Source organism: Alosa sapidissima, chromosome 23 (assembly GCF_018492685.1).
Source record: "Alosa sapidissima isolate fAloSap1 chromosome 23, fAloSap1.pri, whole genome shotgun sequence".
In the NCBI taxonomy this organism is placed as follows: Eukaryota; Metazoa; Chordata; class Actinopteri; order Clupeiformes; family Clupeidae; genus Alosa; species Alosa sapidissima.
In genome coordinates this window covers 24,447,968-24,510,064 of record NC_055979.1, presented here as the reverse complement: position 1 = coordinate 24,510,064, position 62,097 = coordinate 24,447,968, and the positions used below count along the sequence as shown (strand labels likewise).

At 43.5% G+C, this 62,097-nt stretch overlaps 1 protein-coding gene and 2 long non-coding RNA genes across 3 annotated transcripts; all 3 read left to right on the top strand.

Annotated features, from left to right (window-relative positions):
- The first annotated feature begins 4,933 nt into the window (after positions 1 to 4,933).
- On the top strand, positions 4,934 to 13,061 carry LOC121698661. The gene is made up of 3 exons (XR_006026827.1): positions 4,934 to 5,311; positions 6,740 to 6,854; positions 12,818 to 13,061. It is a non-coding gene; the product is annotated as an uncharacterized LOC121698661 (long non-coding RNA).
- Positions 13,062 to 33,486: 20,425 nt separating this feature from the next.
- On the top strand, positions 33,487 to 44,126 carry lonrf2 (LON peptidase N-terminal domain and ring finger 2). Its single transcript, XM_042079728.1, has 12 exons — positions 33,487 to 35,280; positions 37,667 to 37,785; positions 38,110 to 38,232; positions 38,859 to 39,008; positions 39,471 to 39,684; positions 40,204 to 40,306; positions 40,500 to 40,614; positions 40,851 to 40,972; positions 41,112 to 41,270; positions 41,377 to 41,539; positions 41,689 to 41,838; positions 42,117 to 44,126. The coding sequence occupies exons 1-12, from the start codon at positions 34,497 to 34,499 to the stop codon at positions 42,273 to 42,275; spliced, it is 2,361 nt and encodes a 786-aa protein (XP_041935662.1). The 5' UTR covers positions 33,487 to 34,496; the 3' UTR covers positions 42,276 to 44,126.
- A 3,839-nt stretch (positions 44,127 to 47,965) lies between these two features.
- LOC121698022 lies at positions 47,966 to 58,955 on the top strand. Its single transcript, XR_006026674.1, has 3 exons — positions 47,966 to 48,526; positions 48,879 to 48,944; positions 58,674 to 58,955. It is a non-coding gene; the product is annotated as an uncharacterized LOC121698022 (long non-coding RNA).
- The last annotated feature ends 3,142 nt before the right edge of the window (positions 58,956 to 62,097 follow it).

Sequence of the window (62,097 nt, the reverse complement as noted above, 5' to 3'; positions counted from 1 at the left end):
ACACAGACTGAGGAAACCTTTTTAGTCTTCTCCCAGAGAGAGGCTGCTGTAGCATCATGCTTTTTAGTCTTCCTTTTAAAGAGACATTTATTTCCCTCAAATAGAGGAGCATTTACTACTACTGTAGTATAGTATAGTAGCATCATGCTGCATCATCATGTCCATCATGTCAGCCATCAGTGGCCGTTTTTCTATTTTTATCAGGTCATGTCAGATCATGTCGTCAGATCTCAGAAGGTAACGTTAAGGCTTTTTGCGTATGGGGTGTCGGGCCTAACGTACAGAATACTTCAGGGTCATTAGACTGATCAGTGAGACACAATAACAGCCTGCGGTGAGTGGGGAAACCTGGTTGCTATAGTAGCATACGGTATCTCTCTGCCCTGCCTAATGCTCAGTCCTCACCAAAGATTCTAGAACAAATGTGTAAACAGGCATTAAGAACAGGTATCCTAACCATTTTTTTTGGGGGGGGGGGGGGGGGGGGGACTCCACTGAAACCTGTGATGGCCACAACAACGATGTTCAATGATGTCGTGGTTCATTGGTTACAACTAACATTTTGTAGATCTGTGGTCATACCCTGGATTTTTGGAACTACGCGAGGCTGCATAGGCGGCAAAAAGCGTACAACGAAGTCCAATGGGAGTGTCGCCACTCTGTTTTATCTACTGCTCTGTGAAAACTGAGAGGTGGTCACATGGTCTCGTGCTGAACAGCATGTGCTGTGAGATTGAGGGTCTTTTCAGAACAGTATTGTTGGACAGGTGATACTAGCAATGTGCACGTGTGCTTTTCTGTGTGTGTGTGTTTGAATGAGAGAGAGAGAGAGAGAGAAAAAAAAGATAGAATGAGTGTGTGAGTGTCCTTGTGTGAATGCGTGTAGCCTACGTCCAAGACCACACACAAAAGCCTGCTAAGCACGTGCAAACCGTGAGACTCCGAGCGAGGGGACACTAAAGACCTCAGACACTGGACAGGACTCAAACTCAAACTCTGGTCAGACTGAACCAAGTGGCTGCGTAATAGAAAAAGATGTGGATTTTCAGCATGTATGAGGTGCTAATGTTTTAATATTCACTCCCGAGGTCACATGAGCTGGAGCCCAGATAAGACATTGGTGTTTCTAGATCATGTAGAACCATGTCTAAATATGTTTTCTTCTTTGCATGGTAGAGTTTTAACCTGCAGAGGTAAACAGGTCCATTTTGACCACAAAGATCACTATTATAGTTCTTCATCCCTGTTCCTGGATTCTCTGAATATTTTAGCAATGTTATATAGGCTACTATAGATGATGAAATTCCCAAATCTTTTGCAATTTGACATTAAAGAGTATAGTCTTATATTGAATATAGGCCTAATGGTGATGAATACCTACCTATGTATAGCCTACTTCTGAGAGATCAACCTCTGGGATGCTCCTTTTTATATGGTGGCACTCCAACTAATTAATTGTGAAATATTTGTATTAGTATTTGTCATGAAATAGTCAAATTGCTCAGTTTCGACATTTGATATGTTGTCTGTCCTTTTTGCAACTCAATATGGGTTTAGGGTCCACGGCAGATCATACAGTAGCCTATTTAGCCGTTCTGTGGGTGGTGTCAGATTTTAGCTAGATCTTAGGTATCCAGCGCACAGATTAAAGAGAAGGCCTATTGAGGCTAATCCTTTGAATCCTCCCTCCACCACGCGAGCGCCAGTGGCAGTTTCCCCATAGGGAGCTGCAGGGTAAAGGCAGTTTCAGATTCAGTACGTAAGCTGCAAGGTATAGAGGCAGGAGTCAGTAAGTACAGTAAGCTGCTGTTAAAACCACCCGAGCAGGCCTTCACGTGCAGTGCTCAGGTGCACGGCAGAAAACAGTCTACATTATCAATGCTGTAAATAATGGCTAGGATTTTGAGGATACACAAAGGCCTTTTGCCAGCAATCATCACTTCTGTTGGGAATTCTATAGTTGATTTGAGGTTGTTTGCAGAAATTTCACCCCATGCCTCTCCCACATACAGGTTGTGCTTATCTGTACCCTTCAGTCAAACCAATTCAACAGCTCACAACAGCACAGTTGGTGTCCTGTGACTGTGCTGACCAATCCATCACATAGAGAATACCAGCTGACTGAAAAGATCACTTTTCAACATCTGATCAATGCTTTGGGTCATTCTCCTGTTTCACGATAAAATGCAGGTATGGCATGACATTGCAAAATAGCAATATCTGATTGTTTCCTATTACACTGTACAATTTCACAACACAAAAGCTTTCTCAGACCAGTTTCTGCAATGTTCTTGTCACATAGCGTTAAGCACTTTTCTGGGTTCTTTTTGTTTATTTTTTTAACTCAAAATATTTCAGTTTTCCTTCATTCACCTTCTGTCCAGTGTCTTTGTTCTTCAGCCTAGGGCTTTATCTTGGTGGTTTTGTTATCAAACGTTGGGCACTTGGCGCAAAAAGGTTGTTCTTATGTTTCTTAATCAGTCATGGGTGTGTTTTGGGTGTAACATCCTTTAAACCAATGAGAATGACTGTCATCCCGTTTAATAACTTCAAGCAGTGCATCGGTATTTTGATAGTCAGCAACATTTGAAGGAATCTGCTTGTACGCGAGGCCATGGAACAGGTATTCCACTAAACCATGCTTTACTAAAACCTAGCAGAGTATAGCCACACATCTGCACTTGTGTCATAGTCAACGACAAAACAGTTCTACACAGTTAATTACTTTCACTATTGACTGACAATGGGTTACCATCGAAAACGTAGCCTGAAAAAAGAAATGTAGCCTGAAAAAAAAACACTTACCCCAATAATGACTGAATAAAAATCCTATTTGAGAAGTTGTTTGGAGCTGCTTACATCTTGTGACAGTGCGTCTTCAGCTGTGCTTAGATGCGCCTTTCGCTATAGACCAGGTTTTTCTTGGTCAGTGGCGTGATGATTTTTAGAGGGTGTAAGATAGCAATGAGGTTTCAAATGTTATTGGATCATGCGCCAGACCACACTTTCTGCCACAGCCCTGGGCACAAGGCTTAATAAAAGTGAAGCGCATGGCGCAAAATTCAAGTGTAAGATCGCAATAAGCTTTGCATCGCGATAAGAATAAGCTTTGTGGCACATTTCTAATCGTCAAGATAGAGCCCTTAATCTTTGTTATAATCATTTCCTTTCCCTTCAGAAATGGCATTTAAACTCCCCCCTTGAGTTATGTCTTCACTATCTTACCTCATCACCCACCTAAAGGTGGTTTTGAAGTAGTAGTTAAATGTAGCCTACCAGAGAATATGGTCAAGACCTATATCTGTTACTGCTGTCAACTCATAAACGGCAAAACCCGCATGACACCTGTGGTGGATTTCTATGACTTAACGGATGCATGTATGGTTTTTATAAACTTTGATATTAGCCTACTGCAAGTATTATGAGACTTCAAGGCCTGTACACATCTTAAACAGACCAGACCAGCAGTCAAGGAGTGGGGTGAGGGAGTTCACAGTGACACCTGGCTGGATGGTCGAGGGGGTGAAGGAGTTCACAGTGACACCTGGCTAGATGGTCGAGGTGAAGGAGTTCACAGTGACACCTGGCTAGATGGTCGAGGTGAAGGAGTTGATGGTAAAGGTGCAGATGTGGATGAATAAACTGTATGGACCCTTTCAAGAGAGTTCCATTATCAGCATCATAGTTGGCCCCACAAGACTTCCTTTTGAACATTCCATATGTTATCTTAATGCAGAGGAAGTAGATTGGGGCCCAAATAGAACGTTCAAGCATTGTTTTTGTTTTTATTGTTGAAAGGGTCCATATGAATTTCATTTTTATGACTCTGTACTAAAGATAGTCTTGGCCAGAGGCAGTATTTTCAGGTTGTCCATCCGTCGTCATGTGTGATATCTTAAGAATACCCTGATGGACTGATTCTTTTCTATTATTGTGTTACATGTTCCAAATGTAAAGCACTTAGAGCTGCATTCTGTGTATGAAAGGTGCTAAACAGATAAAGCTTATTATTATTATTATTATTATTATTATTATTATTATTATTATTATTATCTTAAGAATACCCTGAAGTTAGTTCCTCAAGAGCATTCACTGGTAATGAATGATGAAATTATTAGATTATGGTGGTCAAAAGTCAAGTTCACTGTGATCTCACTGTGACCTCACTGATGACAAAATGATTTTTTTTGTTATTATTATTGAAGCCAGAAAGAAATATTTCATCACAGCCGCAAAACCCAATACAGGTAATTCCTCAAAACCAAGGTATTGTAAGGTCGGCGCAAAAGATAAGTGTTAGCGTTCTCCCGCGCAGGGCATCCTGGGATACGAGAGCGAACATTTGGGGGGTTTATGTCTGTATTTCTCCTTAGTTTTGAGTGTAATGTTGGCGTCTTTAATGTAACATGTTTCCCTTTTAGTTCTCCCTCGTGTGTGATCCTTTTTGTGTGGGGGGCTGCGTCCTCCCCTGTATGTGTGTGTACTTGACCTGCCCCGTGTATATTGTGTTCTGTGTCTGTGTCCCTGCTCTCGTTCTCAGCTAATAAACCTTTTGATTGGACAACTGTGTATGTCGCTATCAAATCGTTACAGTATTTTCTCAACACTAGAGAATCCCTGTCTATAAACCACTCAGGATTGCCTAGTTAGCCCTGGATTAGCTCTGGGATTAGATGCTTCCTCAGAAGTTTCTTCCCGAGTGTCATGGACAACTCAAGCATTTTGTAGATTGAATCTGCTTTGCATATAGTCTCTTATTGCAGCTCAATCTTATTCAGAAATCTGCAGCTGGAAACCCCTGGGAGGTCAACAGTCTATGATTTCAAAGTCCATCACTGGTATAGTGACAAAAACAAACATAAAAGTAGAAACTCCCTTATATACAATAATAATAATAACTAGAAAAGTATTTCCTGAAGGATATACAGTACAGTGCATGCAAAGTTGTTGCTAGGTTGGTTGCTAGGGTAATCATGCTGGTTGGTAAGGTGACATTTTGGAAGCAGCTGCTTAGTTGTTCTAGGGTACTTACACTCTAAAAAATGCTGGGTTATTTTCTGGGTTGAAACTGTCATTGTGTGGGGTTGCTTTTACTCATGTTGGGTTATTTTCTGTAACCCAGCTTGTTGGGTTGATAGTTTAGGACAGCGCCCCTCCTCTCCCCCACCTGACGTGAGTACACTACCCAGCACCAGGGTAACTTTAACACAGCTGCATCTATTTGAGAATTCGGGGGAAATCATTATTCTTTCAACCGTTCATGCAGTCCAGATGCTGTCAACATGCAATGGAAATCAGGCGATTTCGGAAGGTATGTATCTGCTTTTAACTTTTTTTTTATTCAGACGGATTTTAAAAGTCCACCCTGAGATACCCTTCGTGATATGAATGGCCTGCCAATTTCGTTCAGCCTCAAGCAAGTTAAGAATTGTGTCATTCAAGCCAGCTAACGTTAGCTAACATTAACTTACAATTACTGCTCATGTTAATGTTAAATCTACACAAAGACAGACTCTTAAAAACATAGTTTTGTGTTCCCTGGGTATGAACTGCTGAACAGAAACAAAACAAAATTTAACAACAAACTAAAATTAGCATACCAACAGCTGGCTAGGTTAACGTTAGCAGACGGTTGGTATGCTAACGTTAATTATGCTTCATGGTAATGCAGCATGTGTGTCAGCTAATGTATACAGTCGAAGTAGTCTCTTCACATGTACGGTAATCATCATGCCAAACAACATATTAATTCATTCAGGGTAGCTTCATATTATAGCCATGTAGATAGATAGATAGATAGATACTTTATTGATCCCCAGGGGAAATTCAAGGTCTCAGTAGCATACAGACAACACACACACATTCACTAACAGCAGAAAAAGTCATTAAAAGTATATAATATAAAAACACAACTAAGCAATAAGGACAGTAGAAGATAAGACTATACTAAAATACAAATTATACTAACACTTAATCTAAATCAAATCTAAAAACAGTATCCACATAGTGGTGATTAATCAATCAAGAGGCGCTTGCAATGACTGAGGCAGGGACTGAGCCTGTGATTCTCTGTGCATAGTAAGGTAAGGTAAGGTGCTCTGTGTGAGTGAGTGTCACAGTGATAGTGCAATGGTGATAGTGGTCATGGTGATAGTGCAAATGAGTAAGTCCAACAGTGCAGCAGTGCAAGAATAAAGTCTATATATCTATATATATATATATATATATAACTATTTTAAGAAAAGGTATAAGTGTGGCCACAGTTCGGCTGTGGCATGGAGGGAGGGGTTATGCATATGTGCTAATGTGCTAATATAGCACGCAAACAGTGAGGCAGAAAGACAGTGGTAAAATCTGGCTAGTGGACAGACAGTATCCAAACATGGAGGGGGTGAAGAGGCAGACAGACTATGCAGAGAAGTCTATCTCTCCTCTTCCCTTAAGTGAAGCATTGAACAGTTCAATGGCCCTGGGGACAAATTACTTCCTCAGTCTGTCTGTTGTGCAAGGCAGTGAGCGAAGTCTCCAGCTGATCAGGCTCTTCTGCTTAACAATAGTGCTGTGGAGTGGGTGACACTCATTGTCCAAGATGTTGATCAGTTTGTTCAGGGTCTTTTTGTCAGATATTGAAGTGATGCACTCCAGTTCAGCTCCCACTACAGAGCCAGATTTCCTTACCAGCCTGTCAATTCGCCTTCTTCTTCTTCTTCAATCCTTCTTCTTTGTGCTTCCTCCCCAGCATACCACTGCATAGAAGAGAATGCTGGCAACAAGAAAGTGGGGATGAGAAGTGAGCTATCCAGTTGAATGGAGAGAGACACAGAGAAGTTGCTGCAGTCAGTGAGAGAGCACAGGTCCAGTTAATTGCATTCTAATTCTTTAGCAGCCAATTATGATGTCATAAAGCCAATGTGAAGTCTATGGAGAATGTTAAGTTGTTTTTATTTAATATCTCAAAAAGCAAATATAGTAGAATTATGAAAATGCGCGTAAAATTGTATTCAAGAGCTACGCATCAAAGTTTGAACCAAGTTTCTACGATAAGCGGTTCAAGTCAAATTAGGCCCTGGAAGAATAAGAAGAAGTCTGAAGAAGCCAAAAGGGATTACAATACAGTACATTTGCATGAACTGTAATAATCATACACAGAATACAGCTAAAAGTGTTTTCAGCATTTACCACAATAGTAGAGAGAAAAGAAAACAAACAAATCAGTAAATAAAACATCAGAGATTTAGATTTCAAAAGAGATAGATACAATTAATTACAGTAAAGACCCTGTAAATAGCAGCAGTAGAATGTAAAATAATGTGAAGAAATAGGTTACAATATAAAAGTGAATTAAAAGCTCTCATATACAGGTCTTTTTTAAAGATGTTTACAGATGAAGAATGAATTTGCCTGTTTGATGTGGAGGCAGGGTGTTCCATGTCATGGCTTCCTGGCTCAAGGCAGCCACAACATAAAAGGGGGAGACCACACCGGAGTATAGCAAACGCAAAAATAGGTTTATTAAATAAACTATGTACAGAAGTCAGTAAAAGTATGCCAAAGTAAAACTGTGGTGTAGCCTGTGTCAGCATAATGAAATGTAATGCAAAAAGATGTGTCAGTGGGAAGCGCAGCCCTGCCGCAAGTGTGCTGTCGAGCAAGCCAGCCAGCCAGAGGTCTCTCGTGGACTGGGAAGTCCAGGTTTTATGCGGCTCCTAATTACGCCACCAATTAGCCACGTCATCAGACTCCTAGAGCACCCCCTGCAGGCCGAGACAAACACAAAACAGCAGCCAAAAACTGACAGACCTAGAGGGCTAGTGATGAACCCAGCACGGTAAAGCTGGAGCGTCACACATAGCTGTGGTGCAAAATGGATAAAAGCAGCTTCTCCGCTTTGCTTGTGGAGCACTTTGGGCACAATTAAAAGATTAGCTCAGAGATATATGAAGGTGCTATGCCATTTAGAGCTTTGTAAGTATTTATCAGAACCTTAAAATCAATTGACCTGTCGCTAAGCGCCACCCTTAGAACGCTGATGAGCCAATGACAGTCCAGCCTCAACGAGACTCGGACATCAGCTCGGACAACTCCATAGGAAACGACAGGGAGGAGGCATAAAATTACAAATTAATGGTTATTTATGGAGTTTATTAACTCAAAAAAACCCAGACGGATAACCATGGTCAAACATTTTGCATGGGGGATGTGTAATACTGATAGGCGGTACCCCGAGAGGCTAGAAAACGGGGTATACTTTCAATCAACAGTAGCTAGCCTACAGGACGTCTCTCGCGTTTGCAACAGCTGGAAGTAATGTAGGCTACTAAGCCAACAACGTGGGCACAGGTTCCCTGTTAAATTCCAAGATGAAAATGCTCATTAACCAACTACTATATTCTTACTACATCAAATATTAACGTAACCTAACATATCTTAGTATCAATCTTCCACTAGCTAGCTAGCATTAAAGTCGGTGTTTTTTGCACAGTGATTTGCACGGCTACTCGCCACAACTGCTTGTCACCTTGTACTTCTTCTAAAGTTTTGAATACACCCCTCCATAGCATAATTAAGTCCCTTTGATAGCTTCTGGAGGAAAGTAAATCCTTTATCGACCAAAACGTCCTCAAAGCCTGTTTTCATATACTGTCAGCTGCCATCATCCACAATGTATTTCTAATCAAGTCTGTTTTTTTTGTCCGAGTTTTCACACGGTAACAATAGACCTCTGAAGTTCGCCTACAAAAAAGAACCAAAACGGCCATCTTTGCCCATATAAGGAGATCCGGTTGTTAATTGAAGCTAACTACCTATGGCAAGTTGCATTGCAAGTAAGCTCTGGGGTAGCAAAAATCTAAGTGTGCCGCCTTCACGTACCGGAGATCACAGTATCCACTCAAAGGCAGAGGACAAAAGTGTGTTCAGGAAAACGTCTGCATTTCAGACTTTTCCATCCCCGCAAGAGTTTAACAGGTGCGATAATACATGAGTACAGCGTCTCGTCACCAGCGATATGCTAATGAGTCCCAGAACGTCCACGCCCTTTTTTAGGTGAAGGAAGTAGGCACTTTGATACTACTGTTGACAGAATAGTAGGCTACTTGGCTACTTCAATGAGCAGGCACCATGCCTAAAAGCTGCTGTGTTGTATTTTGCAACAACAACAAAAAAAATAAGGATTTGCGGTTTAGTATGTTGTCACAAAAAGAAAGGGAAGGAAAAGAAGGGGTTTGTGGCTCCAGGCAATCAGGAGAGAGAATCCCGATGGGAGGCTGTGGGACCCGGCATCTAAATTTTTTTACGTCTGCGGCAAACACTTCGTTAGCTAAAGTCAGTCAGTCATGCTAGCTAAAGTCAGTTGAAGTCCGATGTTAAATATGTCCAATCTAATAATGAAGGAATGAGTGAAACTTTGCGAACTACTAGGAGCTGTGATTACAGTTCAGCTCCGAGTTAGCGCTAGCACTAGGTGTTGCAGGCTATCATGGTTGCACTCTGCATGTTAAATGCGCTATAAAATAGCGACACCGGTCAGGAGAGTTTGTATAACTCGTCTGCTGGCTGGCCATAGCATTAGATCGGTATAAATAGCTATAACACTTGGGTAAAGTTCAAAAATGTAATGCACTGAAATTATAGACCCCCATTCAAATATTTCCGGGTAGTTTCACCTAAAAATGCCCAGATGTGTCAAAAAAACAGAAAGTACCCGGATTGTTGGAGCCATGTATTCAAAATCCCGGATGTCAAAGATGGCTGCTTTTTTGTAGGCGAACTTCAGAGGTATATGGGGGGCGGAGCTTAGCGACAGGTCAATTCTATGAAACATGGGAGCCAGTGCAGTTCAGCTAACAGGGGTGCTGTGCTCCCTCTTCTTGGTCTTAGTTAAAGAAGCCCTATGCAGGTCTGGTTATTCGCTGTTTCTGGGTTTTCGCTAACCTGACTCTCGCCAGATGAATTTCGTTCCGCCTAGCTCCACTCATCCATCTGAGATCAATCCATTGGAGTGTTGCTTCAGAAGGCTGGGCCTAATCAAAAAATGCTTGCATATGATTGAATAAGCCACTTGTCCGTCATCTATTGACGTGCTACTTCAACCAGTGGCGCAAAAAGTGGGTATGCGCTATATGCGGCGCATAGGGGCGCAGCACCACGGTGCGCCAAAGCGATGGTAAAAAAAAAAAATATATATATTTGGTATTTTCTATATGTAGCTACTCAGGGCTGTACAGTGCGACATATATGTCGCACATGCTACAAAAAAAATTGTTTGTGCGATGGATGATTTACCAACGTAGCACTGGTGCTACAGTATACAGTTTTGCTTATGGCAATACAATGCATGCGTGTGAGACTACATCAATTACCTTCTACTGTGATTAGTGCAACTGGCTACACCAGATGTGATAGAGGCGCGTAGGCTACGTAAAAAAAAAAAAATCGACCCGTCTTCTGTTTTTGCGCGTCCGAACGGAGCTCTTTGTTACGTGCCCGGTGTAGGCTCCCGGTGAAACGCTCGTTTGTTTGTTTGAAGTGCGTATAGACTACTTCTGTGAGTGGGGAATTGATGTAGGCTACTTTGATTTCAACTTAGTTGCAGTCTACGCGATTAAAAAGTATGTCTACTTGTTTGTAGGCCTAGTATCCAAACAATCCAACTCCAAATCAGATTAGATTAGGCAAGCAGAGGTAGAAGTTTGTGGCAATCGCCTTGTTGCTTTGCATTTTTAGTTCAGTTTTAAACGAACAACTTTGTATCCAAACAACACCATTCAGATCTAAAACTTAGAAGAAAAAAGTCCACCGGGACGTTCGCTTCTATCTGTCAAATATGAGCCCACTTCATGCGCAAGTCTCACTTAGTAGTGCTTAATAACCTATACAAGATCGGTTCCGAAAAAACCTTCACGACACTTTAATTACAACTGCGTTAGCCACAGACCTTCAGCTATCTTTAGTAAGCTACATACTGTAGCCCATGTGTATGGAACAGTCTAGGGATGCATTTCATGGGTGCACTGTTTGACATGTCAGTTAGCCTACTCATTTGCACCACTGGTTAGATGTAATTACGGTATTTCCCTCGTGCAATGACAATAAGGTTGAATGTAGGGTTACTCTAATCTAAAATCTTAGAAATATGAACTAAACGTGAATTAAATCTTAGTGGAATAAAATCTTTAGCATATCTTCTACTTATTCAAAAATAAATGAACTGACTTCCAATGCATGAATAAGAAAAAAATAACAAAAAAATGGCATGACCTGTCTTCCTGATACCCATTGAAAAGTCTAACTGCATGGAACTGTCAGTTTTTTTGTTTTTACAAAAACACAACAACCAAATAACATATCATGCTGATAGCTTTTGTTCATCTCAAACACAATGTAGCCAGGTGAGATGTTTGCAACTACATGAGCTTTTATTAATCCAGTTGCAGTAGGCCTAGATCCCAACCACAATTGATGAACTGTGATGAACTGCCCTATTTGTGATTGTTTTTAGAGATTTTAGAGGTTTTATATCGATGCTACAGAATTTGTGGCTGGTGCTACAAAACTTTTAACCCCTGTAGCACCAGTGCTACTTGCAAAAAAAGTTAACATACAGCCCTGCTACTGTTGTACGTTTCTAAATAATTTCTGCATTTCCTCAATGTTAAATAACATTTTAGAGGACTAACAGACTAGAGTAGGCGCCCTATCACATAAGATTCCATCATAGAATTTTGACATAGAAGAGGGAGTGGGGGCGCTGAGTGAGCAGGTAGGCCTACGAGTAGTATTTTTAGGGGCTAGAAAGAGAAAATGAGATGGCATGTCAAGGTGACAGTAGTTAAATAAGTGGATGGTGAAAAGCAACAGGTAGGATTTAAAGTGTGACATCTGTGCTTGGAGGCTTGCAAATATTCATGTTAACAGACTAACTAGCGTTTGCTAAGCATATAATATGCCGATTGAAACATAGCCTATTCCATTCAGATAGCTAGGTGGCTACCATGCTCATACTGCACTTTTAATGGCAAACTGCAAACAGAAATGTCACACGAGCAGCAACTCATTACATGTCTCCATTTCCTAACAATGAAGATTCCTTGTAATAACTTAATATTTGTGCTGTCAATGTGGCGCAAACAAAGGCTAGAGTTGGATCAGCCTTATCCTTTGTGAGCAACAGCTGGCAAAAGGACGTTATGAGAACCATTTAGACTCTCTTAAAGTGACAATGCGACATTTAACAATACTTCAAGTTCAAATCGGCAGAATTTCTTAAAAAATAATAAAGTGTAATACATTATTGGCCTTTTGTTTTTTTTTTTGGGGGGGGGGGGGGGGGTGGCGCCAATTTGTTGTTGCATACCCCTCAAAAAATGGGTAGCCCCCGACTTCAACCACTCACATCGAAGCCAACCCGTGATGCTGATAACAGTCTCACAGTCGCTTCTACGCTATGTCACATCTATGAAACTCCCGCCCTGCGTCCTGATTGGCTCTACCATAAAATCTGGTGCAGAAATCACTCTCAACGGAAGAGGTCCCAGATGGATGTGAGTGAAGCCAGAGCCCGTCTACGGAGAGCCTTGGCACTTCCTATTAGCCCCATTGTATCGCTCTTGGTTGCAGTTCCATTAGAATTCCACTGGAGGTGATCGCAGGCGAGTGCAGATTGAATGGGAGTGTATGTTGTTAGACGGCTAAATGTATCTCTTTCTCCTGCTTGTCGTTGAATCAACGTAGATTTTATTATTGATTCCGCAAGTTCAATATAGATTAGTCCAAAAGTCGAATGAATGAGTACTTATGTCCTTTCGATTTCTTACAGGTTGGGCCGTTGTTGGCCGGAACACGCTAGCATTCTGCTAATGAATGCTGATTGGTCAGTGACGGACTTGCGACCGATTACGACCAGAGACCCCGTTTGATGGCACCTGAAGCTAAAGCAGAATCAGAAACATAAACTTAAGGAGGACTTTCTGTCGAAGTTAACTTTTGTGTTCTGTATTTATATTTTCCGATCCTGCCGGCACTTTTACTTTCATATCGTTATATATGTATTGTAAAAAGTACATGGGTATAAATGGAATTTGAGTGTAGAGTGTTTTTTCTATTCTTGTGTTGTGTTCAATGTGTTTAAATATACATGGTACGGTACGACAACCTTAAAAAAATCCAGTCAATATCCCGCTCAATAACATTAATCGATCATAACACAAATCAGAAAAAGGTTTAAAATGCCTCGTATGTGTGCAGCAATACATTGTTCCAACAGTGGAAATGGATTGTCCTTCCTTTCATTTCCCAAGGACCAAAAAAGGTAATGTTCTTTCTTGCACCTGTATAAATGATCATAGCACATGCTACCTGAGGGCTGCAAGGGAAAGTTGGCAAAAACGGGAGAGTGCGGGTAAAATCGCACATCACCTATTCAAATTGCGCGCTTGCCAGAGCATTCTGGGTCTAACAATAAGAACACAATAACCAATAGTAAATTAACAAACATGAGAAATGATGGGATACTATACTACAACAATACTGAACAAACCCCTGGCGACGACTCTTTGGTGCAGGAAACCAGGTGAAGGAGAACTTCCTGAGAGAATGCATCAGTTGGGTGGCAGGCTGCTGGAATGAAGTATCTGTGCACCTCAAAATTGAGTCAGGACTAGGGTTGGGTATCGTTTCAATTTGAACGATTCCAATTCCGATTTCTTATTTCGATTCCGGTTCCTAACGATTCTCGATTCCGATTTTTTTTAAAGGCAGGGTCAAAAAAGTTTAGGATATTTTAAATGAGCTAGTATCTGCACATTTTCCAAGTGCAAATGTAAAGACTTTTAAGACCTTTTTATGACATCTAAATGAAAATTAAGACTATACCACTGCAAAAAGATATATACTATGCAATAGTTTAATAATATACCATGCAATAGTTTTTTTTTCCTACTAATTTTAACCCCCACCCCATTTTGGATGTCTACAGAAGTTACCAAATACATTTTGGCGAAAGAAAAATAATTGTGTGTGAATTACCTTCACAGCTATATATGCCCAATTTTAGGGTCTGGGCTGCTTGCTTTTGAAGCTGGCTGTACATACCGTAAAACTCCAAATAACAGCCCGGGCTTTTATTTTCCCAAATCGCCAAACTGCATCGGCTAGTATTAGAGACAGGCGTCTATATGAGACAGGCCTTTAATTCCCTTTACACAAAACTTTTCCTCTGCAAAGATGGAAAATATTATTGAATTAATTATTTCAAACACACTGAATGTCTACCTATATGATTAGGCTATCTGATGACAATTACAGATCATCATTCATTTAGTGTTGAGATGTTGTTCATTGAGTGAGATACAGTAAGATCCAAATAGCTGGGATAGCCAGAACAGATGAAACACGTTTTAATTAAACGTAATCTACAGAGATCGTATCACACTGAAAGCTCATATTTTGTCACTAGCAAATAGCCTATATCGGTCCTTTGTCAAATACAGTTGCATTATCAGCCCTGACCAAAACCGTTCAGGAATTATTTATGCAAAAGTGGAACGTGCTTAATATTTAATTCTCCCTCCTTTTCGGCACGAATGAAACAGCATGAGAGAGCATGAACCATATTGTTTCTCCCGTTTTGTATTTGCCAAATTTGACAACAGTCTACATTCCAATTATAGCCTACTTCCAGGCGCGCGGGAACATATTTTTGACCAGGGGTGTTGAATAACAAAATAATCATGGATGTCCGACGATTTCTCCCCCAGCATATGATTCGAATTTAGACAGCTAAATACGCCATTTCACCGTTGTGTATGAGTGGTCTAAGAGTGAGAAGTAGGTCTAAGAGTGAGAAGTTTTATAATGGCCTGGGCAGCCACATTCCACTGCAACTATGCGCAGCACTTGCCACTCCGACTCATCAATAAAAACTGCGCGCGCACACACAAGTCCCATAGAAGCGCACTTGACTTTACATCATTAACCTATTTCAATAGGTTATATAGCCAGAGAATGTCCGTAGACAGGCTCTGATATAGCCTAGTCTAAGGTATATTCCTTTTCTGACTTCTTTCTCTTTATCGCCACGGCATTTAGAATAAAGAATAACGTTCGCGAACCGTTCTGGTTTTGTTGCCAGCATAAAAACAAGCTTACCATCGGCCTATCCGCAAATATTAAACACAAGGGATGAATTGAACGATGACGAAGTCGGACATATAGTAGAGCTCGACCGATTTATCGGCGGGACGATATTATCGGCCGATATTAGGCATTTTCCAAACTATCGGTATCGGCATTTATAATGGCCGATAAATGAATATTTTAAAAATAAAATAAAAACGGACGAAACACCCTTCAACCATGTCATGAGTGTTGCCGTTGTATAGTTTGTCCACCAGAGGGCACTCTACACCGTCCCTGCTCAGAGCCGTATTCACCCCTTGCAAGTGACGTCACGTTTTGTTCGCGCCACAGCAAAATAGCATAGTGGACGGCAAGAACACGAATCAAATCAATGGGTTGTAATGGGACATATCGCACAGCTAGGAGATTATAGTGAGATTTAACCGTAGTAATGCCCTTCCACTACTGTTGGCTTATTGTTTGGAATACAACAACATCCCATGTTCTTGCATAGATATATTTTGGTTTGTTTTCTTTGTGTTTCGGGAGTATTTCAACCACAATTGCAATTATCTCCTCATTGTATGAAGCACAGCAGCGGTTGCTATAGCAACCATAGACTCTGAACAGGACGGCAGATAGCACTTAGGCAAAGTCTTTGGCAAGATCTGAATGTAAACAGATAATACCGTTCAAGTTTTTTTTTAAATTTCCTATTTCTTTCAATTCTTTAACTTAAAACATGTAAGAAGTAAGTTTATTCGCTGGGCAACGTACAAACTGACGAGTTACATTAGCCCTAGCACTATGAGCTACGATAAACGTTAGCTAGAATAGCTAGCTTCTAAGTGTGGCAGCTAGTTATTATTTCATGTTCTGATATGATATTCTTAACGTTTTGACTATGTTACAACTGATAAAAGCAAGACAAATAAAGTAACCAAATCGCTTTGCAATATTTTAGTCCAGAAATACTTATGGGTGTTCATTTACCATAATGTTAATTACAGTAGCCTAATGTAACGTTATCTCCCCTTGCTGTTACCACCAGTTTTAATAACTTTACATTTGCGATCATGACCCATTTCATCTAACAACACCACTGGCATCTTCTTTGACTATCAGACCCCAAACAGCAATACATTGAACTACAAAGATGTTATAGTAATGGTGTTCAGTTCATCATAATCTTTATGACATAATGTAATTTGCCGTCAGTCTCCCATCTTTTTGCCGTCCAGCATGGAGCCGTCACGTGACTTAAGTCACGTGTCTGCAAGGGGTGAATACTACAACACTAGACTAACTACACTACAACACTAGACTAACTACAATTAAAGAATTCAGGAGTGATGTATGTGTGTGTGGGAGGGGGCATCTCAACAGAACAATAACCAAGAACAATAACAAGTGGAAGACCTAACAATAAGAACAATAATAACATGAACAATAACCAATGATAAATAAACAGGAGATTGTTGGATGATGTAAATAAAGTCCATGAAGTAAACAAAAATAAAAAATGATGATGGGATAGGTTACTATACTACAACAACACTAGACTAACTACACTACAACACTAGACTAACTACAATTAAAGAATTCAGGAGTGGTGTATGTGTGTGATGATGTAAATAAAGTCCATGAAGTCAGTAACACAAAGGTGGTTCAACAATAAAAAGGAGCAAACTGCTAGTGAAGAACCAATACGTGGATAAGGAAAATTGTGATTCTAATCCAGGTTTCAATTTTCAGGAGAAAGAAATGGCTCATTAATATGAGACGGAGTGACCTTAGACTCTCCATGTCTCACAAGGACGTAATGCAGGGGGGATATGTTGTTTGTGAAAAGCATTTTGAGGAATGCTTCCTTGTAAAAGTGAGTTGTGCATATGGAAGGAAATGACAAATTAAATAAACAATAATACAATAAATAATACAATGATGCATTGTGCTGTGTGCTTCAAATAGCACAATGGAAAGGTGGCACTCACTTGTGATGCCATCCCTACAGTGGTGGATTGCGCTACCCGCCACCACTTGCCTCCCCAACTCTAAAAAGGCAGAAAAAAACTGAAGGTAACAATGAAAACTGAGGCCAAGACCATGACATTACATTTACATACATTACATTACATTAAATGAATTAACTTTAACTGATCTTTTGATATTAATTGACTGATTCAATTCTCAAAAGCTAAGCAGAGACAATCTGAGGAGCAGGAAGAAATAATAGACACAGAGAGAGGGACCAAGGACAGAGGAAAGAACAGAGGAGACTCTAGAGACACCAGCTGAGATAGAGGAAAGGGAAGAGGAGACTCTAGAGACATCAGTTGAGATAGAGGAAAGGGAAGAGGAGACTCTAGAGACATCAGTTGAGATAGAGGAAAGGGAAGAGGAGACTCTAGAGACATCAGTTGAGATGGAGGAAAGGGAAGAGGAGAGCGCAGAAGGTAAAGATAATGAGTCAAATGGAGGCACAGAAGAACAGGCTCAGACTCAGGTGACCATTCCACTCAGCAGTCTCCAACAAAAGGACCAGGTGATGTTCTGATCATCAATTTCAAGATTGTGACTGTAGCATTCTCACAGGCACTAGGGCTGTAACGATACACCAACCTCACGATTCGGTTTGTTTCACGATTTTTGACCCACGGTTCGATACGAATCTCGATTTTTCTTTTTTTTGGGGGGGGGGGGGGGCGCTAGACATTTTATTAAATAACATTTTAATAGCCTCCCTTAGAACACCAGAGGATTACAATATAATATATCTATTATTTTATATCCTGATATAAAAATATTTTTCTGAATGACTGATATTTATGACAGCACACTTTATGCAGATTAACCTATAGCCTAGGCCTGCTATTTTTTATTACAACTAATTCAGCTGTCTGGTTGAAGCCTGGAAATATTGTAAACAAAGTAGCATAGTTGGCTAGCTTAGCCTATCATAGTCTACTGATTGGACTGTTCAGTTTTCTTATGTGTGTTTAAGTTTCTCCTTGGGACAGGCCCTTTTCGGAAACGTTGGTATTGAGATGATCAGTCAACTTCAATGCAAGAGTTTTAAATAAATATGTGCAGCATGCTAATGATGCTAAGCGGATTTAATAGTAATTTAGCTAGTCGTCTTCTATGTGTCCTTGCTTTCACGATTGTGAATGTTTTATTTAAGTCGCGCGTGTTCATTGAGCAGGAGAGGGAGAGGGAGGGAGCGCGAGAGAGAGCGGGGCAAGGAGAGGGGGTTTACTTCTATACTGTTTGGTAAAGTTGCACACATAGTCTACAATGAAAGCAAGGAGAGGCATGAAATTATTATTTATTTATTTGTTTGTTTTTGGACAATGTAGGCTACCGATAAGTAAAGCGGGAGATGTGGATTGCTTTTGCGGCAGCGTAAGATGCAAAGCACTGCGTGAAACACTAGAAAGGTGTGTCGCGATTCTGCCTTTTCAAACCACGACACAGTATCGTTGATATGAATGTCGCGATTTCGGTTTCGAATCGTATATCGTTACAGCCCTAACAGGCACACATACAGGATGCCTTTTTGTTATTACAGAGAATTAAACAACTAGAGGCACGCCTTGCACGGCTGGAAAGGCTAAAACAGAGAAGGAAGCCAGCTGCCAGGCCTAAAAAACCCAAGTACCGTATTTTCCGGACTATAAGTCGCACTTTTTTTCATAGTTTGGCTGGTCCTGCGACTTATAGTCAGGTGCGACTTATATATGAAAAACATAAAATAATTGAACATGTTTTTAAATGTTTATTTATATTAACTGACATGAACCCTACATGAAACATTACCGTCTACAGCCTAGAGAGAGCGCTCTCAAATGCACAAGTCCTGTGCACTTTCAGTCAGAGATGCACTTGTGCTATGCCTGAAACAGACGTGCATACTTAAATTCTCAAATGGCCGGGATTCTATTCATAGCCGGGCCTCAGATTCGGACAAAGCCAGTATAATTTTGTTTCAATTTAACTCATAAAAGAGCTCTTTTTAATCATTTATATTGTTGGTTGGTTTAATATGGTTGCCAATGAAAAGTCATCTTCCCACACCATGAGTCTCCAACACGTTGCCCTCAAGCTACCAGTCACACGCAGCCCTTTTCTGAGCTAGAGGCTGAAGCAATAACCTACATTTAAACACAATTGTTGCTACCAGGCATTAGCCTACGAATTTTTTTAAAAAGTAAATCATGCCTAATTTAACAAATAACTGAATTTAGACTATCTTAGACCTTTTTGGCTATACGGAATACGGTTTCACTTGCAGCACAGCACACGTTCCATGAATGAATGAAAGCGGATGCCTTATATCGCAATAAGCGGATGGAAATCCCAACACTCTTTCATACATGAAACTTAATAGTGAACCATTAAATACCCCACAGATTTCAGTGGTCATCAGTCCCGATATTTAGCAATATAATCAAACAGTCCAAACGTAAATCAAATCTCAAATTATACATCTTCTGCTTTTGATAGCCTACCGGTATGCCGCTCCAAACGAAAAGTAGGCATATGTCTCACAATAAAACTCAAGAAATAAAGGCCTATAGCTGATCGCTGTTTTGCTACTAATTATCTTTCACGTAATGAATATGCACAGAAAGTGAAATTAGGCCTACTATGCGCTCCGTGTCTGTAGCTGTCTGTTCACGTCCGCAATCGATTATAACGTTCCTCAAATGGAGAACACATCCATGTTCTCTTGCGTTATAGGCCGTCATGCTTCTGTGTTTGCAAAATTCCTGACGGTTCCTGATTGCTAAACGTTTGTCGATAGCGTTTGATGCAGAAGCACCTATAATTTGACTCTAGCGGTGACAAATCCTGCTGAGAGAGGCAGCCCCAAAGTGGTCCTGTGCGCGTGCGTCTCTGCATGGGGTTCGTCCGTCCAGTCAATAGTCCCGCAATAGAGTTGGTCCGTCCAGTCAATAGTCCCGCATTCAGGCCGCTCCATTATTAGATTAATGTCAGACAGCGCTGTAAAATCTGTGGGAATTTCTCGCATTATGATGGCTAGAGTTGCGGGACTTTTATTAGTATGCTCAATACTTAGTAATAATTTATGCGCAATACCCGCAATCCCGCGCTGAAATGTAGGCCCTGGTTAAATGTGCATCTTTTTTTCTCTCGCTCTCTTTTTCTCTCAGCATGTTCTGCTGCCTGTTTGTGCCAATATGTCGTCCAAAATGCTTGATTGCATTGCATTCTCCACATTTTTAGCTAAATTTTAATTTACCACATCAGCATTTTTGTTCAGTGAATCTTTTGTAAATTGCTTTACAATAGCGTCGGGGCCTTGTCAGCAGCCTCCGGCTTGCCTCTTGCCACTATTCACTCCTTCGTCTTCAACATTCCCTGTAGAATTCTCAATATTTTTGGCCTCAATGTGTCCAGTTACATAGTCTGTCTGTTCTTAGTCTTGGATTTTATGAAATAAATTTCTAAATATCACCTGCTTGCTGCAGTTTCGGTCTGCATGTCCTTTTAAAACCGCATCTTTTTCTCTCTCAAGCATTTAATCTGCTGCCGGCTTGTCTCTCCACATCGTCCAAAATGCTTGATTGCAATGCATTCTCCACATTTTTAGCTAAATTTTCATGTACCACATCAGCATTTTTGTTCATTGAATCTTTTGTAAATTGCTTTACAATTACAGTCGGGTCTATAGGCCTATTGCCTGGCTTGCCTCAGCTTCGGTCACATCCTTTTAAAACCGTCTTTTTCTCTATCGTGAGAGTTTAATCTGCTGCCAGCTTGTTACTCCACATCGCCCAAAATGCTTGATTGCATTGCATTCTCCACATTTTTAGCTAAATTGTCATGTATCATATCAGCATTTATGTTAAGTGAATCTTTTGTAAATTGCTTTACAATTACCGTCGGGCTTAGGCCTATTGACTGGCTTGCTTCAGTCACGTCTAAAACTGCATCTTTTTCTCTCTAGTGAGCATTCAATCTGCTGCCAGCTTGTGACTCCACATCGCCCAAAATGCTTGATTGCATTGTATTCTCCACATTTTAGATACATTTTGGTGTACCACATGGCATTTTCTTTCAGTGAATCTTTTACTTTGCAATTACCTTCCTACCCTCCTCTTGGCTGCCTTCACTCCTTCGTCCTCATTAACATTAATCTTTTTGGCCTCAATAATCTAGTTACATAGTCTCTGTTTTTGGTTTTGGATTTTGTTAAATACATTTCTAAATAAATGCGACTTAAAGGCCGGTGCGACTTATATATGTTTTTTTCTTGTTCATGACGCATTTTTTGACTGATGCGACTTATACTCAGGAGCGACTTATAGTCCGGAAAATACGGTAATGTCAATAAAATGCAAAAAAAAGCTGCCTTTAGAATAATAAACCCTTGATTTAACAAAAAGGGAATGCATCTTGAATCTTATAATCTACTTACTTGTTCTTCCGTAGTCCCCATGAAATTATGGCTCAGATGCTCCAGAGGTGTCCTGAGGGCTGCCGGAATTTCATCAAGGCACAGCTGTCCGAGGCAGGGAAAAAAGACAGAGGAAGAAGATTTGACCGGAACATGAAGGATCTGGGGCTGCAGCTTTTACACAGCAGTCCAAAGGCATATCGTCAACTGAAGGCGATATTTGCTCTTCCCTCTTCAAGTCAAGTTTATTTATATAGCACATTTCATACACAGAGGTCATTCAATGTGCTTTACATAAACAAAACCAAACAATAATAACAAATAAAAGCATAGAAGGGCAATATAGTCAAAGAATAGTTAAAAGGTAAAAATAAAAAGAAAACATAAAACACAAGGTAAAATCATTTAAAAATAAAGAATAATTAGTAAGCAAAAACAAAGTCAAAAGTAGTAAAAAAAGTAATAAAAGACAAAGTAGAATAATTATCAAGGCAGATTCAGAATTTGTAACTCGGCACAGTTAGCAGAAAGCATCTGAGAACAGTTTGGTCTTAAGTCTAGATTTAAAACTGGTTACAGTTGGGGCCTTTTTAATGTCATCCGAAAGTTGGTTCCACAGCTGAGCCGCATAGCAGCTAAAAGCTGCTTCACCATGTTTAGTTCTAACTGTAGGTTTTACTAGCAGGTTTTTCACCTGGGACCTGAGAGGACGAGAAGGTGTGTACTGCTGAAGCATGTCTGACAAGTATTTAGGTCCTGCTCCATTTACTGATTTATAAACAAGCAATAGTGCTTTAAAGTCAATTCTGTGACTTACTGGAAGCCAGTGCAAGGACTTAAGAATTGGAGTAATGTGGTCAGTTCTTTTAGTTTTTGTTAGAGTCCTAGCTGCTGCATTTTGTATCACCTGAAGCTGTTTAATAGTCTTTTTAGGAAGGCCTGTGAACAGTCCATTGCAGTAATCAACCCTGCTGGAGATAAATGCATGAATGAGTTTTTCTAAGTCATGTTTTGACATCAGCCCTCTGAGTTTGGCAATATTTTTGAGGTGGTAAAAAGCTGATTTAGTTATCGCTTTCATGTGGCTGTTGAAATTTAGATCACTGTCAATTAATACACCAAGATTTTTAACAGTATCCTTTGCCTTCAACCCTTTTGTGTCAAGGAGAGTGGCAACCCTAAGTCTTTCCTCATTTTTACCAAATATAATTACTTCAGTTTTTTCTTTGTTCAGCTGAAGAAAATTTTGAGACATCCAGGTGTTGATTTGTTCTATACACTGACACATAGATTCAAGAGGACCATAGTCGTTTGGTGATAGAGCTAAGTAAATTTGTGTGTCATCTGCATAGCTATGATATGAAATCAAATTATTTTGAATGATTTGTCCAAGTGGGAGCATATAGAGGTTGAATAATAGTGGCCCCAAGATCGACCCCTGGGGAACACCACAGGTCAAGGACGTTGGTGTTGAGGTACAGTTTCCGATGGCAACAAAGAAGCTCCTTTCTTGTAGATATGATTTTAGCCAGCTGATAACTATGCCTGTAAATCCAACCCAGTGTTCTAGTCTGTGTAGTAAAATATTGTGATCAACAGTGTCAAATGCTGCACTAAGGTCCAGTAGCACTAGGACTGATGTTTTACCTGAATCTGTGTTGAGGCATATGTCATTGGAAACTTTAATGAGAGCTGTTTCAGTGCTGTGATTTGCCCGAAAACCAGACTGAAAGTAATCAAAATACCCATTTGATGTTAGGAAGGTGGTTAATTGATTAAAGACTACTTTTTCAATAATTTTGCCAATAAAAGGTAGATTGGATATGGGCCTGTAATTGTTTAGCATGGAGGCATCCAGGTTATTCTTCTTGAGAAGTGGCTTTACAACAGCTGTTTTCAGTGACTTAGGAAAGGTGCCAGACAGCAGTGATACATTTACAATTTGAAGGACATCCGCCGCTATGAGGTGAAAAACAGTTTTGAAGAAATTGGTAGGCAGAGTGTCTAAGACACATGTGGAAGAGCTGAGATTCTGTACCGTTTTTTCAAGTGTTTCGTAGTCTATCAAGCTGAACTCTGACATCAAGTTTAGTTTCCCTCTGTTTGTTGCTGGAAGTTCAGGTTGTTGAATTTGTAATTGAGCAGATATGTTGAGTCTGATTTTGTCAATTTTACCTTTAAAAAAAGATGAAAACTCATTGCATTTATTAGTTGAGAGAAGTTCAGGCGCTAATTGTGAGGGGGGATTTGTTAACTTATCAACAGTTGAAAATAGAATACGAGTGTTATTTGAACTTCTATTGATAATGTTAGAAAAGAAAGACTGTCTTGCTTTGCATATTTCAGAGTTATATGTGCGGAGCATCTCTTTATGGATTTCATAGTGGATCTGAAGTTTGTATTTACGCCATTTTCTTTCAGTCTTCCTACACTCTCTTTTTAGAAGTTTAACTGCTGGATTTTGCCTCCATGGTGCTTTCTGTTTGTCCTTAACTTTCTTGAATTGTAATGGAGCAATGTCATCCATAATGTTTGCCATTTTTGCATTAAAGTGATCAAATAAGTCTTCAGAGTCTGACAGTTGACTTGACTTTAGTGAAAGTGCTTGCTCAAAGAGAGCACTTGTCTGATCATTTATGATTCTCCTTTTTACCATCATAGCTGTGTTTTGAGTGTGTGGGGACATAGACACATCAAAGAACACGCAGAAATGATCAGATAAGGCCAGGTCTTTAACAGCTGTAGAGACATCGAGACCCTTTGTCATAACAAGGTCGAGGGTATGGCCGAGAGAGTGTGTTGGCCCCTGTACATGCTGTGTTAGGGAGAATGTATCGATTAGTGCAATGAATTCCTTGGCATAATTGTTTTCAGGATTATCCACATGCAAGTTTAGATCCCCTGATATAATAAGACAGTCAAACTCTATGCAAACAACTGATAGCAGTTCACCTAGCTCTTCAAGAAAAACTTTAGCTGAATGTTTTGGAGGCCTGTAAATTGTCAGTAATAAAATCTGAGGAGAAGACTTAATGCATGCACACAGATATTCAAATGAAGTAAAGTCACCGAATGACGACTGATTGCACTGAAAAGAGGTCTTGAAAATTGTGGCTATCCCCCCACCTCTTTTATTTGCTCTGGTAGCACTCAAGAAACTGAAGTTTGGGGGAGCTGATTCGATGAGAGTAGCAGCACTGTTTGCTTGATCTAACCATGTCTCAGTTAAAAGTAAAAAATCAAGGTTGTGTGTGCAAATTAGATCATAAATTAAGAATGATTTGTTTGAAAGAGATCTGATATTTAGGAGTGCTAGTTTTGCTGTAAGTGTTATGTGAAATATGATCCATGGGGGAAATCTGAGGTTGATGTGGTACGGGTAGGAGATTGGACTGGTTTACCCTATAAGCTCGATGCATTTGTGTTCTATTTCTTGTCAATACAGGAATAGAGAATGTCATGGGCTTACTGGGTCCCGGCATGTTCTCAAAACTACTGTCAGTACCATTTATATCGCAGGGACCCTGAGAATATCATGCAATACAGTCATCAAGAACGCTTAGGCGTTATGTCACTGGACGTGTGGGATATTTCTCTGTAAATACCAATTTATGAAATTAGAATACTCAACTTCGACCAGTTTCATAATTTGAAGATGTAACAAAATCTGATTATTCAATTTACTTGTTCCGACAGCCTGGCTTCCTGCAGGGAATCATCTCCCAAATGGGAGACATCGCCACCACTATGACCCCTGTGGAAAGAATGTGCACAGTAGTCCTGGACGAGATGGCAATCAAAAAACAATTTGATTATGATCGAAGAAATGACGCCATTTATGGCGTATCAACATCAGGAGCTGCTGCCAAGCAGGCAATGGTCATCATGGCTAGGGGCATTTTGGGGAAGTGGAAGCAGGCAAGCCATACTTTAGAAAAAAATTTTTGTTGATATTGCTGTGTATATTCAAACACAATTACCTAAACCATGTCTTTTCAACAGACCATAGGATATTTCTTTTCCCCTAGCTCAATGGCAGCGGAGGAAATTGCGGTGATCATTAAAGATGCCATTGGCCACCTGCAACTCATAGGGCTGACAGTATGTAGTGCACAGACTTTTTTTTGTTGAAATAGCAGCATTACTGCATTGCGTGGACTTCCACTCCAAACTTGTATTGACAAAATGCATTAACCAATTTCAAAGGTGCAGGCAGTCATATGTGACCAAGGAAGCCCTAATGTGAAGGCGGTGCGCAACCTCGGGGCTAGCCTGGACCCTCTGGGAGGTGAGGAGTCCCACTGCATCCTGGTGGGGGTCCAGAGGGTTCCAGTGATCTTTGATGTACCGCACCTTGTCAAATCGATCAGGAACAACCTATACAAACATGACCTACAAGTACGCACAATAAACAAAGCAAATCAAAATTGCAATGAGTCATACTGAACATAAAAGGTATCACAATGATTCACATACCAGCTCGTATTTATCTATTTCTATCCTTAGACACAAGGAAAAAATGTTTGTTGGAATCACATAACCAAATTCTATGAGCTGGACAAGCTTCATCCAATTCGAATGGCCCCGAAGCTAACCGAGAGGCACATCCACCTGCCCGCATTTTCTAAGATGCGTGTGAGTTTGGCTACGCAGGTGTTTAGCCACACTGTCTCTGCTGGTAAAGTTTATCCATCTTTTCAAAAACTTTTCTTCAATAAACTGCAGATTGCAATGTGATACTGACCACCTATTCAATTGTCGTATCTGTCGTGACCCAGGCATTTCTGCGATGGTAACATTGCAGAGACTGCCAGCAGAGGCAAAACATACAGCTGACTTTGTAGCCAAAGTCAATCGCCTCTTCGATGTGCTAAATTCTCGGTAATTATGCAAAAAAATAGCACCTCGACTTCACAAATATACAACTTACTAACTACACCCGATTAACTACGACTTACCTTTTTACCCCTCTCCTCACTAACTACGACTATCCACCTACAACTATCCTACTTGCAGATCTGTCAAGGACTCAAACCCCTGGCGAAGACCCCTTGGCGCCGGAAACCAGGAAAAAGAGAACTTCCTGGGGGAGTGCATCAATTGGGTGGCAGGCTGGCAGTTTAGGTCAGTCAATAAGAAGACAAACAACCAAACTACACCAAATCAACATCTAGCAACATCTAGGCTGAGGCACACACTAACGCCCACCCCCCCCCCCCCCACCGTCCCAGCACGGAATGTGCCTCTCTATAAAGAGCGTCCTTCTTGTCCACAAGAGGTGCACAGATGCTGGAATGAAGTATCTGTGCACCTCAAAATTAAACCAGGACTGCATTGAGGTAGTGCAACATACAATTACTTTTCAAATAAAAAGTTAATAAAATAAAAAGCTGAAAACTAAGATTTGACCACCTGCTTCTTTTTGTTAGAACCTATTCTCCTTGAATCGGGGCAAAGGGGGCCATAAATACAATCCAAAATACAAAGTGTGAGGGAGTTCAGCGCAGCGCTCAGGGGATTGAGTGTTTCTAATATCATCCCTGCCCTTTCAACATCGGCTGCATCCAACTGTGAGGTGGATGACGGAACAACCCTCCTAGCCACAGTGTCAGAGGACGCAATCTCCTCCACCTCTTCCACCACCTTCAACCAGCTCCAGTGACCTCACTAGCACTCCCTACCTCACTGACAGAGATAGAGGACGAAGAACTGGTGCTGATGTCGAACATTGTGGAGGATAAGGTCATCTTTACAACACAAAACTGTCAGACACCAAACAGGACGAGGACCACAAAAGCGTCACGTTCAAAAGTTTATTTAAGGGTTGGGGGTTAAGGGGGTTTCAGGGGTTCCGGGGGGGGTACAGGAGTTCCAAGAGTCTGCGTGTGTGTGTTCCCCCAGTAGCCGAACAGCGATGGCAGGAGCTGGATGATCCGGGAAATCCTGGGGGAAAACACACACACAACAGCAATTGAAACGAAGCAGCAGTACAGTCAAGGACTAGGCGGTATTCGTAGAAGAGGGACGGAAGGCAGGTCAAGATTACCGGGGCTGGAGAACACAGAAGTAGTCGAGCGGGTCCGGGATCACAGGCAAAGAGTCAGAGGCGTTTTCAAAAACAGGCAGGTAACTGGTGCTGGTTGCAGACGATCTGACAAGTGTGGACTGAAAAGCAAGGCTTTATATAGAGGGCATGATGAGTGGTGAATGCAGTGCAGCTGGTAGGTAACGAGGGTGAGGCAGAGCAGAGCAGGAACAGGTGGAGGTCATCAGACTTCAATCAGCACGTGTTACCAGGCAGAGAGAGAGCTCATGACACAAAACACTGCATTGACACACTGCTAGTCATAGTCATAGCAGTGTGTCATCACATGGAACAGACATTCACATATGATCATCCTCATATTAATGCTCATATTCAATGTAACACTGTATTTTCTCATACTTGTAGACTGTTGGCGATTGCATCGAGGAGGAGGGCCTGTTCTATGTCGCTGGCTGGCTTGTCAGGGTCCTCCAGCAGGAGCAAATAATCCAGGCCTGTCCACACTGCAAGGTGCTGCTGTTGGGTGACCGACATCAGGACCACACCTACGCAGCAAGTGTGGACCACCCCTTCCTGGAGGCCAAAAAATACACAGCATCGGCAAACCTCATGAAGCCATCGGAACATTTTTTCGCTGCAATTCAGCTTTTGGAAGGGGAGTTTGTGAGGCAGATAGACACTTTCTGGCCTCACAACAACATCACGCAAAAGATGGAAAGGACTCTGGGCAGTCTGGGGGTGTTCAACAACCTGTATACCTCGCACCCTCAGCACGCCAGCCTATTGGAGACAATAGCAATAAAAAAATTCGTAATGTGCAGGCTCGGGGCGGAAATCCGTGAGAGGAACAGGAGGCTGAGCAAACAGCAAAGCACCATAGCAGCTCAGAGAAAGCGGTCCTCCTTCACAGCCTGAACGAAGCTGGAGGACCATATTGCTGTGGCTGTTCCTGTGGAGACAAATATAAATGATAATTTGAGTTGTTGTTTTTTTTTTACCACATGGAACGATTGTTACTTAATTTGTCTTTTACCATGTTTTTTACCATGTTTTACCTTGTTCTACATTGTTTAAAGAAAATCAAACTTCAATTAACACGTCCGTGTATTTTAACTGAGCTCAGTAGGTATAAGCTTTGTCTAGAGAAAAATCAATAACTGCAACATTCGTAAATTAATGATGTTAATATATAAAGTCCTTTTACTTTTCACTATTGCCACCATAAATTGGCTAGGCTACATAGCAGATAACCAGCAGATAGCCAGCCGACAGCCAGCCGATACATAGAAATCAATGTTGCTGCCATTACCATTGTTTATGGATTAAAAAAAACCCTTTATCAATAACACCAGTGGGAATTAAAAAAAACTCTCTGCAAGTAATATACATAATAAAACATTCGCGCATTTTCGCTTTTACATTAGCTAACTAGAACTCTTTGTAACTCGTGTATTAACCAAAAGAGCCTTACCTCAAATAGCAGCTGGTGTTATCGTTGCCAATCATGTTGCTGATGCCATGAGAAAGGAAGCCATGATGCGGAAGTGCCGAATAGACTAAGAAATTGCCGTAAAGCAGCACCAAGGGCAGTATGAAAATATGTGACGTCGTCACATTTTTTGAACGGATTTTTAGAACAGATAAGTGAACTTAAAAATTCAATTTTCAGCTGAGTGTATATCCTAGCCCCCCATTTTGAATGCAACGTTCAAATTACTTGACAAAAAATTACATCCTGAGAAAAGTGGATTCTGGGGGTGAAATCCCATAGACTCCCATGCATTCTGCACTCGCCTGCGAGCGCCCCCGCATGGACAGAGACGTGTACTGCAGCCAGTCCAGAAACCGGAAGTAACCAGAGAGTGCCAATTCTCTTCCTATTAGACATTCTCTGGTGAAGCTAGGCGGAGCTAAGCGGAACGAAATTCATCTGGCGAGAGTCAGGTTAGGTTTTCGCCTGATTTGGGCTCGCATTTTTCACGACATAGCTCCCCCTGCAGCTTTGGTAGCAAGTGACTGCTATGCTAAACCCCCACTAGCTAGCGAGCTAGCCATCAAGAAACCAAGCTAAACACATACAGGGCTCACAATAAAACGGTCGAGCACATTGTTCAAGAGACTATCAAACCACATTACAAAAACGAAGTTCACCCAAGGGTAGGCTACTTACAATTTCAACAGCAACAAAGCCAAGTGGAGTCCGTTTTGCAGTCTTCTTACTACAATCTGACTACATTTTCGAGACGCGATTGGATACATCCGATGAGTCACATCCGGAATATGTTCGGGATGTGACCAGAAAGTTGCATATTCTTTTTTTCCGCGGAGAAGCACTAGCACCAAACGACCCAAAAAGTGTTGTAGAACCATCAGAACGACTCTCAACCTGCATAATTAAGGTCATTTTTGCTAAAATTGTTGCATAGGGCTTCTTTAAATGTCTAGCAGCAGAGTTCTGTATGAGTTCCAATTTCTTTATGCTTTTTTGGAAGACAGTAAAAAGTGTATTGCAGTAGTCTAACCTGCTAGTAATAAAGGCATGGGTTAATTTCTTTGCATTTTGTTGTGTTAAAAAGGCCACTTTGGCAATGTTTATCAGGTGGAAATAAGCTGGGTAACTTTACTGATATAGGGCTTGAAGCTTAACTCTTAACTCTGTATAAGTATAGGCTTGTTACTTTTGATTTGACTTGGTGTGCCAGGTTCCCAACACTACTATAACGTCTCGCTATGATTTGGTCCAACCAAAAGTGTTTTATCGTCATTTAGCTTTTAAAAAATGTTGCTCATCCACTGATGAATGGAGGCTAAGCATTTTACTGTCTATGCTAAGCATGGGAGAAGGGAGTAAAGGCCATCTGGGTTTGTTGGCTCCATGCACAGAAATATATAATTGTCTGCATAGCTGTGGAAGTTTACATTATGCTGCCTTATGAAAAAAGCAAAGGACCATTAAAGGGGTACTTGGCAACTATTTCAACGTAATAAACCTGTTTAGAAATAATTTGGATGGTTAAATGACCTGTTCCGGTGAAAATGGTGACTTTCCCTGCTGCGCCTAGCGTCCCCAGGCGGAAAACCAACCTTGCAACATAATATATACTCTTTTGATCCCGTGAAGGAAATTTGGTCTCTGCATTTATCCCAATCCGTGAGTGAAACACACATTAATCCCGGCGCAGTGAGCTGCCTGCAACAACAGCGGCGCTCGGGGAGCAATGAGGGGTTAGGGGTAGGGGTTAGTTTTGCAACAATTTGCGTAAAAGTTTGCGTAAGATCACGTAAAGATTTAAGATATAAGACAGTAGGCCTAATGTTGTGCATGCAAATAAACAACATTGAACGTACATCTACATGTGTTATAAACTTAATAGGCCTTACTATCTTTAAAGACAATCCCAGTAAATAAAATAAAGTCCTGGCGACGTCCCCTAAAGGTCCCCTGGCGAACGTCACCTCCTCGACATTGTGTAGGGTTCCCTTTACGTCCCGCGGACCTCTGTTCGGGAGGTCTAAAAGACGTCCACGAGACTTTGAGAGGACGTCCTGTAATGGTCACCGCGACGTTATGCGCGCGACGTTTATATTTCCGCGATGGTAAAAAAAAAAAAAAAAAACGAAGCGGATTTAGTATGGTATCCTTAATTCTTCTGCAATGTAGAGCTAGATCGTTCTGCTTTACAAATGAAGTAGCCTAGTCACTTATGTTGCTAGACAACCCTAAACAAATGCTGTGTGGTCTGTTTTTAACATTTCTCTAGTTTTATTGCATTGTATTCAGCTCCAAAAGCCGGTTCAGTCCCAATTCGGCCGTGTGTGTGTTTCTGAAAATAAAACAGATAATAAGTACGTGACTACGTTAAATAAACCACTGCCTATTTAGAGCATGTTACATGCATCACGTAATGACAGTTATCTGGAGAAAAGTGCATTGTAGGCTAAGCTAGAAGCTAAGAAAAGCGAGTTTGCTAACGTTACACCAAGCATCACATCAGCTAACATTTTGATAAAATCCTTTCCCTAGTTTGTAACGTTATACATTAACGTTAAACTCAAAATGTATGTGCTACATAATTCAGCATGTCTGCATGCAGATATGCTGAATTATGTAGCACATACATTTTGAGTTTAACCCTTTTCCCAGTTTATGAAGTTGTGCATCTATGAGCAAAGTAGACATATTACATTACATTACATTACATTACATTTGGCTGACGCTTTTTTAGCCAAAGCGACTAACAACATGGTAAACAGTTTAAGTTTTAGAGCAATTCTCAACAATTTTAGGACAATTTAAAAACATTAGAGTACAGTAAGAGTAAGTGCATCAGTGAGTGCTGTTTTTAACAGTTACTTGTCAGTTTAAGACGGCTGGTGAGTGCTAGGATCAGTAAGACTTGTTGTAAGTGTTGCTATGAGAGGAGATGTTCTCTAAAGAGCTGGGTCTTCAGGAGTTTTTTGAAAATGGAGAAGGATGTCCCTGCCCTTGTAGGAACTGGCAGTGTGTTCCACCAACGAGGAACAACAGATGAGAAAAGTTTGGATTGGCAGTAGAACATATGGTTCTACTTTGCTCACAGACGCACAACTTGATAAACTGTATGATATGTTGGCTTAGACTACGGTAGGCTAATGCAGCTACTGCTAGAGACTAGATAGATAGATACTTTAGTCATCCCCAGACGTGTAACGTGAAGTCGTGCATGGATGTGATGTCTCCGTCCTGCAGGCGGTAGCCAGAACGCTCTCAACTCCGCTGCCATGTGTGAATAAACAAACGTCCCCACCATGTCCCCGGTATAACGTTATTGTCGGGTCCTTAGGAGGTATTTGAAATGACCAAATGCAAATGTCATCCGAGGGACCTGACGGTGACGTCCCCAGAAAGTCCTGCACCGGACGTCACGCAATAACCAAACGATAACTTGCTCCGGACGTCAATAGGTCACCGGAACGTCCGCTAGAGAACATGACGTTCGGGACCAATCGGGGACGTCGTGAATGTCGGCATGAGGTCCGGTGGACGTCCCGTGTTTGTCGGGATAGCATATAAACTGCAAAGATGCATTATTCTCTTGAAATAGAAGCAATCACTGATAACATCTAGCTGCACCTTTTGGAAAATATTACATCTGCTCAATTGCCATTTTCAAAAACAAATCTATAGTTTGGGGGTATCTGCATTGCATATAGTATTTGGGATGGCAGTTTTTTAATGGACATGGCGCCGTAATAAACATTATCTATAGACTATATTTCTTTTGACGGAGTTATGTAATAAATATATGCATGATTAGATTGTTCATGTTTTGTGTAATACGTAGGCTATTCCAGGTAGTCTACGTGTAATGAACAATCCATTGAATATGACAGAGGTGGAAGATATTAACACAGATGTGATAACAGTGTTTATGATAGGCTAACAACTGAAATTCAACTAAATTACAAAAAGTGAGCGTTTCAAATGACCACATTCTCGATATATGAAATTAACTGCTTAAAAACTGAACAATGGCCTAGTTAATTTCATAACGCCAGTGCTCGTATCTAGCTCGTCTCTATGTAGGCCAATAAATATGTTACATAAAGTAGCCTAACCTCTTACATAAATCTTTGCATAAACAAAGCGTTGCGGTGGGTTTCACTTAATGCATTAGGCTTCCATCCACTAGGCTAATAACAAAAAGTCCATGTAGTGCAAGGGAATTCAAAGTGAAATATAATTCATAGTGTGTAGGCAACTGAACTGTCATAGAATTCATTGACCACCGATTGCATGAGGACTGTGCTCATTCAGTTTCTTCGGTTAGACCCAACTCTGATTATACAACCATTTATGTAGTTATATAAGGTAGATGTTTAATTCACCAATGGCGTTATTCACTGCACGTCACGTGGCGCCTGCGTATCGGGACGGTGATGACGGTGTGAGCAGATTTCGTTAGCCAGCAATGTGTTGTTATGTGTGGTACTAGTGCCTTGCTAACGAATTCATTCGACTTTGAAATCAGGGATACAATATATACAAACAAAATTGAATCCGGGATCGTGACATGATGTAGACGAGCTACAGAACACGCCTCGGGACTGCAATGAGTGACTGAAATCAAGAGAAAGGCAACAAGAGTTTTCTTCTTAGGTTAGATAACCGTTAGCTGGCTGGCGCTAAGTTAGGGTTTACGTAAACACCGGCCATTTAGTCGGTAATGTTAATGGTATCGGGTCTTATATAAAAACCGACACATTGAGCGAAGTGGACGTCGAGTGGCCGTTTTTTCGAAAATTAAGGACATTCTTTCTGGAGGAAATGGGGAAGGCAGATAGTGACTGTATTTGAAACGATCGGGCTCACCGGGTGAAGTAGAGCAACGTTACATAGCTACGCGAATGTGTTGCGAAACAACACTCTAACGTTAGACCTTCAAGAATACCAGTTTGAAGCTAGGGTGCACCAGGATAGGTTAGATAAGTAAGTCAGCCGGCTCAGTAGATATATATTTTCATGATATTACATTTTGAAAGGAAATGTTGGGACTGGTAAAGGATAACGTTTCACAACTACAGAAACTAGGCTATCGTTACCTGAGGACTTCTTGGCGGAGCATCATAGTTACGGAAGCGATTATGGTCTATATTGGTTATGAAACATGTCTAGGGTATTAATCAGCATACAACAGTCACTTTAAGTGGGGCTTCTGTAGCCGTTGTCTGCTCCACTTAATTTTGGCAGTTTGGACAATCTGACTTTTGTAATGTTTAAGGGCAGGGCCTACTTTTGCGGTGGGTTCGTTTTATAATTTTACTGGGACATGGGAGGAGGCGCTCTTCGTGTTAGCAAGAAGCTTGTGTAACACTGCTAGATAGATAGCTGTGTAATTTAACCCACATTTTGCTGCCAATTACACAACGATGGACGCGGGAATACAAAACCACACGGAACATTTTGTTCATGACATATCGAACCCTAACGCACAGGGTTTATGTCCTGAAATGCTTGAGGTTGCAGAGGAAGCTTGTCGGGCTGGAGATTTCGACCTTGCTGTGGAGATCTACAGCTCTCAGCTGGCAGATCTACACCAGCCTGACCGGGGACTGTGTTTACGCAAAGCGGACGCGTTAGCTCGAGCTGGTCGGATAGGGGACGCTTTGGACTCATATCGTGTAGCAGCAAACATTCAGAGGCTTTTGCCTGATGAACTCGGACTTTTGGTTGAAAGTATTGCGCGGACTATTCGCGGAAAGGAGTTGAGCGACCCCAAAACTGAGACCATTGTCAACGGAAGACAAACGTCTCACGACTCAAAAACAAGTGGCAGGTCTAACAACGGGTGCACGGGCGCTGACAGAGATGGATCGGAGGAAGATGAATGTTTGGACTTATTTAGTTGTAAACTTTGCAAGTGTCTGTTATCCGAACCAACTACATTAGAATGTGGCCATACATTTTGCAAGCGGTGCCTGGAAGACACTGAAGCAAAGGAGTGCAGCAGTTGTCATTCCCAAATAAACAAAACACACGGCGAGAATCGTATTCATGGATTTAATGGAGTCAATGTTGTACTCAGCAGTCTTTTGGATAAATGGTTTGAATCGGAAAGCAAATCCAGACGACTTTGGTTGGAAGCAGACGGAATGTGGAAGAAACATGACCTGGCCAACGCATTGGAAAAGTTCAATAAAGCTGTGGAAATAGGTAAGAAACTGGCAAGTAATTTGCATCTCATCCGAGTAGCTGGTTTTGCAACGAGACTGATTGACCTACATTTGGCTGTAGTGGTCATATAACGACTACAGGGGTCGCCACTTCAAGTAGGCTGAGCTAGTTAACAACAAGCTATGTAACATCATGTAATGCAGATGCCCACACTTCCCCTCTTAACCTGAAGACTTTTGCAGTTGCATAACCTTTATGGACTGCACAGTTGTAAACGAAATGCAATGACCAACTTTACATAGAGAAAGCAATGACACTTTCATGGAGCAATACGGTTTTATAATACTTATATCAGAGTGAAGGGGGTGTTATGAAAGTTAGATTGTTGTGTTTGCGCATGCGTGTACTCCCAAGCAATTTGCCGGTGTGCTCTTGTTCTGATAGTAGCATTTAGGCTTGTAAAACATGAAATGTGTCATCTCTACAATACAGCAAAATATTGAGAGCTAGAACAGACGTGTGTGTTGGTACAGAGCTTTCACACGCTCGAATGTTACCAAACAAACACTCGCGGCCTGCTGGCGTCCGCCACACGTCACCCCAGAGAGACCATCTGCTACTTGAACGTCATCGTGGCTGTATGGGATTGGGGTGAAATGCGTGGGCGCCCTGGCCTCCCAGTGCAGTATCATAGTCAAAGTGGGTTCATTTTGGGGGTCTCTAACTTCATAAGAGGGCATGTGTCTCACCCTATTACGCTCCTGCAGAACTAGGCCAGGTCGCAGACACTCCTCTGAGCTTTTCAGTGCCCTGTTGGAATGCTGTTATGAGCGCAGTAACCTCAATAGAGACATGGTTATGTCAGACGGAAATGCTCATACTGCGGGTGACCTGACAGTAGAAATCAGTCTTAAAGGGATTTATTCGAACTTTTTTTTTTTACGCATAGCACACAGAACACATCAGTGTTAAAACATTGCCGGTGTAGTATTGTCTGAAACATTTGGGTGCTTTGTCTAAGCCATTCTTCTGTAAGTAAGTTAGCAGGGAAGTCACATTTGCTGACAGATTGATTAATCTAGCCTGGGATCCGGCATGCCTGTGCATCTGCTCTGGCCTGACCTGGTTTTGCAGGCGGGGTCGCTGGATGCTGACCCGTTTATGTAAGGTAGGGCACTCAGTAGTGCGGGGCGGGGGACAGCAGATCTCTATACTGGGTCGTTACATGACGAGAGAGAACAATAGACACGAGTTGTAGTGGTGAGAGACCAACGGGCCTGCTGCTGCTGCTGCTGCTGTGTCATGGTCAGACTCTGGGGACTGAGCACAGTATCAGCGTCCAATGGCAATAACTGTGTTGCTCTGTTCTCTCACTGTGTGTGATAGAGCGTGGGTGGTGCTGTGTGAATGTCCCCTGTGTGCTATAAAAATGGGCCCAGTGGAAATGGTTGTGTGTGTGTGTGTGTGTCCATCACACAGTGAACAGAGACGTGCTTCTAAACTAAGAATGTGAGCCTAGTCTAAAGCCTGCTCAACACTGGCTATCAGTAAATACAGTTTTTTTGAGAAGTAAAGTTTGGACTTTGTTTTATCATCAGTTATCTTGTCTCACTAGCCACTGGAAGGGTCAGTCATTGCTCATATCCAGCTTTTTCCGTGATTCCAGTTTTGGCTCTCAACAAACCCAATGCGAACGTATTTGTATCCTCCACATTGACATGTCAAATTGGCAATGACGTGTGTCCAGAATGAAGAGAATCTACTCTGTGACCGTGCTTTCCCCCGTTGGACTGATAACCCAGGTCAGTGATAAGTGGCAATTTGAGGGTTTTCGTTCAGTCCTACACTGTGGTCCGTCATACCACTGAAGTGATGAAAAATGCTGGCTCATATTGTGTTACCTTTCAGTCTGTAACAGTAGTAGGCACAGGTGTGCCAGAACGTTCCGTGAGGGATGGTCAGGCCTGTGGTGGGATGCGGAGAACGGGGGGGGGGGGGGGGCTGTTCCACTTCTTTGACCTGGATTTTATGCAAGCAGATTGTCTGCTTATGTGTCTGGCGCCAGATATATAGGGCTGACTTTGGAGCTCTTTATGAGTTTATATTTTATACTTTGGAATAATCCAGAGTATCAGTGAGCTCTGATATTAGCGAATTCCATCACAATTAAAGTTTTTTGAGGTTCCTGAGAGAAGGTCACAGTAGTGCATTTATATAACGTGTTACATCAACACATACTTATATAAGCAAAATTTTTTCTATCTGAGTAACACTGAGGGTATGCAGTCTCTCTTTTGGAATGAGTCATAATTTGGGTGTGTATGCCATGGCTGGGCTACAAGTTTAAACTCTGCTTCATAAATTGTCCCCATTTCTTTAGTGGTTTTCAGCACTTTTGACAGAGCCTCTCTTTGCTTCTCCACAGCGCCCTCTATCTGCAGGCTGCTGGGACGGCGCGCTGAATTGCACATGGAAATGAGGAATTTCAGCCAAGCCATCCAGGACGCGGACAGCGTGTGCCGACTGAAACCTCAGTGCCCCAAAGTGAGTATGACCGCCACACACCCTGGAGTGACATATCTGTCTGACTAGCACAAATCTCTGGTCCAGCACCAGACATTCTGGCCCCCTGACCCCCTAACCTACATGCCATGGCCCACTCTGACCTCATTACAGGATACTATACCCCCTTAAAGAGAGTTCCATTATCAGCATCATAGTTGGCCCCACAAGACTTCCTTTTTAACATTCCATATGTTATCTTAATGCAGAGGAAGTAGATTGGGAACCAAATAGAATGTTCAAGCTTTGTTTTTATTGTTGAAAGGGTCTATTCTTATTACATGCTCTCTCGCCATAAATCCCCAGGCCCACTATACAAAGGCGAAGGCTCTGAGTGCAGCTGGAAGGGCAGAGGAGGCACTGCAGCAGTATTTCTACTGCGTGGCCCTTAAGCCAGGCTGGAGCGTGGTCAAGCTCGAAGCACAGAAGGTACTGCACACACACACACACACACACACACACACACACACACACACACACACACACACACACACACACACACACACACACACACACACACAGTGTGACTTACCAGCACTTCCCCCCAGAGTCCTGTCCAATGTAGTAATAAGCATCCAGGTCATTCCTAATGATTGGCCTGAATGGGACTGGAATAAGTTCCTGGGAGACACTGGAAGGTTGTGACTCTTGGTCAGTGCATTTGAAAGACAGGATTCCAATGACCAAGTTAATAGATTGAGTCTTGAAACAGGATTCCTATTACCAAGTTAATGATTGAGTCTTGAGACAGGATTCCAATGACCAAGTTAATAGATTGAGTCTTGAAACAGGATTCCTATTACCAAGTTAATGATTGAGTCTTGAGACAGGATTCCTATTACCGGGTTAATAGATTGAGTCTTGAGACAGGATTCCTATTACCGGGTTAATAGATTGAGTCTTGAGACAGGATTCCTATTACCAAGTTAATGATTGAGTCTTGAGACAGGGTCTGTCAGATAGAAATACTGATAGAAAACTTGATGCCTATGATGTCTGTCTGATGTCTATGCCACATTTCTAACGTGTGTGTGTCTGTTTGTGTTTTAACACAGGTCCTGGGTGAGCTCTTCTCGTCAGTGTTTGAGGAGGATGGTCTCTCTGCCCCGTTGCCCTCAAGGCAGAGTGGACCGTCGTCTCGTCTGAAGCCCTCTTCCCTGGTCAACTCGCTGCCCCCCTCCTTCGGCGCACCGGGATGCTCCAAGGTGAGACCACCCCCACACACTGTCAGTCACTCACACTTACACACACTCACACACCTAGGGATGGGCATCGTTAAGAAATTATCGTTATCGATGCAATTGTCGAGTCGGCTTATCGATACGATTCCTTATCGATTCCTGTACCATTTGCTGAACACTTATAGGATGGCTTTGAGAGTTGTTGGCTTTGAATTTAGACACACCCACCCAAATTTCCACCCACTTCTTTCCTCTCACTCTGTCCTCATGCACCTCCCTTCTCTGACATCATGCACCTCCATTCTCTGACATCATGCACCTCCAGATGTTCTCTCGCATCTACCCGCTCTTCTAAATCAGCAGCCATCACTGCCCAGTGGACCACATTAGCATATGGACGCATGCGACGTATTTTCTTAATCAGTAAACTATCTGTAGCCAAGTCTCACACCACCCCTCTCGCCTCCTCTGTTGCCGTGCCTACAGGACGCCAGTGGCAGCATGTCCAAGAGCAGCGGGGGCAGTGAGAGCACCAGCTCTGGCAGCTCCTCTCTGGCCATCCCCAAACCCGACGGCCTGTTTGAGAACCCCAAGAGCCTGACGGCGGTGCTGTCCGCCCTGCCCGTGCCCTCCACACTCAAGAGGAAGGGGTCCGGGGAGCTCAGCCCAGCGCCCCCTTGCAAACTCCATCGGCCCGCAGGTACCTTTTCACTCTCACCTCTCTCTCTCTTTTTTTGAGACATTTTGCTTGTTTTCTTTCCGAGAAGGAGGAGAAGAAGAAGAAGAGGTCACATTTCATCACAGACACAAGTCCTAACTTCACTTCAACTTTAAACGGCTCATCCGTTTACCTGCGGATGTCCAGTGAAGTTAGGACTTATGTCTGTGATGAAATGTGACCTCTTTTTCTCCTTCTTTGCTTTATTGGCGGATTACAACTCTTTGGTGCATACCGCCACCTACTGTACAGGAGTGTGCAAAGGCACTTAACAGACTATCATGGCTAAAGTTTAAAATAAATGTGACCTCTGTTTTACTTAAGCAAGTCATTCCACCATTAATCTCTGTTCCTTTCATCTATGCATTTTACATCATCTGTTCTGCTGGCCTCAATTGTAAAGCACTTTGGGTCGTCTCCTGTGAGTGCCTGTGTTTGTTGCGAATGGTTGGGTTGTTTTTGGAGTGGCCTAACTGATGGCTCGTGTGTCTTTGTTTCCAGATTGTCCCAGTTCGTCAGCAGCCCTGCGCGTGTTTCCAGGTGTGAGGCAGGTGCCTATGGACCTCCTAGACAGTGGAGATTTGGAGTGCTCTCTGTGTATGAGGTAAACTAACACCCCTCCTGTTCTCACACCAGAGCAGAGCTGCTGAAACAGGCTTTCCATGTGTCTCTGACCTAACTCCTCCTCTCCATCTCTCTCTCTCTCTCTCTCTCTCTCTCTCTCTCTCTCTCTCTTCTCTCTCTCTCTCTCTCTCTCTCTCTCTCTCTCTCTCTCTCTCTCCATTCCTTCTCTCCAGGCTGTTCTATGAACCGGTCACCACCCCCTGTGGACACACCTTCTGCCTCAAGTGTCTGGAGCGCTGCATGGATCACAATCCCAACTGCCCGCTCTGCAAAGAGAATCTGTCTGAGGTGAGAATACACATACTTATATACACACACACACACACTCATTCATTCACACTCCCTGAAAGAGACAGAGACACACACACACACATGCATGCAGAACACACGCACACCCTCACACACAGTCTGATTCAGTTATTGAACTCTCTCATACGTACTCACTTACCCACTGCAGTTGACATATGCCAGCCGTACCATAGCTGTATTGTTAACAGTGGTGTATGTCCTGTGTGCACTTGCAGTACCTGGCCAGTAGGGGGTACAGTAAGACCTTCCTAATGGAGGAGGTGCTGCAGCGCTACCTGGCAGAGGAGCTGGCCGAGAGGAAAAAAGTCCATGAAGAGGAGATGAAGGAGCTCTCCAAGTGAGTCTCACATGGATGTCTACACACACACACACACACACACACACACACACACATTTTTAAAATCTTGAATATAGTGTGTGTTTATTGTGCATGATTAATTGTTGTTCTGATTGTTATTCTGCTTCAATCCTTTCAGCTTGAACCAGGAAGTGCCCATCTTCATCTGCACCATGGCATTTCCCACAATCCCCTGCCCCCTGCACGTGTTCGAGCCGCGCTACCGCCTCATGATCCGACGCTCCATGGAGACTGGCACCAAGCAGTTCGGCATGTGCATTGCAGATGATGTGAAAGGGTAAGGACACACACACACACACACACACACCCATACACTCCTATAGAGAAGGTAATATGACACACCTGCACAGAAGGCTGACCATGGTTTGATGCTTCGGCTGCAGGTTTGCAGACTACGGCTGCATGCTGGAGGTGAAGGACGTGAAGTTCTTCCCCGACGGGCGCTCGGTGGTGGACACGGTGGGCGCGGCCCGCTTCAAAGTGCTCAGCCACGGACAGAGGGATGGCTACCACACCGCCAAGATCGACTACCTGGAGGACAGGAAGGTACCTACGCCTACAGCTCTTGGGTTGCATAGTGGGGAGTTTGGGAGATGAAGACGTGTGTGTGTGTGTTTGTGTGTGTGTGTGTGTGTGTGTGTGTGAGCGAGCCCCATCTCAGTCTTCCCTCTGATGGGTATGTTTGTGTGTCTCAGGTGGAGGGTGAGGAGCTGGCGGAGCTGGTGAAGCTGCACGACTCCGTGTACGATCAGGCCACGGCCTGGTTCACGTCCCTCAGAGACAACATGAAGAGTCAGATCCTCAGCCACTTCGGACACCTGCCCGTCAAAGACCCTGATCCACAGGTACACTTTTATTACACATTTATAACCATTGAAACAATTAGCTCATTTATTCTTGTAGTCAGTAATGTGATGGTTTGATGAGGGTTAAAATAAAGAAATGAAAAGCAACATATAGATCTGCACAAATCCATCTGTACAAGTTCATATTGTTGCAACATAGCAATAGAGTATTTATTCAGGGATCTTAAGGTTTGTAGTGAGTACCAGAGCATGTTAACTCCCATTTCCCAGGGCTGGAGACTGACCTGCATTCACCGTTCTCTCTCCTCTGTCTCCAGGGCAACCCCAATGGGCCGGCATGGTGCTGGTGGCTGCTGGCTGTGCTTCCGCTGGAGAACCGGGCCCAGCTCACCATCCTGGCCATGACCTCGCTCAAGGACCGCCTCATCGCTATCCGCAGGGTCCTCATCTTTGTCACACGCAAACGCCCGCGGTAACCTCTGCCCCTCACCCCACTCCACCAACCCCCACCCCACCCCCCTACCCTCCCCCCCTCTCCTCTCTCGGGCCCTGTCCAGGAGGAGCAGAGAGGATGACCCACGCACTGGCAGGTCTTGAGAATGGAACACTCCGGAACACTCTGACCTCTTCCACAGGTCTGCCACTCCACTTGCTGCTTGTTTTAGACCAAATGAGGGCTCCACAGAACGGATCAGATCAGCCCTGCTCCACGCTCAGAGCAGAGCTTCACAAATGACCCCCTGTCAAACTAGCGCTGATTGTCTGAAGCGTCTCCTTAGGATTCCTGAACTTTGGCATCATCACATCCAGCACGTGGGCAAGTTAGGTTCTCGCAGCGCCTGCTTTCCCTGTAGGAGAATGAAGTTATGGCACCGTAGCAGCTGAAGTGAGCGAAAGAGCCGCACAATATAAACGCTTCCCTGTCGTCTGTATCTGAGTGCGGTTCCATCAGTCTAAGCTTAGTAATCTGGCTGTACGCTCATCTTCCTCTTCCTCTTCCTGTCATACGCACACACACTGGTTCGCCCTGTACTGAAGCTCCTGTACCTCACAAAGGGGCGGCTTTTTTACTCTCTGATGGAACAGTTGACCTCTGTGGACGGCTGGTCACCGTGTTCAATGGCAAAGTGGGAGCTCTCAACCTCAAAAGCTCCTGCTCTGCTGTAGTAGTAAACCAGAAGGATCTGTAGCCCTGCCCCAGATATGTTCCCCTGTAACTTAACTTGTACCCGAGCCTGATCATGTGGACACACAAGACCTCCATTTTAGAGTAGCCATTGTTGGACTTGATGAAGCTTCTCCCACGTCATGGCAGCATCTATACAAGTGCACAACGCCCTGGTAGTTCATAGCCAATCGAAACGCTTCCTTTTTCTCCTGAATGACTTCATTCCGTTTCTCTGCAGCTTTAATTGACAGTCTTAAAACATGAAGTGAACTTGTGTTGAAACCACTCATCGCACAACCGACTGGTTCTCGTTTTGGGATGAGAGGAGCCGTAATTTTTACCTGGTTGGATGGAGACCGCTCCTCTGCACAGTGTACATACCAGAGGAACACTCTGAATGTAATTGGACTTAGTTCTCTGTGGCTCATTGCTTCACACGCATATCTATGCTCTCTGCTAAATGCACATGAGATAGATAAGCTAGAGGGGGCCACCCAACACCCCTGAACACTCCTGTTCTTTACACCTCATTTGGAAAACCAACACTTGTCCTTCACACTACAGTAGTCCCTAGAAACTGAGTGGGTTTATACTCGACGCCACTGAGAGAGAAAAAAAAATCAGAGGCCTTAAAGTTATCATGACCTACCTTTTTAACTCGAATAAGTAGCAAACATTCAAGTATGGGGTGACCTAATGTACCTATGTTGTCTCCACCCTTAAGTAAGATTAGTGTAAGTTGAGTGGTTTTGTTAGTGCAGTCTCTCGGTGTATGGACCCTGCGTGCGTCAGAGCTTTGTCAATGCGTGGAAGTCACTTTCTTTTGTGTGTGTGTGTGATTGATATAAATCCATGTGTGCTGTAGTTTACGTATATGTCTGTTTTGGTTTGCCAGTTGTTTGTGATTGGATTGATGTACAATTGGAGGCCTTTGCTCTTTTGTTTGTTAAATATTTTTCTACAGTGTACTTATTCTGTTTGTGATTGTGCATGATTTAATCTTCGTGTTCCATCAACCCTCGTGTGTTTAGGGATGGTACACAAGTGTTCATCAACCCTCGTGTGTTTAGGGATGGTACACAAATGCTGCATTTTTTTCATCCAAGTTTGTACATTTAAGATATGATGAAAATAAAGTTATTTTGTATTTGAGATGAAAGCGTTTCACTGGTATGTTTTCTTTGTGCCGTTCTTTTTTAATTGCTGTGGATGGATATTTGTTTCTTTCTTATTTTGGGTATACAAATTAGTATTTTCTAGTATAACCTGTCCAGGGTCTCTTTTTTTTATAGGATGTGGTTAGCTCAGCAGTTGATCATTTATTAAAGTCATCACTATTAGTATATTTCAACTGTCTGGGGATTTTGTACTTTTAAAATGGAACATCTGTGCACCAGCCCCTGAGAAAGACCATTTAGGGCCTACATTTTAGGCCACTGCTCAGCCCTGCAGTACCATCTTGTCTCCACTTGGAAGCAGTAATGAGTTGATTCATCACAGATCTGCATTCTCAACAGCCTCAGCAGTATGCATTAAACGGGTATGTTTTGGAATACAATTTCATTTTTCAGGTTTCAGGATTAAATTCTCATATCCCACCAACACTCAAACACAGTCAAAATCTCTGGTACATTAGCCTTGATATTGTTTCAACGTGTAAAAAAGTCTTTCGAAATTATGTTTAGATAAATGTGATGAATAGTTTGAAGCCTTGGTATCCCCCCCGCCGACCTGGTGAGTCCGCGTCTGGACTGGGAGACTTCAAGCTGGACGGTCTGCCGTGATGCTTTCAATGAGTGCAATGCTTTACTGTATGTAATTGAGATCTCTAATCTTCTCTCCAGTGTAAAGTAATGTGCTGTCAGTCCTTGACATTGAGTTGGGACCTTCACGTGTATGTTTCCAGTGCAAACACCTGAACAGATGGTAAATACTGAGGCGTTTCAGTGGGTGACGCTAACATGCAGGCAGGGAAGCTGGTGTGAAGACCATGGAGGTGATGAACTTGCCAGGAGGCTGTCTCATAACCCTTAAAGGTGTCACACCGGTGTGAAGGGAATGTTGGATAATGAACGTTCTAAAGAATATCTGGAATTCAACATAGAATTTTAGAACCTTGAACACCACACCTTTAAGGGTTAATAATCTACATGTGCCTCGAAGCATTACAACACATAATTCATCACAGTTCGTATCCTTGAGTGGTTAAGGTTTAAAAAAAAAAAAAAAAGAACCCTCATCCTTCTGTGCAGTTACGTGTACACGGCTGGTGTGAACTCCCTGGTTCCGGATAACCTTGTTACAGTGTTTCCACAACATTTTAGGTCTGTGTGTGTGTGTGTGTGTGTGTGTTTCATTTCAGGAGGGCAGTGGCCCATAATCAAAACATGAACAGCAAATGTTTGCTGTTAAATCCCTCCTCTACTGGTATTTGCCACTGAAGAGTGCAGCATTCCAAATAATAATATATCATTTCAATTACACAATTAGAGTACTGCTTAACAACACACACCATAGCATCAAATGTTATGCAGTGAGTATGACATATGAGATAGTTCACAGTACAGTGAACATCACCTTCAGAAGACACATGGGAATCTCCCTTTAGTCATCAGGAATGACAAAATGATGGCCATAAAACATGATGCATTGGCCAATGTCAAAGGTGAGTCTGCTTCAGTTACCAGCTACAAACACAGTTGTGGCCATGATGACATCATCAGGCTGAGACAGTGGCTGTGTACGGTTCCTGGCAATGTTATTTTTGTGAGAATCTGTGTAGGCTACGGTTCCTGTCTATGTTAATGGCCTTTTTGTAGTGTCTGTGAGAATCTGTGTACGGTTCCTGCCAATGTTAATGGCCTTTTTGTAGTGTCTGTTCAGGTATGCAATAAAGAATTCTGCAGAAGTAATTTGCAGACATGGCAAAACACATACAATTTAAGAATATCCAAACAAAGTATTCATAATACAAAATTTCCATAACACACTGATGCATTTTTGCAGTGTTTGTCACTAGTTTCACAGTGTGTGTTATAGTCTCGTTCTCCAGTGACAGTGGTGTGTGAGACAAGACCGAACCCCAGGCCTCATGAATACATCTGATGGATGAAGTGATTGCAGTACTGCGGCAGACACGCCCTGCATGATAAGCCAGCCAACTTGTCCATTATTTTAAGGACAGATTCAGTGTCCTGGCCACTTCTGAGGAGACTGATATCTTACGAAGAGCAGGCTGGAAATGTTTCAGGTGATCAGCCAGTTTCCAAGGCCCAGTTTCAGAGATAGAATACTGGTCAGTTACAACATGTGTGACTTGCTCAGTAAGATTAGATTTGTTTTAATGGAACCATTATTTGACATACATTTGAGGCAATCTGTGTCTTTTATGGAAATGATAAGAGTCAGCACATGTATGATTGTAATAAATACCAGATAATATCATTACGAACATTGTCATGTAGACCAAATCTCCACAGACCTGTACAGAATATTGGAAGCTATTCATTGTTTCCAATACTTTCTCCTGTCTATGCCACTGTGGAGAGATATACAGAGAGAAACAGGGAACTGTATCAGTGAAACTCAAACATGAGCTCATCTGTGGACTTGGCCCTGTCACTGACCCTTTCCCCTGTCCTAACTCTGGCCCTCACCTCATGCTGTCACTGGCCCCTACCCCTGTCCTAACTCTGGCCCTCACCTCATGCTGTCACTGACCCTTTCCCCTGTCCTAACTCTGGCCCTCACTTCATGCTGTCACTGGCCCCTACCCCTGTCCTGACTCTGGCCCTCACCTCATGCTGTCACTGGCCCCTACCCCTGCCCTTACTCTGGCCCCGCTGGTTGGGAGCATGACGGCTGTGATGACGGTATGTGAGTTGATCCTCTAGTCCTGCGGTACATCTCCATGCTGGAGTCACAGAGGGGTTGTGAAACCGCTGTATTTCAGCAAACCCACACATGCAACTCTCCCTGCGGTAGATCAGCTGCACTCAATAACATTTGGCAACATGTTGTGCAATGCAATACGCACGGACACATTAGCCAGAGTTTCCTTGTCCCAGACCCAGTTACCGCTTGATGGTTAATGGATTTCATAAGATGACACATTTCTTTGCAAGGTGTGTTTAAGGTGAGACTCACTTGATGAGAATCAGCACCTCTGTCTAATCTCAATATCCTCTTACGTCATATCCTCTTATTGACTCATTTTGTTAACATGACCTTGTGCTCCAAACAAGCCTATGTTCTAATCTAGGCTGTACTGTTGCCTTCTTGCCAAAGTGTCTTCTATGGTACAGAGATCAAGTGAAGACGACAATAGAAGACAGTGCAATGTATACAAAATTACTTCAGGCCAAGGAGAGAGATTCTGTTTTTTTTCCTCAAATAAAAGATGGTGCTTTGGTTTATTTGTTCTAGTGCAAACTTGACAGTATGGTTCTGACACTAGGCTTATAGGCTGTTTCTGCTCTTCTGAGACGGCCAAACCGGTCTATCCTGACAGGCGGCCAGAGAGTCAGGGACCCACCTTCAACGGTGAAGAGTCAGTTAGTTTTGTAACTGCTATGCCTTGGCTACACACCCCCTGAAGCAGGACTCAACGGATTGCTCACAATCACTGTGTGTGTATAAACAAATAGGCTGTCTTATTTTGGTTTTAACCACAACATGCATATTTGGTAGTATCTATAAAAAAGTGAGAAACTGTTAACTGGACTGGATCGCCTTACAATATAGGCCTAACCACATTCGTCCAGACTCATACAAGATGCAGTCTGCTATATTTATGATCAAAACAGCAGCGACCACAGACTATAGGCTGGAACGTCAGACACAGTGTAAACTGTCTGTTTGCAGTGTATGTCTAGGTAATCACCAATTTATCACCATACACCTGATAGGCTTATACTCTGCTTTTCAGTTTTTCTCCTGTAGGCTATTTGGTGAGTATCCGGTCCGCCTGAAACCATTTGTTCCCTTGCCACACCCAATCATTAGAGCGTCTGATAGAGATAGCCTCACGTGCGCATGTCCGAGAACCTAGCGGCAGCTCGGCTTAACACAACGCGGCGTGGATCTAACTGTTATTTGAGGCCAATTGCTTTGTAGTCTTTTGTGAAGTATGAGTCAAACTAATTCCTAAACTCGTGTCTCCTCTCCACTCTTTGCGTGCTCATGTCTACCCCCCTTCGCTCTGTTGCTACGTTGAGGCCCTGCCCTTTCTGTGTGATTCCGCCGACCGGCTTCCTGTGTTTGCGCGACTCTAAGCTCGATCTGGCGGAGAGAGAATCGGGACCCAAGGCTAGGCTAGCCTGCCACCTCAACATGGAGTAGTTTTGTCTCCTCGACAACAAAAGTAGAGCATTGCCGTGAATTATCATCGGCACTTTTTACACTGCTGAGGGAGCGGCCGCAAATGTGGAGATACGGCTTCGAGGATACCCTGTCACTGTAACGGAAGGATAGACATTGCGATTTTTATTTATTATTAAAAAGATGGCGAACGACTCCCCGGCTAAAAGTCTGGTAGACATAGATCTCTCCTCATTGCGGGTGAGTATTGGAAGAGGGGGTTACAAGGTTTAATTGATATTTATTTATGTGTTGTCTTACGAATCGAATGTTTGTTTACTTAGTTGAAAATTCGAGTGAGTATTGTTTTTTTATGTCGCTTCAAGCAAGTGTTGGACAATGTATTTCTCACTATTTTGACGAACAGAGTGCTATCGCCGCCGAGTTGTGAGCTTTCCTTTGTTTGCAATGCATTGGCATGTGTATGCGATGAGCGCAACAGCTGCGTTTATCTTCGTCTAGCTTAAGCTCCTCTTGACTGACTAATGATTTGTATTATTCTTTATCTGATTTGAACCATTTTTGACAAATCTGAACATTTCTTTGTTTGCAGGATCCTGCCGGGATTTTTGAATTGGTGGAAGTGGTAGGAAATGGAACCTATGGACAAGTATACAAGGTTGGTTCCTCTTAACCAAGTTTCCCTAGGCTCCGTTTATAATTATTGCCCCATGAAATGTGTTGGAAACAAATAATCTCTGACTGTAGTTTCACCTTTCAAATAAACATTTAACTAGTAGGCATTGGCCGTACATGCTCACTCCAAATATGGCATCGAGAGTTTGATTATTTTTCTGTAGCTCGTCATTTCCACCCAAAGCAGTGCTGATGATCGCACTTAGTTATTTTTCATAGAACGTGCCCGCATCATTGTCAACAGGCTGGGTATAAGGAGAAGGAATTTAAGTCAGCTGGATTTAGCCTCCCATCTGCTGTGATTTTTTTTTTTCTCTCTGTCTAGTCATATTCTGTCAGTTATTTGTTCTGGTGCTTGATTATGAATTATGTAGCCTAACTCACCAGAGATGAATAAGACACCAAGAATCTCCCGGACTGGATTCTCTGGGTAGCAACGCCTGTGGTACCCTCTCTCGTCATATCCTGTTTTTGAAGCTTGGGAAATGTGTGTTAGGACCAGGAAATATTACTAAACCAAATATGCTTGGCCATGTGCCTTCCCATGTAGATAAAGGCCCAAGGAAAATGTTAAATTGTCAAGTTGTCCTTACCCAGACGTTTAACCTTACAGTTGAACGTTTGGCTCACATGTAAATGTAAACTCAAATGCATAATTATTGTGCAACCAAGACTAATCACTACTCAAAACATAGAAGAACATGCCTTGTTCTTGAGTGCATTGTTAACAATGCAAGCCTTATTCTCTATGATCAACTGCCCCACCTCATGATCTTGCTCTGTGCAGATAAGAAAGCAGCAGCAGCAAAGTCTAATTGTGACTGAAGAAGGCCTCATATTGGCAAGCCAAGCCAGTCAACCTTTTCCATGAAAAGCACTCCTGCTAACTTCAGTTGCACCTCTCCTTGAACGTCTGCCGCTCTGCAGTGCATAGCCCCCCCCTCTCCGAAGTTAAGAGGTGGATGTGGACACGGTTGTTTACCTGAAGTTTTTCCACCTCCAAGTTAACTTGAATCAGCTCTGACTATCAGCTGTAACCCCATCATATGCATTGCTCTGTCCCCTTTGTGTTGGCAGCAAGCATTTAGTTGAAGAGTGTCAAGTTGTGTCCTTTAGAGTGTATCTGAGGAAAGCCGTTCTGGGTAACCTGTGTTGATCCCTCGTCAACAGTAATTATGCAGAAAGGGCTGAAGGCTTTTCTTTTTCTGGGGACTTTTATCGCTGACTAAGACCAAATGAAAGATGTGACTTCTTCTGGCTCTCTAGAATAAGCGATAGAGCACCACTTGTGCCAGAGCAATAGGTCTACTCTACATGACTGCACTGAAGAATAATCATCTTCCTAACGTTTATTCAACTAATCCATCTTCAGAGTACTGGGGACGTGTGACTTGGGTTAAAAATGTCCCCTAATGGAAAACTGGCGTACATGCCATCTCTATCCCTTATGAACAGATGGCCATGTGGACCTGAGCAGAGAATTTCCTTTTTCTCTTTCTTTCTCTCTTTCTTTCTCTCTCCTTTCTCTCTCTCTCTCTCTCTCTCTCTCTCTTTCTTTCTTCTCTCTCTCTCTCTCTCTCTCTCTCTCTCTCTCTCTCTCTCTCTCTCTCTCTCTCTCTCCCCCTCCCTCCGCCTTTTTTTCGTCTTACTCTCTCTTCCCCTCCCATTGCCGAGATAATGACATGGCTTTTGGAATGGGAGCTGCGGCTGAATTGTTTGTAACAGAGAAGAGTAGGCTGTACATTATAGCTATTTATAGATAAATAAGTGCGTTAGCCTTTGCATCTCTTTCAAGCTGAGTTAAACATCTTTCGTGAAGGACCCAGGATGGCTTACTAATGTGTTCATTCAGAGAAATACAGTGTAAGGGATTTATTAGTGGTCATCACTAGTATAGTGAAAATGTGCACTCAAAGCATGACTTCATGCAATGGCGTCCCAAGGCAGCTACTTACATTTTGTCAAAGCAAATCCATGTTTGTTAGGGATGCACCACTAGCCAGAACTGAATCATAATAGAATAGGATGTTTTCTGATGAGAGACACAATATTTAATTCTTTTGGAAAGGATCTAGGATTTTGACCTGGCAACGTCCCTTAGCTAGAAAGCCACAGTCATTTTTGTTTGACGTTTTCCTAATTGGATCCTTTTTCCTGCGTTGCTGCTAAAAGCTGAAAAGTTGGATGCGCTTGCTGGCAACATGTCCGAGTAAACGACTTTGCCAGAAGAGCTGTTCATTTCAATCAAGAGCCCCCCTCCCCCCGCCCCCCGCCCCAATCTTTCTGAGATTGTGTGTTAGTGAAAACAGTGCTTATCTGTCTCAACCTCTTTGATTGGACAGTGCATCTGGTCTCTCCTTGGTCTGACCAATGGTCAGGCAGGACAGTGGCAGGCGGCGCTGGCTGGCTGAGCTGCAGCTGTGGGGTTGGGGGCAGTGGGAGGGGTTCATTACAAAGGTGTTTTTGTTTGGCTTTCTGTGGCGCTTTCGGCCTGGCCGCTCGGCCGATGGGAGAGCGAGTGGGGAGGAAGAACGGCCCTGTCTCTGAGTCTTTAAATGGGGAAAATTACCCAGTGGGCAGTTCAGGCCTCGACTAACTGAAACACTCTCGATGTCTGTGTGTGGTTGAAAACTTCTTTTCTAGTTTACTGTAGGTATCTGACTTTGTCAGTGTGTATGACCAATGATCATCTATTTTGTTTAAAAATGGAGGTGTACGTGTTTGTTTTCTAAACCAAGTGTAAATTTGCAGTGTCATTTCTTGTCTTGCCAATGGTCTCTCTCTCTCTCTCTCAGAGAAAGTTTGTTATCCCAGTATACTCAGTGCCTACTGTTCAACTTTGCCTGTTCGAGGACCTTACTAATTCAGATTGTGTGTGTGTGTGTGTGTGTGTACATGATAACGTAGAGGACTGTGGTGTAAATGGGCATGATGGTTGCAGTCTGTGTGTTTGGTGCATACTACATAACATGCATAAACATTAGTGCATAACATTAGTGCATAACATTAACTGGTTGAAAGAGGAGTGCAGTTGCTGGTTCCGGGCCAGTAGTGGGCCCGATGTGGGCCGGATCCGTGCCGGGTTGTGGTGGACTGAGCAGAAATGAGTGGGGATGTTGGTGACTGAAAGACTTGGTGAACAAGGGCTCTGCTGCGTGTGGTTTCGGAGGCCTTTGTGTGGGTGAATGAGGACCACACACACAGATTACCTCACCCACACGCGGTCCTTCCCCTTGCCTTTTCCTATCGCTTAAAAAAAAGCCCTCCATCAGTTTTTCCATCCCCTCTGTCTCTGCTGGGTTTCAGGGCAGTTTGGAGAAACTTCTTCTCTTTTCTCTCTGGTTCTTTTCTTCCCTCCGCTCGTCTGTGGGCTTCTGCTTCTGTGTGTTTTGTGTCTCTGTTTCTGCACGACGCATACTGGACATGATCTCCCAACCTGTGGGACCGTGTGATGGTTTTCTGTCGTCGCACACTCTGGCTCCAAATGTATCATTTATTGGCTAACAATTTGGCTGGGAGTTCCTTCAGATCCAATTTTCAGTGAAAAACAACAGCACACACATAGAAGACAATACACCTGATGATCTGTAGTGTGTCACATGACCAATAAACAACCCACACAGGTTTCTATCAACCTAACATTTGGCGTCTTCCCTCAGGGATGTAGCAGCTCTTTAGTATTTCAGTCTGGGTGCAACTTCTCAGAGACATCCAGACGTTTTATGTCAAACTGTACATCACCGAGGTTTCGAGCTGTCTTGCCAGCGAGTTTGTAGTGCTGGAGCTGTGCTGAACCAGATTGTCACAGTGCTTTATGTTCATGGCCTGCTGGCAGCTAAAGTCCCATCGCACAGAGGGCAATTAGTTAAACACATAGCCTGGCGTGATGGACAAGGCAATCTTTAATATGGACTATAACTTATCCTAAAATCAGCTCAGACCTCGTTCGGGTGTGTTTGTTGGTTTTTGCAGCTGCAGTTTTGGACTGCGTGCACAGCCTCTTAATGATCTTCCTATGAATGCGGGTGCATCAAGTTCCCAAGTGTGTTTCTAATGAAGTGCACTAAGGAGGAGGTCCCAGAAGAGAGCGAGCGTAATGAAACCATGCTGGAACTCCAGCGCTCCTAAAAAGCCGCTTCCTGGTACTCATTAGGCCTGATCTGAAGGAAATCTGGATCTGCTGGAGCAGTTTGTCTCCCCATCACATCTCGTTCCAAGGGAGTCCTCCGAAATTACTGCCTCTGAGAGAACATCAGTGGGCAGGGTTGCCCTCTTGCTAAGGGTTGCCTGCCTCAAGGAAAAGTTGGCCTGATCCCTCCCACGCACTGTCGGCAGCTTTGGGGCATGTGTGTGTTTGCCCCAGAGTGAGATGATTGTGTTCCTTTTGGTGGACGAGGCCTAGTCTGCACTCTTATTAATATATATCAAAGGTAATGTTCTGATTTTTATTTTCTGTCAAAGGTATTCTTGAGTTGTAAATTGTGTGCTCGTGATGTAAGCTGATCAGAGCAAGACTGTGGAGTTGGGGTGGCACCTCTTTGTGTTCGTGTAACGGTAGCTAGCTGGTACCATGGCTGTGCAGGATTTGCGTCAAGTAAAACCTCCCTCTCGACACCTCGAGATGTGCTAGTAAGAGATGTTAGCACTCATGGGTTTTAGCCCCCTTGCTAGGACGCCTGCAACCCAGTCTGAGATGCCGCAAGTTGCAGGCCGATTCTGGGCAGTTGCAGCGCTCAAACACAACGCAGTTACGTAAGCACTGCTTTTTTTGTTTGTCCTCAGCCTTCCCCCATGACCCTTGCATTGATTTCTGTACAGTTGTAATGAGCACAAATGCAGAAGCACAGACAGGGTTCCCACGCTCATAGAAAACCTGAAAAAGTAATGGAACTGCAGAGGAATTGTAAAATCCCATTTATTCGTCCAGGCCTGGAGAAGTCATAGAATTCAGCAAACGACCCCTGACCTCTAGACTAATCGTTTCATACGACTTTGCTGCTGTACCTTCCCCTGGTCTGGATGGGGTGCTGGGTGGAGGTTTGGATGGCACGCTGCATCCTCCCCTGGGTGGAGGTTTGGATGGCACGCTGCATCCTCCCCTGGGCGGAGGTTTGGATGGCACGCTGCATCCTCCCCTGGGCGGAGGTTAGGATGGCACGCTGCATCCTCCCCTGGGCGGAGGTTAGGATTGGCATGGGGTGCTGTGCCCTCTCCCCTGGGCGGAGGTTTGGATGGTCTGCGGCTGGAGAGGCGCCTCGCTGGGCATCAAGGGGTGCCTGAGGAGAGACCTGGAGGAGTTCATCACTCTGGCCGTGGACCAGCTGGCAAGAACAGCTGCCAGAAAACAGCCTGATGGCTCAGCAACGAAAAGCAGAGTAATGATTAAATTAACGCGGAATGAATTATTAGGACACACTGTCTGTCTGTCTGTCTGTCTGTCTGTCTGTCTGTCTGTCTGTCTGTCTGTCTGTCTGTCTCTCTTTTCTCTCTCCCTCCCTCTCTCTCGCTGTGGTAAGGGGTTAGTCAGCCGTATTATGGCCTTATATAGCCAGACCAGTGGATTGGACACACACACACACACACACACACACACACACACACACACACACACACACACACACACACACACACACACACACAGTCCCTTGCCCTCCCCGGGGTATGCCAGGCTTTTCCCATACACTCTCCTCTCTGGGTCTGAAAGAGCTGCTGGGTGACCAGTAGGGCTGTCACTTTTGTGAAAAGATCCTGTTTGATTTTTGAGACATAAGTGAATCGATTTTTTTATGTCTAAAGACATTTCCATTTTCAACGCCAAATATAGGCCAATCCACAAACAACTAACAGACATTAGGACAAACGTAAAGAGGGCGCTTGTAGACGCAAGTCAGCAATATTTCTGATTTATTGGCGTGAAGTTTCGTGCACAATGACACAATCACAAAGGAGTGCAACATTCTCGAAAAACAATAAGCCGAGTGGACTGCCATTACATCAGTGACAAACATGACTGCAGGCTTCAACGTAGCCGTGTCTGTGTTTACGATTAGACGTAGCACAGTTTGCATAGCCTACCGCTTTGTTCTTCTCCATAGTTTGATATACCAAAAATCCGAAGTAGGCCTACTTCCACATCGAACTCAAGTTATTAGGGCCTATCACTCGTCTCTACATGTCGCACAGGTTGATCGCGTTGTCCTCCATTTTTTGGCTAAACACGAGCAGCACAGCAGCTGATTGAAACAGCTGTTTCTGGTGCGTAAAATTGTTGGGAATTTTCTTTTTAGCTTTCGCAATGCTTACTGCACTTCGGAATTATTTTATATTCTTATATTCTTGTTTGTGAATTTTGTTACATTTATCTTTTTTTATTTGTTTAATTCTTTTAAAATTAATAGTGTACATATTTGGTTAAAATTGATTCCCTATTTTAGTTTTCGAAACTTGTGTTGTTTGGTCCAATCGATTTTTGAACGTAAAGTGACAGCCCTAGTGACCTGGCGTCCTAACTCTTTATACACACACACACACACACGCAAGCACTCTGACACTCTGGCATGCATGGGGAAACAAAATATTTCCCACTTTTGTTTCTGACTCCACCTCTTTTTTTGGAATCTCTGCCTTTGTGTGTAGACCCGTCGCACGTGATCTGTCACCACTCTGTTTCCTGTCTGCCATTTTTTGCCATTTTTGCTTCCTTTCCGTGATGCTGCTTTCTTCCTGGCAGACCCCCGCTTTCCACAATTCCAACTACGCATGCCTGTCCAAACTCAGACACTGATTTTATGTAGCCTCAGTATATCTGTGTGTATGTACTACTACTAGATTAGGCTCCAGACTGTGTGTGTGTACTACCAGATTAGGCTTCAGTCTGTGTGTGTGTGTGTGTGTGTGTGTGTGTGTGTGTGTTTGAACTACCAGAGTAGACTCCAGGTAACAGACCAGCCATAAATATCTTGGCCCGTTTTCTGTCAGACTGTGTAGCCCACAGGTCGTGCTGGGTTGGTTGGGTCCTAGCACCTGCCACGTTCCACCCCCACCCCCTTCCCATTCCTGCAGTCTGTACCGGGCACCAGCGGCCTGAATAATTTACTTGCCGTTATGGCCGTTACGTTATTCGACAGTTATGGCCGAATTTTCGATGCAAATACACACCGAAATTCGTTAAGTCTCAAATTTTTCATGGTAACAAATTTCGTCCTCGATGTGTGAAGACTAACTGATGTAAACATGTAACCTATATAACCTAGGCCTGATTTGATGCTCCAGTTTAAGACCTACATTTAAGCTAAGAGATGCGTAGAGGTGCGATATGCGTTTGTTGTTGGTTTCAGTGTGCACAACCTTGTATTGTCAGCTTGCGTTTGTGTGTGTGTGTGTTGGGGAGGGCATTGGCTTCATTCCACACTTAGCCTGTCGTCCCAGTGATCATTAAGAAAAGCCTTTGGCTGCTGTTGAGTTGCTTGGTCCCATGGCAACTAACGAATCAGGAAAGGTACTATATTTGGCCTCTGTGTTGTACTGTGTGTGAGTAGGTGCGTGTGTGTGTGTGTGCGTGTGTGTGTGTGTGTGTGTGTGTGTATGTGTGTGTCCGGATGCCATACGCTGTTGTTTTTTTTAGGCTTTATCTAGATGTATTCAGAGGTGTAGTTTTCTTGCTCAGCCTTTTGTGTAATGTGGCCGTCTGCCCTTAACATCTGGCCTGGGAGCAGATCTTTGCCATTATGAGCAAAGCTTTGAATCCCTTGTCCCCAAACCAGTTATGGAAGAATCTGCTGCTGGACACTAGCTATGTAGCCTTTTACGCAATTATCATTTGTGTATCAAATGTCCCCATAACACCCTCCCTTTCCTCCTCCTGAATCTTTATGAATTGAATGTATACCAGAAATGTCGCCTGCTTCTGACCTGGAGCAGGAAGTGAATGTGGAGCTGAGTGGACAGACCACTGAACAGTGGCAGGAGTCCGACAGCACATAACAGCACACAGAGCATAGAACAGCACAGAACCTAGAACAGCACAACACAGAACAGCACACAGAGAACAGAGCAAAGAACAGGAAAGAACACATAACAGAGCACAGAACAGCACAGAACACAGAACAGCACATAGAGAACAGAGCACAGAACAGCACAGAACCTAGAACAGCACAACACAGAACAGCACACAGAGAACAGAGCAAAGAACAGCAGAGAGCACAGAACAGCACAGAACCTAGAACAGCACAGAACCTAGAACAGCACAGAACCTAGAACAGCACACAAAGAACAGAGCAAAGAACAGCAAAGAACACAGAACAGCACACAGAGAACAGAGCAAAGAACAGCACAGAGCACAGAACACAGAACAGCACACAGAGTACAGATCACAGCACAGCACAGCACAGGCCCTAGCTAGTTGTGGGCCCCAGCCATCCTCTTAGCACAAGCTGCCTAATGCTGTCTAATACTCCATATGGCCATATGGAGCAGGACTCCCTGGGCGTGGAGGGAGCGGGAGACCATAGGCTCTGAGAACTGTGTTGGGGGGCTGGGTGTACTCGGAGTTCAGCCTGGGGGGGGGTTGGGTCCATTGGCTGGAGAACTGTGTTCGGGGGCTGGGAGAACTCGGAGCTCTGCCTGGCCTGCAGCACAGAGAGCCTAGCAACAAATCGCTGGCCGTGGGCCGTGCTGACTTGGGTTGTTCACATGACTGGTTAGAAAAGCTGTGCCTTTGACACCCTGCACTTTAGTGATCAGTTTAAGATGCTGTCGCATTGTGTTGTTCGATTAAAAACAGACAGATTTAAACCCACTAAACTCGAGATGAGTTGGCCAGAAAACAGAAAGAGAAACCCGATGCCAGGGAAAACAGCGGCTGTAATTGGTGTGGGGGAAAACGGGAAGGTTTTCATTGGCCCAGTTGCATGAGATGTGAGGTTTGACTGGAAAAGAGGGGGGGGGGGGGGGTGAACCCGAGCAGAGTTCTGTTTTGTTTTGAACCCAGTGAAACGGGAGAGGAGCAAAAATGGAAGTATGATCTCAGTGCCCTCAGCTACAGTTCCTCAGCCTGAGCCCCCTGAAAACTCTGAGAACACAACATGGGCTTCTCTTTTTTTTTTTCCCCTTCTCCTAACTGTTTTGTTGGCTTGATGCTAAACACGGCTGTGCTCATCGCTCATAGCAGGCTGGATAACTGGACTCTCGTCTGACTGGCAAGGGCTGGCCTAGCCCTCGTCACCAAATGGCGGTTGAGTCATCTGTTTCTAATCACTCAAAGGTCTCATTTATTGTCTAAGAATGCTCGCCCTCCCTCCCTCCCCCCTCTCTCTATCTCTCTCGCTCTCTCTCTCTCTCTCTCTCTCTCTCTCTCTCTCGCTCTCTCTCTCTCTCGCTCTCTCTCTATCTCTCTCGCTCTCTCGCTCTCGCTCTCTCTCTATCTCTCTCGCTCTCTCGCTCTCGCTCTCTCTCTCTCGCTCTCGCTCTCGCTCTCTCTCTATCTCTCTCGCTCTCTCTCGCTCTCTCTCTCTCTCTCGCTCTCTCTCTCTCGCTCGCTCGCTCGCTCTCTCGCTCTCTCGCTCTCTCGCTCTCTCTCTCTCGCTCTCTCTCTCTCTCTCTCTCTCTCTCTCTCGCTCTCTCTCTCTCTCCGCCGTTAGCTTCTGCCGTGCCTCCACAGCCCTGGTTGTGCTTTTAACAGGCGTCTCAGTCTCTGCCTCTGTCTGCTCTCTAGGTCGAGAGGGTTGGGTTGGGTCCCCTGGAGGCCATCTGATGTATGACAGTTATCTGCCCCCACCCCCTCGCCAGCAGCAGTCGTTTGCATTTGGGCTGTTTACTTTTGAATCACTTCCTGCACACATGCTCTGTTGGTTAGGCGCCGAGCTGAACCCTCCTGCGCTGTGGTTTACCCTCCCTGCGCCCGTGACAACGCACGAGGGTGTTAAGGATTTAATGATTTACTTGTAAATTGCACTGCATTTTGTTGTCTTACTGCATTTCGTTGTCTGTACTTGTACTCTGCACAATAACAATAAAGTTGAATCTAATCAAATCTAATCTAAAAGAAGGCCCAACTCGGGGGGGATGGGGGGGTCTATACTATAGTCTTATGATGATAGATATTGTTAAGTGTATGGCTCCCGACACTAGTCTTTAAGCAGCTCTTGTCTGGGTTTGACTGGATATTGTCTTGATCCCCACTACCAGACATACCGTGCAGCACTCTGCTGTTGACTTGAACACCTCTTGAACAATATGCATGTGGTTACATAGTCTGCATGGTAGATGTGAAACGAAAGTGTGTGTGTGTATGTGTGTTAGAGAGAGTATGAAGGAGTGGTGTAAAGGGTTAACTGGCTGAATCTGTGGGTTAAAGTCTATTTTTAGCGCGTGAGCGCTGTGGAACTGGGGTGTGGGTTAGTGTGCTGGGCTGGGCTGTGCTGTAGTGTGCTGGGTTTGGAGGCACATGTGAGTTTACTCTGCTGGGCGCTGGGTGACGAGCTCAACCCAAGGCCCTCTCACATTCCACACACTTGCATGCTCTCATTAGCACACATACATTCATACACACGCACACACACACACACACTCGCTCACAACAGCACACAAGCAACATATGTGGGTTTCTTCTCGGCTTAATAGGGCTTCTGTTTCCACACACACACACACACACTCTACACACACACACTCACATACATATACACACATGCATACTGTATATACAGTATATATGTCTTGAAGGTGCGCCGCTCAGCTAGGTCGGAGAAGAAGATGAGGGAAACGATAACGTTCCACTTCGCCCTCTCCACCATTAAGCAGTCTGTGTGTGTGTGTGTGTGTGTGTGTGTCTGTCTGGTAGATGGATGTTTTTTATTGATCCTTTTGGAAATTCATCTTGCACCACACAGCTCATCAGATAGACTGACAACTAGGGATGTAACGGTATGAAAATGTAACCTCACGGTTATAGTGACCAAAATTATCACGTTTTTTGGTATTATCATGGTATTTTTAAAAGTGTGTTCAATATGTTCAGAAAGCACTGATAGGCCTACACAAGCTGAAATAGTTTCAAAAAGTTTCCCGTTCACTTTTTCATGTTTAATTGGCTATGTGCTTATAGCTTAACTCACCCTACCATGACTTGGAGTTTGCTATTTCTGTTATTTGGATCCAATGAGTGAGACCAAAGTAAGTGTTCAAAATAAAACTTTAGGCTAATGTGTTCTCCTGGTAATTTGAGTGGAATGGATTTAATTAGCATGAAAAGACGCAGAGTGGATAAATGATACAGTGCACGTTTTTGGTGAAAATGTTTAAAATCAGGTGTCGCAGTTCAAACCATCAATTAGACAACAGAATCAGTAGTTTTTTTTCATTGTACCAGGCTTACTGTATGTCAAAAGCAGGCTCGGATGAAGCTGGGAAGGATTAAACACACGGTTTCAACACCACGGTAATCAACCGTGATGATTATGATATTTCAAAAGAAAACTAATGGTTATCGTCAACATTTTTATCGCGGTTTACCATTATACCGGTAATCGTTACATCCCTACTGACAATAACAGGACGCCACCTGTATGTACATTATGGAGTTATGGAATAGTTGTAGGGCACTGCTTGCTATATAAAGATGACCCCCATCCCTGACCATGGGCAGCTTGTGTAACGGGGTTGTGGAATGACGAGGGAATGGGGTCAGTGGAATGGTGTGTGTGGAGGGAAAGTAAGCTGCTCACATGGTTTGAAAACACACACACACAGACAGACAGACGGCGATCTAAGGCACCACTTTGTGTGTATCAGTGATTTAAGCGCTGTGTCAGGACTCACGCCGACAGCTCACCTCCTCCCTTTTTCCTTTCGTCCGTTTCCCATTTGGCTCCCCAGCTCCACCTCCTCCTCTCCTTTCCCTGCACCTCCTCTCCTCCTCCCTGCACCTCCTCTCCTCCTCCCTGCACCTCCTCTCCTCCTCGCACCTCCTCTCCCTCCTCCTCCCTGTACCTCCTCTCCCTCCTCCTCCCTGTACCTCCTCTCCCTCCTCCTCCCTGCACCTCCTCTCCCTCCTCCTCCCTGCACCTCCTCTCCCTCCTCCTCCTCTCCTTATGTCTCCTCCTCTCCTCCTCCCTGCACCTCCTCTCCCTCCTCCTCCTCTCTTTATGTCTCCTCCTCTCCTTTCCCTGCACCTCCTCTCCTCCTCCCTGTACCTCCTCTCCCTCCTCCTCCCTGCACCTCCTCTCCCTCCTCCTCCTCTCCTTATGTCTCCTCCTCTCCTCCTCCCTGCACCTCCTCTCCCTCCTCCTCTCTTTATGTCTCCTCCTCTCTTTATGTCTCCTCCTCTCTTCTCCCTGCATCTCCTCCTCTCTCTGCACCTCCTCTCCCTGCGTCTCCTCCTCTCCCTGCACTCCGTCCTCTCCTCTCCCTCCTCCTCCCCTCCCTGCACCTCCTCCCTTCCATGCTGTCACTCTCCTTTAGACCTTCTGGCCTGTTAGGTGCACATTACTTTCCCTTCTACTTTGTACTTGACTGTGTTATTTTTGTGGAGCTGTGTGTGCATGTGTTTAGTGTGTGTGTGTGTGTGTGTGTGTGTGTGTGCATATGTTTAGTGTGTGTGTGTGTGTGTGTGTGCATGTGATTAGTGTATGTTTAGTGTGTGTGCATGTGATTAGTGTGTGTGTGTGTGCGTGCATGTGTTTAGTGTGTGTGTTTAGTTTGTGTGTGCATATGTTTAGTGTGCATGTGTGCATTAAGGAAGTGATCCACCCCTTCATCAGGCAGTCTCTATTTATCACAATCTCTGGTTCCTGTGAAGCCCCAGTAGAGGAGTGGAGGCCCTGGATGGGCGGGGTGGTGGAGGCCCTGGATGGGAGAGGTGGTGGAGGCCCTGGCTGCTGGGGCGCTCCCCCCCCACTGGGCCTCTGCCTCTGCCTGTGTCACCCAGCCTGGAGTCACTGAGCCGGAAGCCATGTTCGGGCTGGATGATTTGTGACTCTCTTTGGCCATGACTAGTTATCGCTATGCTGCCTTAGAGGGAACCACGCCACAGCTGTTTGGTTGAATATTGACACAGACAGACAAACTAACCAACAGCTATACAGACTATAGTTGAAGCCTTTTGTTTGGTGCAGGGGGTGCTTTCATTGATGGTGGCTCCA

Excerpts from the sequence above, each read along its gene's own strand:
- lonrf2 (XM_042079728.1), top strand. The coding sequence starts at position 34,497 with ATGGACGCGGGAATACAAAACCACACGGAACATTTTGTTCATGACATA. Across the intron at positions 37,786-38,109 it reads TGAAACCTCAGTGCCCCAAA|GCCCACTATACAAAGGCGAA; the intron begins GTGAGTATGACC and ends ATAAATCCCCAG. Across the intron at positions 41,839-42,116 it reads TCAAAGACCCTGATCCACAG|GGCAACCCCAATGGGCCGGC; the intron begins GTACACTTTTAT and ends CTCTGTCTCCAG.